At 36.8% G+C, this 72,089-nt stretch overlaps 4 protein-coding genes across 4 annotated transcripts in view; 1 reads left to right on the forward strand and 3 right to left on the reverse strand.

Moving 5' to 3' along the window:
• The window catches only part of LOC149065936 (poly(A)-specific ribonuclease PNLDC1-like), a 24,445-nt gene extending 21,438 nt beyond the window's left edge, over positions 1 to 3,007 (reverse strand). The window contains exon 1 of the mRNA XM_089253376.1: positions 2,795 to 3,007. The gene's annotated coding sequence lies outside the window, so the exon portion shown is untranslated. The remainder of the gene's footprint in view (positions 1 to 2,794) is intronic.
• A 16,523-nt stretch (positions 3,008 to 19,530) lies between these two features.
• Positions 19,531 to 28,999, forward strand: LOC149065937 (chymotrypsin-1-like). Its single transcript, XM_089253342.1, has 7 exons — positions 19,531 to 19,711; positions 22,568 to 22,652; positions 22,885 to 22,961; positions 23,142 to 23,263; positions 24,925 to 25,211; positions 26,152 to 26,291; positions 28,685 to 28,999. Exons 1-7 carry the CDS (start codon positions 19,628 to 19,630, stop codon positions 28,898 to 28,900), a joined length of 1,011 nt encoding a protein of 336 aa, XP_089109468.1. The 5' UTR covers positions 19,531 to 19,627; the 3' UTR covers positions 28,901 to 28,999.
• Positions 29,000 to 35,683: 6,684 nt separating this feature from the next.
• LOC149065938 (chymotrypsin BII-like) lies at positions 35,684 to 41,563 on the reverse strand. Its single transcript, XM_089253387.1, has 7 exons — positions 41,159 to 41,563; positions 40,270 to 40,423; positions 40,075 to 40,151; positions 39,823 to 39,932; positions 38,372 to 38,664; positions 36,739 to 36,887; positions 35,684 to 36,016 (listed from the first exon to the last, which is right to left on the reverse strand). The coding sequence occupies exons 1-7, from the start codon at positions 41,240 to 41,242 to the stop codon at positions 35,807 to 35,809; spliced, it is 1,077 nt and encodes a 358-aa protein (XP_089109513.1). The 5' UTR covers positions 41,243 to 41,563; the 3' UTR covers positions 35,684 to 35,806.
• A 26,121-nt stretch (positions 41,564 to 67,684) lies between these two features.
• The window catches only part of LOC149065939 (chymotrypsin BII-like), a 5,898-nt gene continuing 1,493 nt past the window's right edge, over positions 67,685 to 72,089 (reverse strand). Inside the window, exons 3-7 of the mRNA XM_089253384.1 lie at positions 72,046 to 72,089; positions 71,794 to 71,903; positions 70,344 to 70,636; positions 68,732 to 68,880; positions 67,685 to 68,002 (exon numbers count right to left, since the gene is read on the reverse strand). The exon at positions 72,046 to 72,089 is cut by the window's right edge and continues 33 nt beyond it. Coding sequence (XP_089109510.1) covers positions 67,793 to 68,002; positions 68,732 to 68,880; positions 70,344 to 70,636; positions 71,794 to 71,903; positions 72,046 to 72,089 — 806 coding nt within the window. The 3' untranslated portion in view covers positions 67,685 to 67,792. The remainder of the gene's footprint in view (positions 68,003 to 68,731; positions 68,881 to 70,343; positions 70,637 to 71,793; positions 71,904 to 72,045) is intronic.

Genomic DNA, 72,089 nt, shown 5'->3' on the forward strand with positions numbered 1-72,089 from the left:
TGTAATGGAAAGCAACTTTAGCTGGCCATGGACACAAATGTGAGATCAATATCTTGGTACGATACAAAACTAATACACGTGGAAGAATTCTTGACTCATTCCTATCTTCTAGATGTCTTTGGATTATTAATGATAATTTAAACACATCTTTCTGTTCTTCAAACGGACAAAGCCACATAGATTTGACAGTAACATCAATTTGTTCTTGCTTAATGATAATGCATAGCATATTTTTGCCTTTTTTTAGCATTAATGCATATAAATGCATAAAATCAAAGAATTTTCAGTATAAGTGCATATTTTTGAAGGTTAAAGCCCTAAGTAAGCCCCATAATATTTTCATATCAGTTTTTTCTGGCAGGTGAAATTTTGTGAATTTGATACATATGTATAAAGTATTTTATGAATACTAACCGTTTTATTGTAAGGCTATTTCTAGAGATATGTCGAAATGTTAAATTTTTTTAGAAATTGAGTCAAAATTCTTTTGCTACTAGTACTTTCATTATCAAGCAGGTACAACAAACTGAAAATTAAAAATATGTAGAAGTTGATTTGCATATGCAAAGGGTAATATACAGGGTGATTATAAAAAAACTATCCTGACATATGGGCCCCTAACTATCATACCATTCACAGAAACTGAATAAAATTTTGGTACAAGGTATTTTGATGTATGTGCTCAAGAATGAATGTATGCGCTCAAGGTGCCATTCCAACGCTATTTAGTGTTTTTCAGTATGGAAATCGCATTCCAATACAAAAAACTTGGTGTTGCCATTTGATATTTTCTTACTGTAACCATAACTGTTAGAGTGAGACTGTTGTTTTCCATATCATTCTTGAGCGCATACCTCAAAATACCTTATGCTAAAATTTCATTCAGTTTCTGTGAATGGTATGATAGTTAGGGGCCCATATGTCGGGATAGTTTTTTTTATAATCACCCCGTATATATATAAGGGAATATTTTTTGTAAATGAATACATATGCATTTAAGAAATAGAAAGGATATATTTTAAAAACACATCTGCTTTTTTTCTTGCACGGTAATTTTTTTAATGCACATTTTCTCATTTTTTGTACATATTTCGGAATTTTTGATTTTTTTTCAAGATTTTTAGTGCATATTCTGGAGTGTTTAGTGCATATTCTGGCATTTTCAGTGCATATTTTTGCATTTCAAGTGTATATTTTTGCATTTTTAAGTGCATATTTGCATATTTTTAGAGTATATTTCGCCACTTTTTTAGTGCATACAATCCGGGCTCTAATAATCACCATTAATTTGTGTTCAGATACAGTAAAACCTCGATAAGTCGTCACCTCAAGTTATCGAAAAATTATGACGGCTTAAGCAGAGTGATGACTTAAGCGAAGTGTAGTCAGATTTAATGTGCAATGTTATGAAAATCATATAAATATTTAAAGTAATATGGCATTTATTAAAGTATGAATTAAAATGACAATATTAACAAAATTTATAGATTGCGAACGAAAAATAGCAATTTTTTTATCTTTTTTATCTCTTATTACTTAAATTATTGTGGTGCTAATGTACTGTACACTTTGATTTATACTAGCAATTTTTAATTTAACTAATAGTTGCTCTGTTAGTCTAAAGCTATATAAGTAGCTTTTCTTCATGACAGAACTCTTTATTACACATTAATTTTACATATACATCAAATTTAGCCGCCTGGCAGTCGAGTGGTTAGGGAACTAGCTTCTCACCGTGCAGGTCTGGGTTCGAATATGGATGTTTACTAACACTAACAAATTCCCTGGACGGATCATGCCGATCCCTTGGGAATACATGAGGATCATGTTATTATTATTATTTAATTTTAGTGTTTGAATTCTTCATCGGTAGTTCATGATGCAACTACAAAGTAATCTCTAACGCTTTTGACTTGGTGGAGGGACCCTGGGCAGGGAAAAGTAAACAGAAGACCTCAACTTGGGAAAAAATGCCTAATTTTTTTCAACAAAGATATTTTGTTTAAATTTCAAGCCCTAAATTAGAAGAGTCCATGCTTTCTATGATTATTCATTAATAATCATAGAAAGGGGGGGGGGCGAAGTGCTTACGTTGCTTCTTGTGACAGAGCTTGGGTGTGTCCAGTTTCTCCAATGTAGCCCAGGCAGAAATGATATCTAGCCTGAACAGTCCCCAACGTTCCAAAAACCTTATTCGGCAAATGAACTTCCCCAGCGTAATTTTCGTTACTTAAACTGTTCCATTTGGATATACAGGATTTTATGGTGACTTTTAAACATATGGCAATGCTGTTAACAAGCTTTTTTTTTTTTTAACGGGAGCCATAAAAATAGTCTATTCCTCTTTCTCAAACTTTTTCACAGTGACGACTTGACTGAAATTAGCGACGAGTAAACGAGGGCTTAATAACATTGTGGTCCATGAGAGCTGGAAGGGTCTGAAGAAAAGTGACGACTTATCAGGGTGATGACTTAACGAGGTTTTACTGTATTTCAGTGTTCTTGAGGTCTACGGATATACTTCGAGAAATAAATCCAATGATACTACTCTGGTTTCCTGCTCTTATAACCAGACCAGCGGCCTATGTTCAAAACGAAATTGTTTTACGCTATTTCGAGAGGTTCGCAGCGCAAATACTAAAGGGTATTAAGTTAGCAAGTATTAAGTTATTAACATTGTGGTCTATGAGAGCTGGAAGAGTCTGAAGAAAAATGACGACTTAACCGGAGTGACGACTAAAAGGGGTTTTACTGTATATCGGTAGCGCAGTATAAAAAAATACTTGAGACTCACAACTAAATCATGTCCGCTGTAACCATTTATAGGTGTGGATGGTAGGAGGAGTGGCGACACTTTTTATAAAAATATCTTTTATTTAAAATGTATACGGCATGACTACATAGTGTAAATTAATATGAAACTTTCTTCCCTCAACAACAAGCGCGGCCATTCATCAGCGCGTTCGAAAACCATGTCTCCTTGACTCCTGTGGTCGGCTTTGATCGATTCCCCACAGCTATCTGTTGTTGTGAAGACTAGCGGCTAAAAATCCGACATTCCCTAGTGAACTCGACCAATCACAGAGGAGCGGGAATGAGTTACTCTCGAACGGCGTAAACACTGTTAAGAAGTGTAAACAACAGATTGAAACCTTCCGAGCCGGAGAAAAGTTAAAATAGTGTCAGAAGGAAGTGGTTTGGCCGTCGTTCAAGTGTATTAGTTCCCTTGAACGGGAACAAGTATTAGTTCCTTAGGTTGGGATTACACTATAAAAGTTTTATAAAAGTTCGTTTATAAAACTTGAAAAATACAACCAATAGGCGGATCAGTTAAGTTCGCTCGAATGTACCAGATGTGTTTATTGGTCACATTTTCAAGTTTCATAAAATAATTTTTATCAAAGTTTTATAGTGTAATACCAGCCTTAGACCGGTATTACACTATAAAAGTTTTCTAAAAGCCATTTTATAAAACTTGAAAAATTCAACCAATAAGATTATCGGTTGCATTTGCTCGAATGTAACATATGAGCTTTATTGGTTGGATTTTTCGAGTTTGATAAAATAACTTTTATCAAAATTTTATAGTGTAATACCGGTCTTATACACATTAAAATACGGTACTTGTCTCCGAAAACGTTTTATTATTTCCCTAATTCCTCCCTTTTCTTTGTTGCACGAAAATAAAATTGCTATTCTTTCGACTATTTCAATATTTTTCATCTTGATATTAGTTGAAAATTTTTCATTTAAGTTCATGTTTTCATGTGCGTCAATACTCATAAGGGGTCTTCAAGTATTACGTCAGCATCGGGGTGGGGGTTTCGGATTTGCTGACTTTTGATGACAAGGGTGAAGGGGTTTTTTTAAGGTTGCTTACGTCAGGTTGCTTACGTCATCAACCACACCTTTTTGAAGATATAAATTTTCTAAGCTGCTGAGACGAGATTTTGCTGACAAGGAGGGAGGGGGGGGGGTGGGGTCAGTGTTTTGCTGACTTTTGCTGACGGGGGGGGGGGAGGGGTCAAATATGGCTAAAAATCTGCTACGCAATACTTGAATGGCCCTTAAGTTGAAGCTAATATAATCAAAACCATTACTTTGTTGAAAATATTTCTTACACATGAAAATACCCAAGTATTTTTGAATACTTGGAATAATATCTACTGTATTTTTGAAATGTATGGGAAATATATGACATCCATATTTGTTATGGGCATCTTTTTCTCAGCCACCTCGTTGGGCATTTTGCCTGTTGTGGCCTTGTATTTGTATAAGTGTTTCTACGATAATTATATATATAATATCACAGTAAAACAAGAACGAGTCAACTTTTAAATTTTCCGAGTGTTTATTCAAATCCATGGTTACATTTATCTGGATTCAACAGTTTCTTCGGGGAAAAGTCTCAGGAGTCCCGTCTAGGCTCCTACCGATGTTTACTTAACCAGGGTCCTGAGGCAGCAACAAGTCTTTTGGAACTGCAAGGAAGAAAATGGAATCGGCAGTATCACGCAAAAAAATATTTGAAAACGCAGCAGACACGGAATAGCGGATATTTAATTACAATTATTAGGGTTTTCTTGAATCTTTATTGTTATTATATTAGGACTTATTCATTAATTTCAAATTAGAATATTAATGTTATTACTAAATCTTGAAAATTGTTCTACGTATAACTGATTCAAATTGTCTTCTTCTGATTTAATATTAATTACTTAGGTTTTTAGTTATGTTTCACACTTTTTGCATTTGGCGTGAACGTAGATGTTGTCCACGTATTTCAAAGGCAAAGGTTTCAGCACGCTCACCTACTCGCTTGTCAGTGAAATTACGACTCCAGAAATCTACGTGTGAGAGGCTATACATGGCCAAGAGATTCACACATACAACCTCGTCACACCCTTTTGGTAAAGTTTCCTGCAACGCTCGCTTACTCATTTACCAACAGGGCAGACACCGCGCCTTACTCAATGGGTTCTAAACTCGAGTATTAAAATCCTAAATTCTATCATAACAAATTAGGAGTAATTAGTGCGACTATTATTATTATTATTATTCATTATTATCGTAGATTTTCGAATTCTTCCATCACCTAATGTTTAATTTTTAATAAGAAATATTACAATTATTGCTGTATCATTTGTACTAAGGGATTTTGGGCGTGTGTTGGGAAACATTTACGACAATGGAAATTAATTAACTCAGCAAATTATTTATTCTGATACAGAAAGGCATTCTTGGTTAAGATCTGCAGGCAGTTTTTGAATTGATAATTTAATCCGATTACACGGCCTATCGATGGTGACTTTTCACGTGAATGCTGAAGAGTATGTGAAGAGTTTCGTTTATCACTACCGATTTCTATCATTTATTAAACCTATTATCTAACTATATAATTACCTATCAATTTAGATAACACTATGAACGTTATCTTTATACTAGATTTTCTGGGTACTAATCATCTATGCAATTTAATATAAATATTAAAATACTCCATTCAGTTTATCCACTTATAAACTTCTATTTAAATTATTCTTATATAATGTGCTTCTATTTTGTTTCTCAAGTAATAAAAATATATTTACTTTGTTCACAAAATTATTAAACTTATATTCGGCGTATTCTTTGAATCATATTTTTGCACTTTGGCGTCCACGTAGATTCTATTGAGGCATTTCATTTTATATTCTCCAGTTAGTTCATCAAAGTATTTAGCTTCTATTTAGTTTATTCAAAATATTGAATTTCTATTTAATTTCAACAGGGTAGACGCCGTGCCTTGCAGGGTAAACCTAAACTCTTAAATCCTAAAACCTAAATCCATTTTTATCTGTGTTGTGGTATTTTTTCCTAGTAGCGGCTTATAACGGAGCCTATCTCATGTATATTTATTTGTTCAGAAACATTTTTTTTTTAAAATTCATATTTAACTAACCCATTTTATTTTCTTTTATTTGATTTCATTATAATAACCGAACAAACTATTTAAGTAAAACTCAACGCTATCTTTCTACCTAATATTTTAACATTTAAACTCCTATTTAGTTTTATCAATCATTTAACTTCTATTTGGCACACTCTTTGTATCCGATTCCAACACTTCGGCGTCCACGCAGATGCTGTCGACGCATTTCACAGACAAATTTTTCAGCACGCTCACCTACTTGTTTGCCAGTGTAATGAGACCACGGGATATCTACGTGTGGGAGAAATGTACTGTATATGACTGAATATGCATATACAGATTCTTCACACCCTCTTGATAAAGTTTTCTGTAACGCTCACTTACTCATTTTATCAACCATGCCTTATTTGATCAGGAACCATATTCGTTTTCAATGTATGTTTCAATATTCCATCTTATTTTGTTATTCGATATGTTTCACCATTAGAAGACAATTAAAGTAAGTTGGAAATGTCCTCACAACTGGTAGATTCACTAATTAAGGCGGCCCTGTTTGTATTATTTTTCTGCCTTATAGCGTCCGCACAGATGCTGTAAACATATTTCGAAGGCAAGTTTTTCAGCAACGCTCACCTACTAATTTGCCTCTGTAATGACGCTTCCAAACATCTGTGCGTCTGAAGATTACATTGTCTGTCAGACAATGTACACACTCAAGATGCCCTCTTGGTAGAGTTTTCTGCAACGCTCGCTTATACTCATCTACCAACAGGGTAGACGCCACGATTTATAATTGGTAAAACTTTAAATCCCTTCGGGGTATCTTTACATCATATGAAATGTGACTTCAACTTATGAAATCTTTTGAAAAATATTTTCTTAAATTTAAGTCATTTCATTTCGTGTTGAATCGATTATATTCTTTCGTGGCATTATTTACAAGGAAATTTTCTTAAAAGTTTTATCTCTCAAAACATTTATAATTACCTGAAGATTAATTTGCTCTAATTTACAGTTTATGAGTATTTTGCTCTATAAATTATATTTCTTAGAAGAAATTACGGATCTTTTAAATTCACATTAAGCATTAAGTTTCATATAAAATTATTTTGTTTCATAAAATTTCTCAGTTATGTGTAAACTGTTGAAAAATAGTTTATAATTTTCTCAATCTTATCTCCAATCTGTATCCAATGAGGATTATAGAACCAAGGGAATTTATGAAAAAATCTTGAAGAAAATATATTTTTTTTGATATTTAAGTCACATTAATAATTAAGTAATTTTCTAATTTATGTTATGTTGTGTGTGATACATATTTAATCATAAATATATAATAGAAAAAGATAATCGAACTTACATTCGTCGAAAAGATTAATATTATAATTATACTTATTAATTATAATTATTTATACAGGATTAAATTAAGTTATGTTTACCGATAGTCTATAAGTATTTTTTTATCTTTGGTAATTCATGTTACGATTAAAAATTAATAATCGGAGTTTTATCAATATAATTGGTGATTTAATGATTTAATTTTCTTATTTTCACTCATCGCTCTTATGTAATTTACAACTACAAATCTTATCGTGAATTCCATACTGTTTATACTTTAGTAACATTATCTTTTGTTGGAAACATTATATTGTACTAGTTGTTCTTTACGTTTGAATGTGTACAGATCTATTGCCACTATGTATATTATATATGACTATTCGCGGTGGGATTGGAATTGTCTTCCACGTAACAATGATGTAGTTCATCATTTAGATAGCTGAATGTGTTTTATAATTTGTAACCTGATATTTAATATTATTTGTTTCCTTGAAATATTAAATAAATTACACGTGAAGATGAAAGTATGTGTGTATATCTTCTATTGTATTTTTTACCTTTATTAATTTGACAGAAATGTTCATTATGGAATAGTTTGAAGTTATCCGTTACAATAATCAAATTATTTTGTCTTTTTTTTCTAAGTTTAAGTATGCATGATAATTATGGTTTACGCCTATTTATTTCGAATCAGTTGATATCGTTCTACATTGTTTGTGAATTGCGGACTTTTCCGTTGATTCAGTTTAGTTCCAGATTGGGGGGATATGTCCGGATTATTTAATTATTTCACTTTTATCTTGAATTTTCAACAAAATTACCCACGACTATTAGTGTATTATAGATTCTCCTCCACCATTGGGACTCTTCAGCACTCGTGTGACTTATTTAAGCAATTTGTTTTGTTTTTTACTTTTGTCTGTAGAGTTCGTATCTTGGCCAATTCGCACGAATTCGTGAGTATTAAAATTCACATTTCTCTAATTGAACTTAATATAATTTGGCACTTTTGGTGAATCTATTGAACTGTCCCTCTTTTTTACTAATCGATATTAATAATCTTATTTAAGAAAAATCAAGTTGACTCAACCCCGGAATCAATAATTGGTAGATTTATTGGGGAAATATTAGTCTATAGTAGAGTTTCCCAGATTTCTCGTTACAACGTCCCTTTTTCCAGAAATTGTTTTCTTTTATCGGCCTCAAGTCAAACTCACCCGCATCCACCCACCTGTCATTCCATCGCCTCCCAGAGGGCGGCATTGCCCACTCTGATTTATGGAATCACTGATTTATACCTATAATTTTTTTTAAGTATCGCTACACCATATTATAAATAGTGGTAATGTAAATATACAAGGATTGAGCTCACCAAGTTTGTAAAATATCCCAGCAAGATGGACTCTTTTTTTCTATGTCGTCCATCAGCAAGATGGAGTCTCTTTTTCGATGTCGTCCCTCAGCAAGATGGAGTCTATTTTTCGATGTCGTCCCTCAGCAAGATGGAGTCTATTTTTCGATGTCGTCCCTCAGCAAGATGAAGTCTGTTTTTCGATGTCGTCCCTCAGCAAGATGGAGTCTCATTTTCGATATCATCCCTCAGCAAGGATGGCGCACAAGATGACGATGATCCTCAAGACAGCATCGGAAATCTATTGTAATATATGATATATAACGAATTATTATCTATTAAATACATTTTGATGATTCAATGGGATATAGAATCCAGTTACCGACCCCCAATGTATTCAGACCCCAAAAAAATTATAAAAATTATTTGTTTTTATGTACAGTATGTATCCCATATTCCTCCGTATTAGCCGACATGCCGCTAAACAGCGAGGGAGACGAGCATTCCAGGATTACCCGTATTTTTCGGTAATCCGGGAAAATCGAGTCACAGATTCTGGAAAAATTCTTGGAATATTTTATTCTTAAAATCCATTGAAATGGTTGAATGATTACCGTGATTCTTACCAAACCTCGGTTTTTCCTGGCACCGTCATGCCAGGAACTGACCAGACCCTAACATTCTGAAAGCTGGTGTCCCTCGATTTTTTTCGGCACTTCGGCTAATGCGGGGGAACACGGAAAACGCAGTTTGCTACTCAACTATCAATTACAAAAGTTTTGGTAAGAATAAAGATATTTAATTAAGTAAAGATATTTAAATTTCCACAAAGATATTTGATTCGCGAATTCGTCATTTCATTGCTCTGCTCTGTAATACATGCAAGTATTCAAATTAAGTTTAAAAAAACATCTCTAACCTTTTTAATTTACTAATTGTTTCAACCAATGAAATATTTAACTAATCATTTATTTACATATACAGTAGAACCTTGTTATAGCGGACTAATGGGGCTGATGATTGTTCATTATAATGAAAGACCGGTTCATAATAAATAATTCTTATAGGGATGTAAGGCACCATGGTATACATCAATGGAAGTACAGTTCTAACTATACTGAATAAATCGATTACGCAAAGGAATTGGGAAAATAATATCAACTTACCCAGGAACACTCGAGAAATTCCATTTCCGATCACAACACACGGCGAAGGAACCGAGTAGAGTCTTCATACAAAGGAGCTCCGGAGAAACACGTCCTATCCGTCGGGCCGACAATCCAAAACTGAAGGAAAATTGACTGTTGCTGCGCTTTCGAATATTTTTTTTCCAAGAATGCATTCAATTTAAACAGTCACGGTAACAGTCAAATGCAAAATATTGTTTCAAAAAAATGAATATTTATTTTTTTTATATTCCTTTCAATCCATGAGTTGAATACATTTTACGAAATTAATACATTTCTTTGGTAATATCAATGCTGTAGCTATACGTAGCCTAACTGGAGATATAAGTGGCACATAATTGAATTTATTAGATCAATAACCTTCAACCTGTTGCTTGTATGTACCTAGGTCTCTACTCACTGACATACCCAAGAGCGACCCATACATGTGCTCGTTTTCAGTCATCGCAAAATATTCATGAATTCTCGAATTAAATCTTATGCATATAGTACTATTTATTTTAAGTGCTGGTGAACCACGTCTCGGACACATTGAAAGAACGGAGTTTGTAAAGTAATGTCTGGTGATTTATTTTGTCGTAAGCCTTAGTGAAATCCGTGTAAATGACATCTGTTTGCTTGTTGGCGTCGATTGACTTAGCAAGATCGTGAGTGAGATGAACAAGATTTGTTTCAGTAGAGCGATTCGGCAAAAACCCATGTTGAGATGGAGATAATTCTAGACGGATGTGGTTGTACAATTTGCAATATACGATGGGATCGATAGCGGAGTTTAGAGACAGCTGATAAAATAGAAATAGGTCTATAGTTGGTGACTTCGGGTACTAGACCGCTTTTTAAAATCGGAATGACATTTGCGAGCTTCCAATAAGATGAGAAAACATTTTTACGCAAGGAGAGACAAAAGAGAACTACGAGAGGTTCTGAAAAAATATTTCCACATGCTTTGATTATGTAGGCTGGAATACCATCTGGGCCTATGGATTTGACAGATTTCATATGCCGTATAGTACCGATAACATCACTTTCAGTTATTTCAACCAATGTCAAAAATATCAAGTCTATTAGCTATCTGATGTTCACTTCTGTAGTCTTCCCAAGATGTACTTTGAACCTGAGAAGAGAATACAGAATGGAAGTACTCGGCGAATTTGTTTGCAATTTCCTCTCTCATCCTCCGAAGAACACCATTGCTTCACAATTGAAGTTTCTCGGTGTAAGTTTTCGTCGTTGAGATTTCATAAAGTTCCAAAATGTAGAAGGGTCCGTATGAATATCATCTTCAATGCGACGATAATACGAGTCCCTTGCACTTCGGATCAGGGATTTAATTCTTGAGTCTACGTTGTTCACGAAAATTGTTAAGATGCAATTGCCAATTACTAGATAGAAGTGTATTTCTAATTGAATTTTTCTTGCGTATTGCCTTGATTACGTTAGTGTCGAACCAACGAGGAAAAGATTTTTTGGAGTCACTTTTTCGAGGGACAGCAGAGTCAAATGCAGTGAAGATTAAACTATAGAAGCAAGTAAGAGCATCGTCTACTTCATAGTGAGCTCGAAGGCAAGACCAACCTGATTCAGAAGATTATATAATAAGAAGAAGTACGCCTTACGAAAGTTGTATTCACTGCTGACGTACTTTCTAGCGACATTCCGAGAACTGTTTTTTATACAAAAAATGTTAATCTCGAAACTGGGGTGATGTAGGTCTTCTTTAATTAATGGATCATCACATGTGGTCACTACTACATTGACACGAAGAAGCTTCGCAAGGCAAAGATCCAAGTAATGACCATTAGAATTCGGCGAAGATATCAGTTGCTGAAAATCATGATAATTAAAAAATGATAAAAATTCAAGCTCAATGTCTCGCATACAGTTGTGTTGAGGTACGCCGCTGACCCAATTTAAAGACGGAAGATTAAAATCACCAACTATTATGCAGTCAGATTCAGAGAATTCGCGATTGTGGGCAATGAAAGAGAAACATGTCCGATACAATTCCACGGACGAGCCGTGAGGAACGTATATTATGCCGATGATGACACGGGAACTGATATTTTTAATTTCGACAAACACACACTCTTCAGGTGCCACATCATCAATTATTCTTTTCGCACATAGAGAATTTTTGACTGCAATGAGAGATCCTCCTCCTGTTCGCTTGTTTGTGAGCACAAGGTTTCTATCTTGCCTAAACACAATGTATCTATTGTCAAAAAGTTCCGAGTCAGAAATGTCGTCTTGAAGCCATGTTTCATTTAAGCAGATTATATCATAGTTATTAGCCACGGAATTAAGCCATATATCACGAGATTTTGTTCGCAAACTATGTACGTTTTGATAGTAAAATGTATGCACTGCCGTAGCTCCACCATATTTCAGTCATTGTGGACAGTTCTCACCTGGGGTCTGTTCGGATCCGCTCGTTGCTTCCGCGTTGACAGCAGCTTCGTCAGCTTCAGTCTGATTTTCCTTAAGATGTCTCACTTTGTCTTTGACCCCTGCCGTATGCTGCTGGGCCCCATTCATCTCTAGCGGGTAGCCAATAGCTACGCCAGTGGTAACGAGTGAAGGAAAGTCACTCACCTTTGGGATCGTTGTCGAGGATTCTTTTCTATTGAAAATTGCGAATCAATTTGCGTCTTGATTCGAAGAATCGACAGACCACAATTCCCTGCTTGCGAATTCGCGTAAATAGTTGCTCTGTGAGAGTTATTAACCACCGGCACTAATATAGAAAAAATGTATTTTAATAATGAATGAAAATATAATTTTAATGTACGTTTTACGTATTTAAATGAAAATGTTAGTTTATTCATATTATTGTTTAGCCTTTTCTTCGAGACTACTGAATAATAAAAAATCTGACAAGTGACCTGATATGGAGAATCCCAGGAAGAAGAAGCAGCATTCAGGATGGGACAGAGAAAAGAATTCGGAAAAATGCTTAGAAAGGAAAAAGATTCAAAAACGTGTCGCAAGCTTCAGGACTTTCAGTGTTCAAATTGCAGATGTTCAACAGAATACGCAGTCAGAGAATAAATACATTTAATAACGCATGTTCGTCCTTCAAAGACAGTCTGAAAGGACAGAGGATACTGACGTTACTAATATCGAAAAGTCGTTGGTAGCTCCTTTTTCTTGCAATATCTTTCCGGAACCATGTTTAGCCAGTATTGCAAATGCTGACGAGGCATCAAATGGTCATTTTTCTAACGACAAAGGTCAAGGTGGCAAATACTGTGACAAATTGAAAAATCAATGTGACAAATACTGACGTGGCGTCAGTTGATAATTTTTCTAGTGACAACGGGGTAGAACAAGGTTCGTTCAAAGCTTCTCAAATTTGTTTAGGATCAATTGAAGACAATCCTGAAGAATTGATTGTTTCGCCAGTGGATCCAATGGCTGGATCCAATCAAACAAGCAAAATAAATGGGTCTTCAGAAAGTCCTTCAGGCTGTTCTTGTCCTTCAGATGTGTTGATTACCCTAATGATCTGTACCTATTTCGAGAAATTCCTGTGACGACAGATATTGTTCGCGTTTTAATCCAGATTGGTCAGCCTGGCTTGAAAAGTGGCTTTGAGCATTTCCTTAGAAATCAAGCAGGACGCCACTCTTCTTCCAATTGGGGTTTCAGAAAAGAAACTACTCCCAAACTCGTTAGACAATGGCTCATTTACTCACCACGAACAAATGCAATGTTTTGCTTCGATTGCTGGTTGTTCGGGAACAGAAATGATTGCTGAGGAAATCCAAAAAAGGGGATGCAATGCTTTTTTAAAGGAACAATTAAAATTGAAAATCATGAGAGAAGCGAAAAACACAAAAATACGACAAGAGCAATGTTTTTAACGTAATTTCGAATTGAGAAAAATAAAGTAATTTCGAAGGAAATTTCATCAGCAAAAGAGAAAGAAAGAGAAAAACAACAGATCCATCCTGAAAAGAATAGTCGATAATATTTTATATTTGGCTAAAAAAGGCTTGTCATTTCGGAGTCATCAAGAAAAGGTGAGGTTCCGGTAATTCGGATGAAAATTAGGGGAATTTTTTAGAACTCGTTAAATATGATTACACACTGGAACAACATTTGCTGACTTGTCATAAGAACGCAACCCATGTTAATGCTAAGATACAAAATTCATTGATTCAGCCGTTGTCAGCAGCACTACGTTCAAAAATCGTTCATGAAATCACAATGCAGCAGAATTCTTTGCTGTTATTGTAGACACCACCATTGGCATAAGTAGAATCGATCATTTTCCACTGTCTCTAAGGTACGTAACTCCCACAGGTGAAGCAGCAGAAAGATTTGTCACGTTCTGTGAATTACAAGGAGCATCATCTGAGATAATTTTCAATCTCTTGCAATCAGTCTTGAATGACTTAGGGTTATCTCTAAGAATGTGTTTTGGTCAGTCTTATGATGGAGGGAGCACAATGTATGGGACAGTTTCAGGTTTACAGATAAGAGTAAAAGCCCGCACGCCATTTTCATATATTGCTGTGTGCACAACCTGAATTTGGTTCTTGCGAATGCAATGAATTCGAAAATTGATGCACAATTGTTTCTTGGAACTTCAGAAGAAAGTTTTATATTTTTCAATGGAAGTCCAACTCAGATTTCAATTCTGAGAGATAAGCAGCAAAAAAAGTCTCGAAAACTACTGATTGACGCTAAAAAGACTGAGTGAAACCAGTTGGACGTCGGAAAAATACTCAGTGGTGGCAACTTTACAGAATCTGATTGGGATTTTGTCAGCACTGGAATGAACTCTGAATGAAGATAATCACCGCTAAAGATTATTGTTGTGGCCGGTATTACTGGTCAAAACAGTGGCGCCATTTGTATTGTGAAAATTGGGATGAGTGATGTCACTAAGGGTGCACACACAGGCGTGCTCCTCTCTCAGTTTTCGGACCAGGTAACCCTATGCATTAATACTTTTTGCTATTATTAATACGAGAAGCCACGTTAAGTTGAAACTTCTGCTGCCACATATTGAATATAAACAAAACCATCTGGTATGATTCTTAAAATAATTCTTTCTGGTTTTAAACCGATGTGCAGCATGAAAATTAACAACATGTGGAATGGAACTGTAAATTTTCATTTATATGTTGCATACGGTATAATCTCTATGCGCGATAATATCAATTGCTACATTGCTAAGTTTCTCGTGGGATCAAATCTTGCAGAAAACACCTAAATGTATAGTAACCGATATCTTCGAGCATGGAATTTATACCAATGAAAATGCAGAATAAAAATAACAAACTTATTTTGTTCTACCGTGCATAATACTTTCACACGCTGTACTGTAGATCGATCGGTTCAAGACCAACAACAATGTTATTCAAAGAATTATAACAGATAGTTTTGCTTCTAGTCCAATAGATGGCAGCAGGTATTTTTGTTTTCGAGCAATATTCATGTATAAAATGCACATAAATATTCTTTCTTCCATAGGAAAATCACCGGTACGGGAAAGCGTACTGCCTCCCCATCAACCCCTTCACCTTCGATTAGCCGAGAAAAATAAAACGAGACAAACAGCTTTAGCATTTATTGTTGAAAAATCCTGATTCTCCCTGGAAACCGGGACGTGTGACCAGCTTGGATTGTAACGAATCTTATTGTTAATTTTACCGAAAAGTAAAATTTAACAAAGAACTAGCGACCTTTGAAAACATATTTCGGCTGTATAACTAACACCTTTACTTGCAATTAAACAAATGTTTTTGGAATGTAATTGTTAAATTTAACTTGCATTTGATAATTTTTTTGGCAATAACTGCTGATATTCCCGTATGGATCCCGATTTTCCGTATTTTAATGAAGGAAATATATTGTGTCTTGGTATTTATTGTGTTGTGTGTGTATGTTTATACTTTTCTACTGGAACATCTTTCGTGAGCCGGATGTGATTCTTCTCGTGCCCGCTAAACGTAACATGCCGTGAACAGAATTTTAAGACTGGTATGGAGATGGAAATTTCCCGCCCCATCAAGATTTTGCGTATGCGAATTGCTACAGGATGTGGAGACTTCGTTTGAGAACAAGGAATGCAATTTGGACGAAGAATCCGGCCATGCTAATCAAACTTTATCGATAATTTTGTGGTTGCATCTTATGCTAGTTCCATCGAATGATTGTGTTTTTTTTGCTATCGCACTAGCAAAAAAAGTGAGTCAATCGTAAAACAGCTTCTATCGGCTCCACAATAACGACCGATTGGGTTCATGGTAAAGGTCCATTCCAAGTCTGTGTTGGAGAATTGCCAATTGAATATCGAGATGCATAGAATCCATGGTCAAACCAAAAGTGCCCACGGTATAATGCAGTGTTTCCCAACCTGTGGTCCCGACTTTGTAAGGGGGTCCACAGGATCTCATTTCCATTTACCACCATTGAAATACATTTGGTACATTTTTTGCGGTGGAATTGTAATTGATATTCAATTTTTATGATATCAAATACAACACATTTCGCATTTTACAGAAGGGTGGTGTCGAAATTGACCTTCTGCGCTGGATATGAAGACGTCTACAAGGAATCTCTACTACAAAGGGACGGCAGAGCATTTACCTTCACTACAAGGGGTCCACGACATGAAAATGTTTGGGAAACATGAATATTATATATTCGTTCGATTATCAACACGTGTTTTCTCTTACTGCTCAATCAAATACACTGGTAGTTTTTCGTTTAAACGATAGTTTACGTTCAAACATCATTTCATAATACATAATTTTGTTTTAGGAATGTTGATTGCCCTTTTTTAATGACGAGCTACAAGCGTTGAGAAATTGGCGACGTGCGAGATTGTACTGTCACCAAAATCTAAAAAAAATGTCTACTTTGGCAAAAGCTGATTCCAGTGATGGATTGCGAACAGAAGGCCGAATTTCTCCCGAAACTAGAACACCGATATAGTGTTTTGTAGGTTCTCTCGAAAGCTGATGGAATGGCCAAGTTATTTGTAAATTTGACCGATTCTAGCTAGAATAGTGTTCGCGATAACGGTGATTACACATTTTAGTGACAATTCGATTTTGCACTTCGTCAGTCTTTTAGCGCCTGTACCTCATCATTAAATCCAGGTATTCTGATTAAAAAAAATGGCGTCACCTTATGAGATCCTTTCTGCTCTATCCATGTATGTTTTGCGTGTATATTGATGCTAAAAAACTTCACGAATTCGGGAGATTATTCAGACTTGACGCATTTCTCTCTTCCATAGTCCATTATCGACCATAACAAGAAAACGGTTAGAGATAGGACAGGGTTGCTAAGGTGTTTTATGTTCCACTTGGGCTCGTCTACCACCCTATTTCGTTTGGCAGATTAGTTGCAGTTCACCCAATATACATCTGATGTAGTTTAAGTCCAAATATGATGACGAGTTCCATTGGATAAGCTAGAAGTGTGTAGCTATTGAGTGTGTAGCTTTCTGAATTGCTCCAGATAAATCTTCAGATTCACTCTTACTATAAACACGTTACTCTTAATATCATTGGGAAAATTCAATCTAATTATTATTATGATTGAGAAATTGTGAAAGATGATCATATTGTTCATTGTTTTTTTTCTTCTCCTCCGCACATAGGGTTATCAAAATTATTAACCACCTCACGTACAAGCTTTTGGCAGCAAATTTGGATTACCTTTATTTGACGAATCGGGGTAAAATCTGATAACCTCGCGCTAAGCTAACCGCACGTTAGAAAAAGGAAGGGAAAAGAAGAAAATATAAGAGAGATAATATAGTAGATAAGAGTTTTTTGTGTCTTTTACCCTTACCCCTACGTGTTGTCTTTCGCTCTTACATGCATATAGTAGGAAAAAAAAACATTGCATGTGTGTGTGTGGGGGGGGGGGGGAATCATTAACAGGAGTATAGGAAGAAAAGATGGAAATAAAATGCAACATTCAATTCATAGGGTTACTACAAAGCTTCGATATAAAGAGAGGAGATACACAGAGAACTTGCTTTAATTTATTCCGCTGGTATTTGGACGCAATATTACGTCCGTGATTTTGAAGGGGTTAAATTGTTTTAAGCATTATAGCTCTTTTTATGATGGAGAGCTTATGAAATCCTGATCCTTAGTCGGGGCATTTACTGTACGATCTTTTTAGCTTCGCGACAATAAGTGGATTATGTGAAGTTCGAATTTCGTCATAAAATGTCATCTTAATGATGTCCTTGAAATTACTACAATGATCACTCTTATCTGCACTTTTAATTGTGAGAATCTTTAAAATAAAAATTTTATTCATTAGGCATATATTTAACGTAGTTTATAACGTGATTCTATTGTTTCGTAATTTCGGACAGTAGTGTTTCTCAAATGATTATGCAGGTAGCTGATGGTCTCCGACCGTTGATGAACACTTCAACAGTCATCCCGAAGGAAGTTTCCATTGACTATAATGTGGATGGCTCGTCACTCCACAGGAGATTCTGTTTGCATCGATTATGCAAGGTGCACAGGAGGCACTAATGGTGTTTTCGTAGATCCAATCCGCATAATCCGTCACATTCACATACACTGTTGGTACATGTGTTCCACATACCTCAGTATTTGCGTATGAAACAACACTTACGAAAAAGCGATCCTTGTGACCATTAAGGGTAAAAGATTGTTGAAGGCATGAACAATTACAATCAGAACTAATAGTACAATTATGATCATGGAAAATAAAATTAGGGGTTAATTTAAATGTTAGTTTGGGAGGAGAATTTTATAAATTCAGTTTTTGATGGGTTTTTACCTGTAGGTCGTTAGAAATAAACCACTTTCGAATTCTAATTAAATCTGTATTGATTAGGTTAGTTAGACATTGGAAGTCGTCAACTGAGTAAAGTAATACTGTGTCATCGACGAAAGTTATTATGTTGCCATTTGATATTTAAGTTGCATGAATCATTTATGAATATGAAATATAATAATGGTCCCAAGACAGAGCCCTGAGGAACACCATTCACTACTTCTAATGGGGTGCTAAGGCTATTGTGGATTTTCACTGATTGTGATCTATGGGTTGAATAAGAAGCAATTATATTGGAGGCATTATCTATGATTCCGTAATTTGACAACTTATTTAGTGATATATAATGATTCACACTATCAAAAGCTTTTCTTATGTCAATAAATATTGCATTTTTTTTTATTTATCAATATTTTCGGCGGCAAATGATTTAGTAAATGATAGTAGAGCAGTTTCTGTATTTTTATTAGGAAGGAATCCAAAGTGATTGTTTGAGATGAAATTGACATGTGGCGAGAAAGAAAAGAATTCTATTTCTGATAATTCTGTTCATTTAGTTTCCCCTCAACGTTTTGTTTATTGCATGCGTTTGCATTAATAAATCAGTTTGTCAATTTTCAAGTTATTCTATTTTTCCGAAATTCCCTATAGCCTACATGATTTGAGATTGCTTTCTTCATATTCATCTTGTAATGCCATTATGTGTAAAGTTTATGTCACAATACCAATTGTTTCCGTTCGTACAGTTGATCTACCCCACCTGCCTTGCAAACGTTGATTCCTGCATATCATTTCAGTCGAATGAATAGGTCATTACGATTCCTATCTTACAATGGCGCATTATCTCAAATAAATGAATGAATGCATTTTTTCCGGGAAAATTACTCAGAATGAAGAAATTCACACCTGTTGGTGAAAAAAAAGAATGAATTCTCATTCCAATTGACGGGAGATACTCATTTATCACCAATTCTCCAGACACCGAAGGCGTTTGCTCTTGCTTTGTTGAAATCTTTTAGAAATTATCAGTTTTGTACCTGAATATTTTACGGGAAAATGATATCTGCATCGGTGATTTTAAAGCTTGAAATTGTACTTCAAGTCTTAGTGCGTTTTGTTAGCGGATCTGAAACCATAAATGTAAGTTCTTTTCGATTTTTTCTTTGACACTACATAGAGTATCCAATATGAAAAGATGTCCAGACAACAAATGTATCTTAGAAACATATAGGGTGTCCTGTAAGTGCTAATGCGGCCTTTATCTCATCAGCCATCCATAGTAGAGGTATAGTTTCAATTTAAAAATACTGAAAAGGCGTTCAAAAATTACCCTGTACCATTTTTGAGAGTGAAAATACAGTGTATAACAAAATATAAAATCTAAATTTTTATACGATTCACCCCGTCCTTCAATTTCCAACGAGAAAGGTTCACACCTACGACGGACGGTTGATGAGATAGAGGCCGCATTAGCACTTAAAGGACACTGTATAAAATTACATTTCCGCGCGGAAAATAATGTTTCCCATTCTTGGTGTCATGGAGGTCGGCTTTTACCTGGACATCCATGAAATGTTTTTTACTCTCCAAATAATTGGGAAATTCGTGAATGAGCAACTACAGAATCTGTGTGAGAATCTCGCCCGAGAAAAGTGAAACTTATAGGTCTGATATGACTAGATTCACGAATTTTCGAAAATTTTTGATTATTATAAATATTCCAATACAATATAAATTATGTCAAATAAAGTTTAAAAATGCATTAACAACAGTTTTCCCGCATGATAAAATATTCCGACATCAATGTAATTCAATAAAAATTTATTCAAAATGCAATAAGTTGTGTGTTTATGACAGCGCAGCCGTTTTGCAAAAAGGAAAAAGAGAAGCAAAAAGAAAAATTAAAAAAAAATTAAAGCTTTTACAAGGAATGGAAACTTTTTCACACGAGGGGGGAAAAAATTACTTCTACGAACCTTGTGGTCTTCAGGTTAACAGTCCGATACAGTACCACCTACACCAATTCAGCTGTCGGATAAGGGCCTAAAGTCTGTTTGATACCCACAAAAGCATATCATTTCAGTAAAACGTAAAATTTTGATTTTTTTCGGAATGTGTTACTACTTTCATCACTCGCTAACATTAACCACGGAATTTGCATTTTTGCCTTACGCGAATTGAAGTAAACATTGCTTGGATGGCATACAGCTTGTTAATCGAAGTTATAATGTTAATAACGAAGGGCCTGAAAGCACAGGCCTGAAAGCAACTTAAATTACTTCTGGAAACTGAAAATGAACAATTTTGACTTAATTTCCTGATGATACATCATCTGTATATTTAGGAGATGGTGATATCATTAATATGATAAAATAGCGTGACAATAGAAGCGAAAACCTGAATATGAAATTTGGAAAGTCAGTAGATCATACGATGGATACGAAATAATCTGAGTATGACACAATTGGTTTGTGTTACCTAAAATAAGACCTATAAACATATTTGATTTCAGAAATTTCCAAATATCTATCTAATACTAATTGAACGGCTAACAAAAAACGGCTAACAAATTATAACAAAGAACTTATCCTCTTCAGGATGAAATGCTTAGCGCGATTCCAGGTGCTGAAGTGGTGAAAAATGATGCGAATATAGGCGAAACAACTCTCATTCACGTGCATAGTTTCGTTATCTGAGACTTGTGTTGTGTATGGAGTGATAAATGCGTTTCAATGAACGCCGATTTTCCGTAAAACAGACTAACTCTTTGCTGGCTAGAGAAGTTTCGCTTCAAGAAAAAGACTGAAGATCGATCTGATATGTCTCGTATATACTACTACTGTACATCACAGACAGCAACAGACCTACAAACAGTATAAATGTAGTTCAGTCATAACACATCGCTTACTTCACTTCTGAAATATAGATGGCGGCACTGAAAAATCACACACAACTTCTACATACGCATTCACACTGTTAGGTACACACACAGTTACACTTCCGGCATAGCTCACTAGGTAGTAAATTGCCTATGGTGATAGACCTGAGTTGTGCTCTGTTTGAAAGAATGAAAGTAATGTATATAATCAGTTTTATGTAGTTCCAATTATTATTTTTTTTCTGCTTGAAACTGAAAAGTCTATTGATAAATCTGCGAGAGCGACACCTTCTGACGAATTATAATAATAAATTAATCATTGGCGACAATTCGAAACTTGGAGATAATTACTACCTGAGACCAGTGTTTTTTACAGTATTAATTACATAGCATACTTAATACTTAATGTACATACTTATTTATACTTATTTATTAATAAGATTATTAATAAATAATTAATATACACCGCCAGGATGGTACAATGGTAGTCGGCTAAAGTTTTCTGCGTCTCCTAACTTCGAGGCGGGAATGCGAGACGATTCCTCAGTTAAAAAGTCTCGCCACATAGTGCAACAGTCCTACAACGCTACAAGTATTCAAGCATTACACGTCACTCAAAATCTGAAATATAGATGACAGCACCAAAAATTCATGTATAACACTATACTCACACTTCCGGCACAATTCGATCGGTAGTAAATTGCTGATGACGATAGACCAGATTGGAGAACGTTTTCGAAAAATAAAAATTACTAATTAAGTAGAAATTCTGCAGAGAGAGGGAATGTGTACGAGCTGCATTAGAGGTCAAGTAGCAGTAAGTAGTATTTACTTAGATAAATATAGCATTAACGAGACTAGTTATTGACCCAAGACATTATTAAGACAAGATTAATGTCATAATAATCTTGGAAAGTAATGCCAGAAAACACTGATTTCATCCTGATAAGAGCTCCGAGTTTCCAGAAGAAGAGTCTCGCACACGCTAATTTATTTTTCAACTCAAACCTTCCCCATTCTTAGATCGTTATAAGAGTTTGCTGAAGGTCTATTTCAGTTGAGTGTTTGAATGTTAAACATATTATGTTCATGTTCAATCAAAATCTCTTTTTTTCTAGAGGACACACGATACAAACAAATTTATGCTGCGTTCACCCTATGAACAATTTCCCATGAGGAGGGTTGAATACGCTGGAGATGAACGTATGAATGCATTTTTTTTCTGTTGCCATAAAATCAAAATAAAAAATTGAATATTTGCGCGTGGGTTAATCCGAATAAGGATTCCACACAATCGGCAACTTTCTGCAGCTGGAAAACGAGTTTTATATTCTAGTCAGACGAGGTTGGACTGAAATGTCAGTCCCTCGCTTGCGATGTGATAATAAAAATAGTTTTCGATTCGGTGCATAAACTGATTTCGTTATTGTTACAGGTGCGGAATGCGATTGCTCGCCTTCACAACTTATCGTCGGTGGACTGGACGCTAGTGAAGGAATGTTTCCATACGCCGTAAGTTTTCGCTTCATGCACACTCAATTCGAGGTCCTAATTTAACAAGAATAACGATATTCACAATTCTAACAGGAAATCGTTGATGTACGAGTACTTGTAAACTGTAATATACATGTCCACATCGACGAGAACTTTATTTCACTGCGGCTCACTCTCTGCAAATATCATTTTCACTAGGTCTTCATTCAATTAATGACACCATCTAAGACAACACCGAATGCCTACGATAAGGATGGCCGATGCGGCGGGACTTTGATCACAAACAGACACGTGTTGACAGCTGCTCACTGTTGTTACGGGTAAGTACTTCAAGTTAACACACATCACTGGTGCGATTGACACCTTGACACATGATCGGACGAATGAAAAAACAAAACAAAAAAACACTTTATTTGTACAATCATTCGGGGACCACAAGTGTTTTGTCCGACAGTTTTTCCCCAAGCCGTGGTTATATTCATACGTCCCATTTTTCCAGGGAACAAAATAACACTTTATCCTACTGAATATAATGCGGATTTCCTCTATTTTTCGTAAAAATGATCATTTTGTGAATTTTTCAGAATATTTTTTAAATATTTTAAATTGTGTTAATTCGATTATCACAATGAAAACGATTACATTAAATGCCCGGAGACCGGTAAACATTTTACCAAGGCCAGCATTAGGCCGGTATTACACAATAAAAGTTTGGTAAAATTCCTTCCATAAAACTTGAAAAATCTAACCAATAAGGTTATTGGTTACATTCTAGAAAATGCAACCGTTGACCTTATTGGCTGCATTTTTCAAGTTTTATAAAAAGACTTTAACCAAACTTTTATAGTGTAATACCGGCCTTACACTATGAAAGTCTGATAAAAGTTCATTTATTTATTATATACAAAACCTAAGCAAGGCCAGTAGGCTATAACCTTCGCTTATAAAACTTGAAAAGGAGGAAAAAGCAGTAGTATAAGCACCCTTCTTGGCACTGCTTGGCGCCAAGAAGAAAAAAATGAATACCACAGTACAATATATATTGCAAATATATATTTTCGCGAATATAATGTAATATATACGAAAAAAAAAAACGTTTCCGAATACTTTATCAGTGACTACACTTGCAGGCCGAACTAGGCCCGCAAACGACGCCGCTTCGCTCCTCCGGCCGTTAAAACGGGGGGCCCTGCCCCCGGACTGAAAATATCAACTCTGTTTCCGCCACAACCGAAAACATGGCAATATTATTTCACTGAGCAGGATTAAAGCCGTAGCAAACAGAGAGAAGCCATTATAATCCAGTTGAAGCAGGCAAGCACAGCAAAAAATAAACAAAGGTTTCCGAGGTGCCACAGTTGGCGACTTTCTGAAGGGGTCTAAACTGCGTGCCACCCACGTATTATCTAGTTGTCACTTATACGTTCGTTAAGTGAATTGCGTTTTAACCCATTGCGACTTGCAGTAGCCCTATATTTCCCGCTACTGGTGATTTTTTTTAGCAGTTTGAGCGATAGACGGCAACTTTACCTGCCTTTGACAATTTTTTTCGCCTATAATTGACAACTTTATTTGCCTTTGACAATTTTTTAGTTGAAATAGAAATGTGTTCTGGATGTAATTGGTAATTGTATTTTCCCATGACCGTTTTGGTTGTCATTGCCAACTTTAATAGTCCTTTACAATTGTTTTGGTTGTTACTAGCAACTTGGCTTTAGCAATTTTTCAGTGATAATTGCGATATCCCGTATGGATCACGATTTTCCGTATTTTTACGACCAAAATATGGTCAGCTCATGTTTTTTTTTTGTATTGTACTTTTTTACCGGACCAACTTTCGTAGGCCGCATTTGGCCCACGGGCAGGAGGTTGTGCACCCCTGCTCTACATTATAATTCTTACATAAAATAATGCATACTATACCTATATCAGTGTATAGAATTTTTAATATTGGATACTTTCTCTTAAATAAATTAACCAGATTCCCAAGCGGAGATTACGCTGTTTTGAGCATCAGCAACGTGAACGTATTGGACGATGGCCGGAAGATATCGAGGATATCCACAAAATACGTAGTTCATCCGGAATATGATAAATTGACGCATAACAACGACATCGCCCTGATCGAGTTTGATCCACCAGTCGAATTAGGATACGACTATTTCCTCGGAATCGACGTCAAAGCGGCCATGATGCCGTCCGAGAACTTTGCAATGAAGCCCGGAACCATGCTCAGTGCCATTGGATGGGGTCTACGACATGTTGTGGGTATGGATTTTTGTTTCCCCCCCCCCCTCCCATGATTTCCATTTATAGTTCTCGAGAATGAAGAAGTTTCCATGAAATATCTAGATGTAGACTGACCAGATTTGCAGATTTAAGGTAAACACACTCATGGGAATCGATAAAAATTTGATTGAAATTTATGGAGATTATTTTGCTTTATTTCTGAATACGTTTATAACATCACCAATGTTTTATTATGGCCTAACTCTGGTCGTAGAAGTTTGATCGATTTCTTTTTCAATTGGGTTAGATACTCTTTTTCACTCCTTTAGCCCAGTGGTTCTCAAACTATAGTCTCCCGGGGCTCCCTTTAATAGTTAAGTAGATGTTTTCACACCCACTTATAAAAGAACCCCTTTAAAGCATAATAGGCACATAAATAAATATCTCCAGAGCTCACCGAACGCTCTATACAAAATTCGGCGAAGCCTTCGGGAGAAAATTTCTTTGATCAGTTTTGACTCAGGTTTCAAAAGGATATGTGATCTGGTAATTTGCCGCGGGCCGCTTGAATGATCTAGAACTATGCCACATTGGTGATGTGGTATCCCACCGAGGGCCACTGAGATACTCTGAAACTGTGCCGTGGATCACTTAGGTGATCCGTATCTGTGTAGCGAGCTGTTCGAGTGATTTGGAACAGTACCACGTTGGTGTAGAACTCTACCATGGGCTACTCAAGTGATTTGTAAAATGCGCCGCGAGTCCCTACTAAGTAATCTTAACAGTGACGGGGTCCCTGAAGTGATCTGAAAATGTACCGCTGGCCATTTAAGTGATCTGTAAATAACCCACTTAGTTCAAGACTACAAAATTAGGTTTCAGGTCCCCGGCCACACCAGATGAATCTAAGGGTCACGGGTTGAGTATACATGCTGCAGCCTTTCATTTAAAATGTATTCACTCAAATTTTTTTCTTCAGATTTTTCCAAACCATCAATTCTGCAATACGTTTATCTTCCGGTGGTTGACTATGACACTTGCGATAAGCGAGTGGCCAGACCAGTCGACAGAAGGATAAAATTTTGCGCCGGAGGAAACCGGAACCAGGACGCTTGCCACGTGAGTACAATAACTCCAATTGCAAAAACATAAACTTCAAAAACCAATCAACAAAAAATAATTAAAAGGTGTGGGTGTTTTTTTGTGTTTTTTTCACAAAACAAGTTCCGAAAAAGCCACACAATGGCAATTGCCCAATAAAATGGAGGAAGGAAAAGAAGAAATTTCTATATCAATCAATATACGTATTGCTTTTCAATTGTGTCCCTTTTTTCAAAAGAAATCTGCAATTTTCAGCCGATCTCCGCCAATTTCTGCATCAAACAGAGATAGAAATCTATGACTACCTCTGGTTACTTTAAAACTCCGTTAAGACGCGATTGTTACACATGCTTTTGTTTTTATTTAAGTAATGCTCTAATTACGAATACAGTCGAATCCCGTTTCAACGAACACTTTTCTAATCTCCCAGATATCTTTACATAGCGATAATGCAAATACCTAAAATTCCTTTATAACGAAATTTCGTTGTAACGAATCCGATCTCTTGGAGTTCGTTATAACGGGATCCGACTGTATATCGAGAAAACCTTCGACAGCGCCGTTCATTCTATCGGTGATGGAATTTCTATGCGTTAACTAAATCCAGCACCTCTGGACTTTATAAATTATTGAAATTCTTTGTATTGCAAATTGATGATAAGGGTAGTTGCGATGATTATAGATAAAACAAGTAGAAAAACAATTACCAAACGTTAATTACAGAACGTTTTTTTAGGGTGGTGCTCACCCCGACATGGTTCAAATTATTTTCTCTATTTTTAGATAGATCGACCGACACAGATTAGTTAAAAACCTGAATTCAACCAATCCGTCCCATCCAAAAATAGTGACTTTCCCTTTATATCCGACATTGCGGAAAGTAGAATAAGAAGAATATTATAATAAAGTAAAAGCATAAATGTAATGCCGATAATAGATAGTTATCATGTAAATTATTTGGTTGGTCAATTTAGTTCTAATTAAAGACAAAACAGAACAATGTATTTGAAAGAATTAGTTAATTCAAAACAAATTATTTATCGTGGTGCTTTAAAGTACCGTCGGGAGATAAAAGGGTTATACCATGTCGTTGAATACCGCCCTTAGCCGCCAAATCTACACTCGTCAATATATAGAAAAAGGTTTGTTCAGTGCTGTCGGATGAATCTAATAATGTAGTTTTCCACATGCACGTTTATAATGATATTGTTCCGGATATAATGTCTCACACATGCGCTTGAAATAAGCAGAGGGTGAAATAATTCGCAGGACGTCAGAGATTTATTCACGGAACAATTTTTACGGTCATTCACAAGCAGCGATACACGCTAACCAAAGAACGACCTACAGAATAAGATTTCTCGCATTCAGAATGAAGTATAACAAAACTGACTCCTCTCTTGTGAGAGCATCACTTTTGACAAGTACGGGGAAAGCTTCGAGAAAACGAAGATTCGAAAGAATGCTATTTCATAATTTCAAATTTGTGGCGCTACTAGACGGGCAGAAAACTACCCTTTAAGAAGAATCTGGATGCTTCGCGTTGCACCTTCACATCCTCCTTTAGCAATAGGACTCATAGCCGTCGCCAAAAGTGACAAATTTGCAAATTTTGAGGAGTTTCTAACAAGATCGCTATCGATTATTTACAGGTAAAAAAATTAGGGGTGAAAAAAGTTAATGAAGTTTTCATGGGCTCTAATGTGGTTCTCATCTGGTCATGAACTCCAGTCAGTATCCTATCCCCTAGGGGGACAGAGAGGGTGCCACGGTTGGTCTGGAGGAGGATATGAACTCCATGAGTTCATGGCCTCTAATTTTATGTCCCTGACAGACAGAATTTTATTCAGATCGAAATTACGATGAAAATGCTGTTGAAAAAAGCATTGAAAACTGCGCATGTCATGATTAACGAACTGAAGTTGTGAAATAACGGAACCTGTGAAGAAATACAGATGTGTCATACGGAAATAACAACGGGATTTTACGCATGACACTTTCGGCACAATATGGTAAATCGGTGCGAAACTACGTATCACCCAATCAAAAAAAATCAAATCGTTTCCAAACACAGCATAAGAACATCAAATTTCGAATGAAAAACAACGGAAAATTGGTCATATTACCATCAGACACCTTATAAATTCCGATAAAGTTATATACGTGATGGAATTCCAGTTTTGGATTCTCCTCAACCTGTACGTGAATATTTTTTACTTACTATATTATTTTAAATGTACTTCTAATATAATATAGAAGTACATTTTACTGATCCCATATAGATGCAATCACTGTAAGTAAGTGACTAAGCAATGCTTGATTCACGCATGGCTCCAAGAATAACTTTGAATTCGCACATAAAGTTATTTTCTCTCATTTAAGAAATGTAAAATTTATTTTTATATTTCCAGGGTGATTCAGGAGGTGGCATATTTTTGCCTTCAGCCAATCACGGGACTAACATTCTTGTTGGCATCGTTTCATACTTGGACGTAGGATTTTGCGGATCGGGTACACCATCGACGTATGTCAATGTGACTGAGTATGCGGATTGGATCCATGCGAACTCAATGAGTGCCTCTTGCAAACCTTGCATAATAGATGAAAAACAGATCAGCTATTATTAATGGATCAGCTGCTATCTACAGTCGGAGACGCTCTGCAGGCCGCATAATTACATAAGAAACACGATTGTCGAAATTTTCCGAGCAATAAAATCACGTTATAAATAACGCCGAGTATTTGCCATAATATATATTTCTCATAATTTACTTCATAAGAAATGTTATTCTGAACATAATCACATTTAATTAACATAACATAGCAGGACGTCATCAAGATGATACTTCATGACACGAGATTTACATTTCAAATCTCGTGTCATGAAGACCCTTTACTATCACTACAGGCCATTGAAAATAATTACCCTTATATAATCTTATGTAACTTGAAGTATTATTTTCTTCTGAGTCATTTGTTAACAATGACGTCTTTTAAAACATAAGTCGGCCAGGAGCCCTTAAGAGCATGGGGGGGGGGGGAAGGCATGTGATAACGGGATTTCGTACTATGATTTACGGAAGATGTATGTGAATTACAGACGTACAGGGTGTCCTGTAAGTGCTGATGCGGCTTTTATCTCATCAACCGTTCGTCGCAGAGGTATGATTACAATTTCAAAAAATGCTCAAAAGGTATTCAGAAATTACCCTGTACCAGTTTTAAGAGTGAAAATATGGTGTGTCACGAAATAAAAAAATCTAAATTTTCATACGGCCCCCTTTGTCCTTCAACTTCCAATCAGAAAGTCTTGCCCTGCTTCCTCCTTAGGCCAACAGAAAAAATTCCATGCTTCTATGAGTGCAATATTCGCTAAGATATTCAAATTCACAAAACTAAGAAAATTTGTGAAACAGAAAAAATTAATGAACATCGCTCCTCTTCATTTTTATGCTGTTTTTTTTCTTAAACTTTCCCCGATTTTTGAATTCGAATATCTCAGCCAATCGCAAACGTGAATTATTTTTTTTGCCTCAGGAGAGACAGGGCACCAACTTTAAAATTTAGATTCATTATGTTGTTACACGTCGTATCTTTACACTGAAAACTAGAGCAGGATAATTTTTGAATGCCTTTTGAGCATTTTTCAAACTAAAACTATATCACGGACGATTGATGTGATAAAGGCCACATTAGCAATTACAGGACACCCTGTATACAGATGCTTCTGGCTGCAAAAAGTGCCATAAAATATCACTTTTTCCGAGAACCCATGGGAATGTCAAGACGACTCGGCTTGTTGAAAAGGTTTTTGTCAATTCACCCCCCCCCCCCCCACCACTTAGTTGAGAGAAACCCCATACGGGACTCTAGAAATCTCACTCACAGAGCACACTCTTTGTCTTGATACATTGTCATGGTCTATCTGGTAGTAACTACTTATCTAAATATCCATATAATATACATGGTAATTGATGTGGGAAATTTTGCTTTGCTCGTAATTATCTTCTCATTATCACAATTTAATAAAGATGGCTGTTTTAATTTTTATTCCTTCATTCTGAAATATCACAGAGTCCACAGATTTAAGTCAAATAAACTTCATTCGTCTTTTTTTCATATACACTGAAATGCCAAAAGTCATGGGATACCTCTTATTATCGTGTGGGACCTCCTTTTACCCGGCGAAGAATAAAACCGACACCAAATTCTGAATATTCTTCTGTGAATTGGTAATGAAGGGTGTACAGTAGTTTTATGGTCACCATCCCATGTAATCGTACTGTAATTTAGGAATAAGAAGAAACATGCTTAGGCCGGGGTGTACACTATCAAAGTTTCATGAAAGTTCTCTTATAAAACTTGGCAAAATGCAAGCAATAATCTTATTGGTTACATTCTCAACCAATTGTCTTGTCGGTTAGAATTAAATTTAAAAGTTTTTCGGGTTTTTTTTGGCCGACGTGAAGTACAGTTTTTGTCTTTCGACGTTCCCCGTTCGCACGAGTGGCGGACATTTTCAATAATTGACTCGTTTCGCCACTCGTGCGAACGAAACGTCGAAAGACAAAGACTGCACTTCACGTCTCCGGCCAAAAAACCCGAAAGCTTTTAAATTTAATTCTAATGTACACGATGGCCACGAAAGCCTTTTTTGCGTCTTATTGGTTGTTTTAAAAAGTATACAAAACACACAAAGTAGTTTTTTAAGCATTTCATGAACATGACATTTAGTTTTAGATTCTGTCTACATTCAAACTGCAAAAGTTAGTGTTATTTACTTCTTGAATTAAATCACGACAACAATAGCACTGCAAATCCAAAGCAAGGGTGTCAAATTCTTGATTTGTACGTAAATCATACTGTATAAGATTAAAGATGATGTAGCCTATTTGTGGATTTTGTGAATTTCATCTTAAATTATTTGCATAGAACTATTTTTGAATCAATGAATTAATCGTGAAAAATATGGCACTTGATAGATCCTATATTCATGGGACAAACTTGAAGAGATGGTAAGACTCCTAAACAAACATTTTTGGTCATAGAATGTGCGGTCGAATCGCAATAACAAATGCGGTAGAGGGCGTTTTTAGAGAGTGCGCAACAGCACTTCAGCAAAAGCAGATACCATATTTTTCTGACGGATATGCTGCAATAAGTGTAATCAACCATTCGATGCAGGGTATTGTAATGTGGTAGGCCTTGTCATGCTGCGACCTGGGTAATACAAATTCTAATACAAGTCATTATATCGCTTGATCATTGTTTGGAGCATCATATATAATCCTGATGGCCTCAATAAAATAGAAACTCCAATCCAATCCGAAGGTGCACATGCATCCTCGAATGGTTGATGGCACATATTGCAGCAAATGCGTCCGAAAAATATGTTTTTGGTGAAGTGTTTTTAGCACTCTCTAAAAACACCCTATACCGACATTGGTATTGACATTCGACCGCATATTCTTTAATCAAAAATATTTGTTTAGGTGCCTTATATCGCCTCTTAAAGTTTGTCCCATGAATTTAGAATCACCTTGTACATGGCGTGTAGATGCGAGAAGAAATATTGCCTTTTTTTCTTACAGTCCGTATGACGAACAACCCCTTCCACTCTTCAAAATTTCGTCACTGAATAGAATTTGAAAATTTGCAGATAACATCGTAAGAAGTTATGGTACACGGATTATCGATCAGTTCAGAAATTGTATATTAACAATATTATATTATATATAATATATATAATATTATATTATATATTTTCTATATTAACAATATTATATTTTTTCTCCATTTCAGTGAGTGAATAATGGCTGATGAACAATTGTGTGTGTTGGATTTCTGTCTGAAAATGCAGAATTATCTTCGAATAAATGGAGAAATACATGCAGGTGTCTTACAGAGAAAATAAACACAGAACGGGGAAATAGTTTTCACAGCTGTTGAAAATGACAAAGAGAATGATATTTTATTGGATTGTTAATTGACACCCGCCACATTTGTTCTTCCTTCTTTGGAATTTGATGGAAAGGTTCATTTAATTTTCGCACGTTTATTGAAAGTACGGTGTTTTTGACACCCTAACGAACGTACAAATTATTAGTTTCACGAACAGTTGTTTCTTGTCCCTCACCCCTTCTTGGTCTTGCCATCCTTGATTGCCACATTTATGCACACCAGTGAAATCAGTTCAATCAAAGGAATAATGTAATAGAAATTCTCACTTTGCCTCACAATGAATGAAGGGCTGTACATCTTTCGGAGGAAATTACACAGAATACAGAATTTGCTTTCCCCACTCTTGTTGAAAACGACGATAAAAGACATGGTATTTTTTCCGTTACTATTTCATTGATTCTTCATATACTTGCCGTGTTTGTGATTCCTTCCTTGGAATCCTCCAGAAGAATTCAACTTGGTTTCAACTCCAGTATGCTGCAATCTAGAAGCTTTGTTTAAAATCTTTGTATGCTGTATTTATATATATCAAGCCACGAATGTAAGTTTTGTTTTGTCATTATTTTGTGTATGAAAATGTTAAAGAAGTGTATGGAATGGACACCTGATCAGGATCGACTTTTGGAGGAGGCACAAATTGCTTAATTCAGAACTTCTTTTTTGGTGCAGTTTTTGAAGATATCGTGTCATTTTTAGGAAGATAGGTACCAATGTTGGCAGAATTTTGATTGGGGGAGCATTCGCTTCCCCGCTCCACTCCTGGGTACGCGACTGGAGGAACCCGTCGACTATAACGGACGAACGAAGAACCAGCACGATAAACCTGAGGAGATGAGAAGATCCTCCTCAAGTCCAAGAAGGCGACAGATTTTTTTATAAGCTGAGGAATCCGAGGACGGAAAGGTAGAAGGTCCGTCCCACGAGAGTTTGCTAGGGAACGCTGGGTAAGATAATTAAAGATAAAGATAATGAAAGTCTTTGTCAGGGTCCGCGGTCGTCTCGGGGAAGCAATAAATTTTATGGCTTTCAATACAAAGGCAGCGGAAGAAGTGCCCCGATTCAAAAGGGTATCATAGTCTCGAGCTTCGGCGTAAGGACTCCATGACGTCATCATCGAACGAATGAGAGACGCAGAATGTTAAACGTCATCAATTGTGGGAGGGGCCTACGAAACGAGGAACGAATCATTGAAGAGATAAATGACGTCATTGATTAGGTGGGCCGTAAAACCTGATTTTCAATTTTCGCTTCGAAGTTTTGTGTGACGTCATCAGCTTCATCGTCTGACATCTTCTAATGCAAAAGCAACGTGAAACTACTGTTTATTGACGATTTGTTTACCAGAAAATTAATCAGCATCAGGATGGCAAGTTCTGAAAAATCAGAAAATTTACAATTTTACTAATTTTCACGAATTTTAATGACTAATTAATTAACTAATTATGATTTTAATTAGCATCAGGATCATTGTGATTGACAAATGACATGCTTTCAAATTTATGAAAATGAGAAAATTCACAGTTTTACAAATTTTCAAAATCACGAAAATGGCTCGAAGCAAATTCACATATCACATAAGGGACCCGTAGTGCAGTTTGACATCACTTAAGTGGCCCTCGGCACTTTTAGTGGAGCCCCACACTGGATATATCTTGGGCTACCGATGTGTTGCAAATTTTACAATGTTAAACAACAAAAATCAATGAGATACATCCTGGGGCACCGAATTAGAACCTGCCAACATTTCCATGGAGCCCTGACCTAGAAGCTTGTCGGACACCCCCCCGTGAGGGGCCACGAAAATTTTTCATTTTTATCAATTTTACAACGAATAAAACCCAGGGCCCCACATCCAGTAGCGGGGACACAATACGCAGATTTTTAGAGGGGGCCCCAGACTGGCTTTATCTCGGGCTTCCGTTGTTGCAAATTCTCCAACAGAAAAGAATGAGATTCATCCAAGGCCCCGAAAATGAAACCTGTAAACATGGGGCCCCCGAGTTGGAAGCTTGTCGGTGATCCCCCGGTGCGAGTGCCATGAAAAATTTTCATTTGTATTCGTTCTACAAACGAATAAAATCCAGGGCCCCCAACCAATTACCAGGGACTCCGATTCGCATACTTTTAGTGGGGCCCCAGACTGGCTTTATCTCGCTGTTGCAAATTCTACAACAGAAATGAATGAGATTCATCCAGGGCCCCCAAAATGAATGGGGCCCATGATACACATGCTACTAAATTCACAATTCTACTAATTTTCACGAATTTGAATGGCTAATTAGTTAATTATGATTTTAATTAGCACCAGGATCACTGATCTTGATTAATAAATGATAATTAATAATAATTATTAATAATTAATAATAATTATTAATAATTAATAATAATTAATCAATGATTAATAAATGTTAAGATTTAAAAATTTACAGAAATCGGCAAAATTCGCAATTTTGCTAATTTTAATGAATTTGAATGACTAATTAGTTAACTAATTAGGATCGTAATTAGCATCAGAATCGATGTGATTAATAAAGTGACAAACTTTCAAATTTATGAAAATGAGAAAATTCACAATTTTACAAATTTTCATGAAAGTTGCTAAATTTCAGTATTTCTATCATAGTGCTTGGTGAAAGTCCGAAAAGTATTCGTTTACACAAGCGTTGTTCGGGCTTTTACCGAATTTTTGCCAAAAAATTGCAAATTGTGCGCCAAAAGCTTTGACGGACTCCCGCCAAATACTCCTGTGACCAAAAAGTTGTCAACTGTCACAAAGGAGGAAATAATTGGATGGAACCCCTAGGAGACGTTGGGATATACATATTTTGTACTTAGGAGAAAGCCGCACACAATTCTCTACCAAGAAAATGTTCTCGACCATACGTCCCGCTTTTGAAGAGAGAATTATTTCCTTTGTGTTATTTGAGTTCCGGAAAATTTACTGTTTGCCTCTTGTGACTCGAATGACCCGTGGCATATTTGCAAATCACTTGAGTGACCTACCTCTATTGCGTTGATAGCTACTGCAATCGTTCTATGTGTGAGGTCCATTTTCTTAATTATTTTTCCTGGTAATATCATCACCACGGTCGGTGGTGAATGGTCCCTAATTACAATTACTAAGTCCCTCAAACAGGAAAGACGTGGAATTCGCTCACAACAAGAAATTTTTCCCGTGATTGTGAGCTCTCTTCAAAACGGACTTTCACTGTATGTGTATACTCACCTTACATAGACTGTTTTTTTTTTCAATTAACACTACATATTCACATTAAAAACTTATGGTCTCGGCACAACTTACCCCACACAGCCAAAAAGTATTTTTATAGCATGTAGTGTTTGTTGATAAGGGGATTATTTCAAATTCGAACCATAAAAAAGTTGCCTTGATCACATTCTCGAAGTGATGAAATGAAAATTGCGATGAAGTCAATTGCGAGACATATTACGACATTTAACGTTTTTTACTGCATAACGTAATTTTATTGCTTTGGAAATTTAGACAAACGTGTTTCATACATTATTATGCAGTCCACGGAATGTCTTCCGGCTGTTTTAGATGAACCGCTCCTTTAATAATAGCGGATTTCTGCTGCATCCACTATGCAAGGTGCGCAAGACGCACTCATGGTGTTAGCGTAAATCCAATACGCATATGCGGTCACATTGACATAAATGGATGGTGTATGTGTTCCACACGCTGCATCGCCTCCACGCGAATCGATACCGACCAGAATTTGATTATTGACAGAAGGTAAAAAAAGGCCACTCCCCGAATCACCCTGAAAATAAATAGAAATTTTTCGTTTCTTTAAACACAGTAAATTGTCAGCGAATTCAAATTTCCGAGCAAAACATTCAGGAACAATTACAAATCGTAATTAATAGACCATGAAGTATTGATGCATTTTGTCGTGTATTTTTTTTTCTATTATGAAAAGTATTTAGGGTTTTTTTTTTGTCATTGCCAGTAACTGATGAATTGCTGATGCATATTCATTACTTATTACTTTCTACTAGAAATGTAGAAATACATAATGAGAATTATAAACGTTCATTGGAAAATGTGGAGCATATTGGCATTGCGGAAGACATTTTTGTATTCGAGATACAATTTTTATCGTTCATTTTTCGGACACAAATCGAGCTAGAACAAAGTTTTAGATTAGCATATCATTGATGCTGATCTATCTATACATGTTACAGTATACGTGCAAAATTTCGCCGAGATCGGTGGAAAATTGTAGATTTGGTTTGAAAATAGCCTCGCGCAAGGCGACTGGGAAATCAATAACATGTAAATTGATAGGCAATTTTATTTTTCTCCACTAACATATCCTCTTTCTTTTCCAGCCAATTTATTAGGCAATGCCGATGTTCCGCAATTTGCAGAATTTGTTTGTTTGTGTAAAAAGATTATTCTTAGTTTTTTTCTGAACGGTTTTTGTGTGACACCTGTTATTTTGATGGTCAGGAGATTTGTGGGTCTAGTTGTTATACTCACTTGGCAATTGCCGTATCCCTCGATCCCTGAGGCGCAAAACTGTGTCCTCCTATCAACCGGTGGATTAAGGGTAGGGGTTACGATCCGTCGCTCGCAATCGTCGTATTCAATCACTGGAATTTGAACGTATTCCAAGTTGTGCAAAACATCTGGAAAGAGAGATTTTTTTTTAAGATAAGAGGAATTTCCACTAATTCTGAACAAAAAGGGAAAAGAAATTATAAATAAATGGTCGAAAAATTACTTGAAATAGAGATTGAGAGAAAAGGAAACCGAACGAAACGCTACATCGGCGTTTCTCAACCTCTCTGAACCCAAAGACGAGTAAAAGGTATGGAACAATTTGACGGACCTGCTGCGTCCCGTATTACGGGACATTCCTGTATATTTTGTTGTTCCGAATTTTTTTTTAGAAATTTTTTCCGTTTTTTCAACGATGCTTTTTGAAATTTTTAATGTTTTCTAATATCGTGAGTAAATAGCGTTTTGACATTTCTTATGATAAATTGAAGGGCTTAGAAATCAAGTAGTGAGTCCAGATTTGGTTGATGTGTACTTGGTCGCATAAAATAACTAAGAATTTTGATACTCACTTAGAAACGAAGTGGTGCAAGTTGAAGAAATACAAGATTCATCGAAAGACTGGTTATTTGTAGAGACGAAGATTACAAGGAAGAAAATTGCCCCCACGGGGGCTCGAACCCCGGTCTCTCGCTTGCCGGACGAGTGCTCTACCATCTAAGCTATGGAATCAGATAGATTACTTCAACCTCGGAGCGTATATATATATATGTTGAAAGGCACCGTACATGGACGGCGTCAACAATCAACTAATAACTCGTGAATGACAAAGGCCAACCAGATGGACATATCATTCACGAGCTATTAGTTTATTGTTGACGTCGTCCATGTACGGTGCCTTTCAACATATATATATATACGCTCCGAGGTTGAAGTAATCTATCTGCTTCCATAGCTTAGACGGTAGAGCACTCGTCCGTCTGGCAAGCGAGAGACCGGGGTTCGATCCCCCGTGGGGGCAGTGATGAATTATCTTCCTTGTAATCTCCACAAATAACCAGGCTTTCGATGAATCTTGTATTGACAAGTGGAGAGGACGTTTCTATATGCTGAAGAAATAGCTTACAGATGGCAACGATATAATTTTCCTGACACGATATGTAATTGCTAGTAATTTCAAATGCAAATTTCTTTGCCTTGAAAAATATTTTCAAATGGACTTCAACATGGATGACGTAGCTGAAATCCCTGACTGCGCACGTTTATATTCCGCAACAACGGCTTTAACATTTGCCACATCATTTTCTTGCAATTCCATTTTTAAAACCGTCAGTCGATCTCGTGGGACATTCTGTATTGATGGCTGTCTTATCTAAATGGGGGATATCTTCTCGATTTACCCCCAACATGTTTATCGTATTTCTTTTTAAACGTGTCAGTTGTGTAAAAACAAATACGATAAACATGGTACGATAGATCGAGAAGCTATCCTTACTTAGAACATATTTATGGTTGTCTCATCTATGTGTGGGCAGTGTATTATGTGGGCAGCGGGTAATTCACAAACTGATATTATTGAAAAATTAATAGAAATCATGAATAAATGTCATACTAATTCCATCCTTATGTACACCGTAACCAATAGCAGTGACCCAAGTTCCGGGCGTCATCGCAAAATTTCCGGATGGGATCATGGCTGTTTTGGCGTAGCTGTTGTAAATAGGGTTCCATCCAAAGTCGACTGGTGGCCAAAACTCGATCAGGGCGATGTCGTTGTATTTCCACCATCTACTATTATATTCCGGATGCATGAAGCAGTTGTTGGATATCCTCGATATCCTCCCTTTTTCGTCCAATACATTTACTTTGTTGATGGTCAAAATGGCGTAGATCCCGGTGTCGAATCTGGTGTTTTGTTTGAAAGAAATTTTCCAATTAGATAACACATTTCTGCTCGGATGAATACATCTGTTATGTATCAGATTTAAAATTTAGTACACGTAATAATACACATAATACACAGCGATCTCTGGGATCGTTTTGCAAAAAGGAAAAAGAGAAGCAAAAAGAAAAAATTAAAAAAAAATTAAAGCTTTTAGAAGGAATGGAAACTTTTTCACACGAGGGGGGAAAAATTACTTCTACGAGCCTTGTGGTCTTCAGGTTAACAGTCCGATACAGTACCACCTACACCAATTCAGCTGTCGGATAAGGGCCTAAAGTCTGTTTGATACCCCCAAAAGCATATCATTTCAGTAAAACGTAAAATTTTGATTTTTTTCGGAATGTGTTACTACTTTCATCACTCGCTAACATTAACCACGGAATTTGCATTTTTGCCTTACGCGAATTGAAGTAAACATTGCTTGGATGGCATACAGCTTGTTAATCGAAGTTATAATGTTAATAACGAAGGGCCTGAAAGCACAACACATCGTACCATATAACGATGATGAGAGTTATCGTGAACCAAGAACCGACGTGTGGCTTGTATAGGCCTTTACGCTGAAAAAAAAAAAAATCGTGCAGTCGTAGAATAGCGTTGCACTTGCAAAAGATTCCACTGGGTCATGAGTTTAGACGGCACTGCTGACCCATTACATCCATGTAAAGCGCTGAATTCATTTCTTTTTCCTGCAGGAATGAATTCCATGTGCATAATGTTACCCCGACAACGCAGCTTCAACAACTTCGATGTTCAACCAGACTGGCTAGGCGGGAATGTCCATTTCTGCGGACAATTCTTAACAATTCTTACCATCCCGAAATTTCTCAAACCCCAATAAAGCACATCCGATCAAGACACACTCATCAATGCATCATGCACATTTTGCATCCTTTGATAAGTTTTCTAGCTCTTTTTTTTTAAACAAATCATTATCACACGTCTTTTTCATGTATGCAATAAACAGTAACTGACATAGTTTTTGTATCATCAAAAGGAAGGATGTGTATGATAAATTTGTCACACACAGAGTGTCCATGGGAACAGTCCTCAAACGCTTTAGCCAAACTGTGCGCGTCAAATCACACCCGTATAACGGGCTTACTTACAATACTTACTGGAGACAACAATGAGCTGCTGTCAACACGTGTCTGTCCGTGACTAATGTCCCACCGCATCGGCCAGGACTATAGGAGCCATCCGGTGGTGGTGTAAACTGAATGTGAACCTTGTGAAAAGACATTTAAAATAGTAAAACGCACACATTGCGCAGTATATAATGAATTTTTATTATAAAAAAAACACTGAGAAGTAACTTGCGATCGATATTAAACTGAATTTTTAATTGGGTGCATGAAGCGGAAACTCACGGTAAATGGGAACATCCCTTCACTAGCGACAGTACCACCGACGATATTTATGTGAGGCGAACAATCGCATTGCCTACCTGCAACAGAAACAGAATCAATTCATGCATCGAATCAATACGAAAAATTTAATGTTGAACTCAAAATTTATTTACATGCAAAAATATCTAATTTCCATAAAATAAAAGCTACTCATACGTGGATCCTGTGGGTATTTGACCATCCTCGGAAGTGACTGTTCTAGAACGGATGAGCCCCGTGTTGTCTCGTTTGTGTTTTGCGTAGAGCCCCGTGTTGTCTCGTTTGTGTTTTGCGTAGAGCCCCGTGTTGTCTCGTTTGCGTTTTGCGTATTCTATAAAAACAAGAGATTATCACAACATATTCAACATGAACAAACGGCTAACATTTAACTTGAATAGAAATCGTACGAAGGATATTTCTGTGCATAACAAAATGGGAAATGATTCCTTTTTAAAAGATCGGGGCATCGTATTCGGGACTTGAAATTGAGAGTCCTTCTGGAAGCAACATAAGTGCTATCTCACAGTATTAGCCTGTGAGTGATTCGTGAATCAAAGTGTCACAGTTAATAACAGCATTAGACTTGGCTCTAAATCATATATCAAAACTTTTTACGAGTAAAGAATCTCGAGAATAGGCCACGTATTTTACATGAAATATTTTTGATGGGTGTGGAATCTGCTTCTCAGAATTTGTAGTACACGCCTCAGCAGAAAATCACTGAAGCTTAGCATGACCTTATGACCCTCACTTACTTTACATGTTATCATTTTACGTATAAACGGGAATTCAAATAACTTCAATTATAGAAATTTCGAAATTTGGCTTTTTTAATGCAACCGTATTAATGTCGAGTCAAATGAGTTAATATGGTTAGAAAAATATATATTTATAAATTTTTCAAATATTATGGAAAAATTGAATCGATCCAAGTCAAAATGGAAAAATGATTTCACATATTTTAAATTTTCACATTTCTAAGATTCATGAAGAATTTGAGTTTTTTTTCTTCAACATTGGATACATGATGTAATGTAAAATATACTAATGAGTAAAAATGACTTACATTCATGGCTTGAGATACGCATACAAGGCACGTGAAGACTCCAAACACAGCTACTACCAAGCAACTTACAGGCATTGAAAACATTTTCGTTGTTCTTGGTACGAAATTAAGTATATCTGAAAGGTTTTAACGATGGAAGAGCAAACACGGCCAGTGCCTGAAACATTAATAATACGATTCTATCCTCCCGGCGTTTTATACCCGAATTTATGCGTCATTTCAAGAGGTGTGAAAGTAATTTCTTCATTGTGGTTGATTTTTCCTGAGAGATACGTTTCTTCATCTATTCGAGACAATGAGCAAAATTCTTAGGAAAATATCGCGAAATTACCTATTGATTAAATTGAATCGATGCGAAAACACGTGGAGATCAAGGTTAGGACAGCTGGCAAAGATTAATTACAGAAACAATTTGCAAAACGAATTAAAAGTTGTTTATTGCTGTATGAGAGGAAACATAATAGCGTTGCAAGATGCAGCTAAAGAAAGCAATGGAACCAAATCAGGGGAATTCAGGATTGTATACAATGATACAATGCATTCAAAGTTCATAATTCGGTTTCATAATGTAAGCAGATGACGTGTAATGAAATACACCGAAGGAAAATGTAAATGTATGCATTCCTGTCACAATCGAAATGTAGCAGTGTAGGCAGGAGAAAAGAAAAACTGACGCAAGTGTTTATTGAAACATTTCTGAAATTATTACGAGATAAGTTATGTACAACGGCGGGGGGGGGGGGCACAAACTCAGGCTTGCCAAGGGGTGTTCAATCGGAACCACGAAAGATGTTCCGGTAGACAAGTGTCAATACGTAAAACACGACAAATACCTAGCATGACCATATTTTCTTCATAAAAATATGGGAAATTGGGATCCGTACGGGACACATATTTCGCAAATGCACCGCTATTCCGCGATTACACGATTTTTTTCGTAATTTTTTTCCACACAGCCAATCACGTTGCTTCAGCGCCTACGATAATTTGCGTAACTCTACGATATCTTCATTTTCGTATCTGATCGCGGAACAGTGGTGCAAACGAGGTAGACATTTCCACCGATGTTCCGCGAGGCATTTCAAATGTGCAGTCGCGCTATTTTCAATGTTATTTTAAAAACGATTCTATTTTTTAAACCAACAAATTTATGCATTGAAAGCGAATTTAAATATTCAAACAGTTAAAAATAGAAAATCCTTGTAAATTTTAGTAAAAAATTTCTCCAATTTATCAATGCATTTTTCGATAGAAAATCGACCAAAAATAAACGGAAAAATTATAGTATAAAAAATATTAAAATTTGAAGGCTCGTCATTTATTGATCATAACCATCCTGATGCTGATTGAAATCATAATTAATTAACTAATTACTCATTCAAACTCGTGAAAATTAGTGATGCGATTTATCCAACTTTCATAAATTCGAAAGATTGTCACTTTATTAATCACATCGTTACTGATGCTAATTACGATTGTGGACACCATATGTAGTTGCCGGAGGTGATAATGACATTTAAATTGAAGTAGCTATTTATCCATAGTTAAATTTTATTTGACTCCACTAAGACTGTTCAATTCTAGATACGGTTAAATATACGGTTTATTAATTAGAAGAAACACACGGCACGTTAACACATATATACGAAATAATAATACACGGACACACAGTCAAAAGACATCTCTACTCTGCAAGAAACCAAAGCCTTCTCTTCCAAAAAGCGGAAGGGAGGCTAAGAAAAGGCGCGCGCACATAACGAGGTGTTGGCAGATTTATGCTATTCGAAACCAACACCTACACACTCTTGCCGACAGCATCGCCACAGTACTCCCCCACGAGTCCGAAGGACGTTAAGCTTGATAAGGTGTTACAAAACGGACTTTCCGTCCGGACCTCGTGACGAAGCCCTGTGGCGAGGCTGGGGCATTACATATAGATGATTTGCGAACATTAGATTCTTTGCATTCGAGAGAATTAAACAAAAATGCAGGTTTTAAACGATCAATAGAAATACACTTAGATTCATTATTGATACGCAAAGTAAAAAATTTATCAGTCCTATTCAAAACTTCATAAGGTCCTTGGTAAGGCTGCTGTAGCGAACGTCTTACAGTGTCAACCCTCACAAAAACGTGTGTGGATCTGGCCAAGTCCTTGTGCACAAAAATGTTTTTTGAGGAATGATTGGACAAAGGCGAAGGACGAAGCTTTGACATAGTCATACGCAAGTTCGTGACATAATCAGATTTTGAGGTGTGCTTACCGGAATCTTTGAAGAAGTCTCCTGGTAACCTCAGAGATGTTCCGTAGACCATGTCCGCCGGCGTAGCACCAAAATCAGGTTTGAAACTTGAGCGTATCCCGAGTAGAATGGTAGGAAGAACGTCAACCCATCTTTCAGTGGCGTGACACATGATGGCAGCTTTCAAGTCCCTGTGGAATCTCTCGATGGCTCCATTGCTTTGTGGGTGGTAAGCGGTAGTACGCACCCTGTCCACGCCCAGCAACTTCGCAAGAGATCGGAAGAGTTCAGATTCAAACTGAGAACCCCTGTCCGTAGTAATGCGTTCTGGAACGCCAAAACGGGAGATCCAATTCGACAGGAAAGCGAATGCCACAGTTTCAGCAGTCTGATCGGGTACAGGAATAGCTTCCGGCCATCTGGTGAATCGGTCACTGCAAGTCACAACGTAGCGATTTCCTTTACTTGGTGGAAGTGGACCCACGATGTCAATATGGACATGCGAGAACCTTGCGGAAGGTAATCCGAATGCACCAATAGGAGAATGTGTGTGACGACCAACTTTGGATCGCTGGCAATGGATGCAAGTTTTGCACCACTCTTTGCAGTCCCTTTCTAAAAATTTCCAGATGAATCGTCTGCGAACCATTTCAGTAGTAGCTTTGGCACCAGGGTGGGAGAGGTTGTGCACTGCATCAAAAATAGCGCGGCGAAACGTTGACGGTACGTAAGGTCTAATTGAACCAGTGGAAACATCACACTGTAGAGTGACTTCAGGAGAACCGAAAGTCATTGGTTTTAACTCGAGACCTGAGTCCATTTCACGAAGTAATCGCAATTCTTCCTCATCCTGAGCGCGAGCCATCTCGGCGAAATCGATACTAGGAGGTATTTCAATTTCCGATATTCTTGAAAATGCATCGGCTACTGCATTTCGATCGCCTGAAATGTGCTTGATACGGGTTGAAAATTGACTAATGAATTCTAGATGACGAATCTGCCTAGGTGAACATTTTTCACTTTTTTGGGAAAATGCATAGACCAATGGTTTGTGGTCTGTGAGAATTTCGAAGTCAGATCCCTCCAGCATATGTCGAAAATATTTAATTGCTGAATATATCGCTAGCAATTCTCGATCGTACGCACTGTATCTGCGTTCAGCTGAAGTTAGCTTACGCGAGAAGAATCCTAATGGCTGAGTTTGATCATTAACTGCTTGATTCAAAACTCCGCCAATCGCGAAATCAGACGCGTCGACAGCTAGAAGGAGATGCGCACTTGAAATAGGATGAGCCAATAGAGCAGCATTGGAAATCATTTCCTTGCATGACTCGAATGCAGATTTTGCTTCCTCAGACCAGACGATTTTTGTTTTATCCCGTTTTTGTTTGCCTTTAACTAGATCATGTAAACATGCTTGCGTAGAGGCAGCGTTTTTCATGAAACGATGATAAAAATTTATTAGTGCCAGAAAACGTCGCAGCTCATCGATTGTGTTGGGCAATGGATAGTCCAAAAGTGCGGTAACACGATCCGGCAACGGGGAAATGCCCTTTTCTGACACAAGATGACCTAAAAACTGAATTTCTTTGAGTCCAAATTGGCATTTGTCAGGATTGAGAACTAAACCGTATTCGCTTAGTCTCTTGAACAACACATCGAGATCTTGTTCATGCGACTTCTCATCAGCTGACGCAACAAGAATGTCGTCTAAGTAAACATAGCAGAAGTCGAGATCCGAGAGGATGCTGTCAACGAATCGTTGAAATGTTTGTGCGGCGTTCCTGAGCCCAAAGGTCATGAAAACATACTCAAAGAGACCGTGCGGTGTAATCACAGCCGTCTTGGGAATATCACTTTCTTTCACAGGAATCTGGTGGTATGCCTTTACAAGATCGAGTTTAGAAAATATTCTTTTTCCAGCCAGACCGAAAGAAAAGTCTTGAATATTGGGAATAGGATAACGATCAGGAGTAGTTACGGCATTCAACCGACGAAAATCACCACATATGCGCCAACCACCTGTCTTTTTTGGGACTAGGTGGATAGGACTAGCCCAAGGGCTTTTGCTAGGACGAATGATGCCTTGCTTCAAAAGCAAGTTAAATTCTTTCTTGACGGCAAAAAGTTTTTCAGGAGAAAGACGTTTAGCCTTTGCGAAGACGGGAGGCCCTGATGTTTCGATGAAGTGGATAATGGCATGTGGTTTGGGTTGAGAATTTAAGACCGAACCAGTGAGATTTGGGAACTTGGTCAAAATTTTATGGTATGTAGTGGCACCAGAAACTGTAGTTAGACCGAGAGAAGGACCAGTGGTAACGACACCAAGAGAGTATAGAGTTGTCAAATTATCAACCAACCGGCGATTCTTGACATCAACAAGTAAACCGAATCTCTCCAAGAAATCGGCACCCAAAATAGGACTTGTGACGTCGGCCACTAAGAAATTGAATGAGAATATTCTCCTCAGTCCGAGATCAAGTTCAAAATGCTTAGTTCCATATGTGTGAATTTTAGTGCCATTAGCCGCATATAACGAAAGGTCGTCAGGCTTGGAAACTTTGGCAAGTGATTTAGGAAAACAGCTCACAGCTGCACCACTGTCAACAAGAAAACGAATTTTCGATTTTCTATCACAAATGAATAAGCGACTTTGAAAGTGGCAATCTCCGGCCGCCGCTGTAACAGGATTGCCCACTAGTTTTCCGAGTGTTGGCAAGGTGAAATGCAACGATGTGCTTTTTCACCATATCGAGCATGATACCAGCACAATTTGCGTCGATCGGAGCGATCTGAAGATTTTTTCCGCTCACGAGTTTTCGAATTGTTTCGCGACCGACCTCTGTATTGGTTTCGAGAACGAGAGAGCTCTTCGACTCGTGTAGCGAGCGATGCAATTTCTTTTTTAAGCTCATGCAACTCTGAAGAAGGCAGAGGAGGTTGAGACACCTGAGAAACGACAGCGTTGAAACTCGAAGCTTCTAATATGCGATCAGCTATCTGAGCTAAAGAGTCAAGAGGATCCCGACAAATCGACAAAATTTGTTGAACACTGACGGGTAATCTTTGCTGCCATAATGTGCTCAAAACATCATCACTGATTGTGTTATTCGACAAGTCACGTCCGGGTCACCAGTTTGTGGACACCATATGTAGTTGCCGGAGGTGATAATGACATTTAAATTGAAGTAGCTATTTATCCATAGTTAAATTTTATTTGACTCCACTAAGACTGTTCAATTCTAGATACGGTTAAATATACGGTTTATTAATTAGAAGAAACACACGGCACGTTAACACATATATACGAAATAATAATACACGGACACACAGTCAAAAGACATCTCTACTCTGCAAGAAACCAAAGCCTTCTCTTCCAAAAAGCGGAAGGGAGGCTAAGAAAAGGCGCGCGCACATAACGAGGTGTTGGCAGATTTATGCTATTCGAAACCAACACCTACACACTCTTGCCGACAGCATCGCCACACGATCCTAATTGGTTAACTAATTAGTCATTCAAATTCGTTAAAATTAGTAAAATTGTGATTTTTCTCATTTTCATAAATTTGAGAGATTGCCATTTATCAATCACAATGATCCTGATGCTAATTGAAATCATAATCGATTAACTAATTAGTCATTCAAATTCGTGAAAATGATTAGAATTGCGAATTTAGTGGCATGTGTATCACGGGCCATATGTGAGATGAATATTCCTATTTGATAGTCGTAATTATCGCATTATGGTTTATGAGTTGGGAAGAGATAGTTTTAATACTTGATTTCAAAATGAACAATAAAAGTTGATTGAGATTTCGTAGAAAAAAAAAGGGACATCTTCCAAAAAGTCACAGGATGGCCAAAATGACGTGAAAATACGGGATGTTCCGAGAAATACAAGACGTATGGTCATACGTAATATAACAGCATAGTAGCATTAATTGAAAAATAATTTTAAAAGTGCAATAAATTTGTTGAAGGCCACTTTTGTGACAACCGTGGAAATGCTATCGAAAATATAAATCAGCGTTTCTTTCATCTTTTCAGGGCAAGTAAAATGTTTGAAACAATTCAACGGACCACCAATTCACGGCATATTATCAGTAGGGTAACCACGTGTCCCGTATCTTACGGGACATTCTCGTGCTTTCACGTAAATTTGACTGTCCCGACTTCATTTATGCAATTTTAATTTACACGGAAGCAAAAACCGTCGCATAAATGTGAAAGTCGTACAAACGAGGTTCTACTGCATATCGTACCTCCCGAATAGCGGACACTACCCGTTGTTAATTGGACGGACGGAACAGGAAGAAGAAAGCAGAGCACATAAGAGAAAAACTCAACTACTACTCGATGTGAAAATAGATGCGTAAAATTATTATAGTCTTCCGTCAACAAAATACAGGGTGTGCTGTAAGTCCTAATTCGGCCTTCATCTCATCAAACGTTCGTCGTTTGTATGCCGCGCAACTTTGTTTCAACAATATCTTAAAATCGAATAACCGCTGGGGGGCAGTTACGGCAAAACAGCTAAACACTATCAGTCTTTGAAATAAATAAGACAACATGGTCAAAATTGTATGCTCTATCTTTAAATATTTTAAGCACGTTATCTTTGTCAATGACATTAAAACAAAACAAAAACCACTTACCCGCTCGCCGGGAATTTCTGGGTCTAATAAACTCACTCAGGTCTTCTGGAACCTGCACGTTCACCCTTGGCGAAAGTTCAAAGAAGGCATCATCGAACGGTGTTTGATTATATGACTCATCGGATGGCCCGGCACAAGCACCTAGATCGTCCTCCCCACAACTGTCGCAAAACACCTTACAGGCTACTCCCAAATCGGTTAATTTATCCTTGGCTGTGATGGATCATCCACCCATTCACCACATCGCCTGCGAATATATATATTCGGCTAAATCCCCTACGGATTTCCCTATCGTCGAAATACATAAGAATTCGCAAAGAATCTCTTCCCCTGGTCTCATGGTGGAGGTTCCGTGCACGACCGTTCTGTATTCCCGGCGAGAGAGTAATGAAAAATTGCCCGTGCATTTCTTATCACTCATAACCGCGACCTTCGTGACGTCAAAGCCGTCCTAATCGCTTATCGTGTTTCACCACTACGAGAGCTATAGCTGTCACACTGCAACATGTTGCAGTTGCAGTGTCTCAACGTTGTAGTTTCTTTAATCTTATGTATATACCTTTCTTTAAAATAATAATAATAATAATAAAACAGAAGACTAAACACCTAACCGTCGACAGTCACACGGAAAAGGGAAGAGGAATCCATATGACGACGTATTTACGAATTGCTGTGGATGGGAAAAAAGAGAAACTGAACCAACCTTCAATAGACGTGTGTATGTGTGTGTCTTCATCTACCTCACCCCCATCTATTAAATGATAAGTATTAGGAGAAGGGAAGACTATCTCTCACGGGTCAAGGCTAAATTCTGCTGAAACCATGCACCAAGTGAATGTCGCAAGGCCGACATAAACGCAAAGATCCATAAAAATTGTTAAATTATGCATTTAAAAATATCGAAATGTGGAGGGAATAAAAAGAGATATATTCTAAAAAATGTTTTCAATATGTTCCATGAAAATATTCAAAAATATAAGGAAATAAATATATATATCTATATATACAGGCTGATTCAGAAAAGATGGGAAAATCTTTAAGAGGTGATAGTACACACCGATACAAACAATTGTCATCAAACGAACATGAAACGAAAAAGCGGTAGCTCGTTTCGAAACGGCCGCTCCGCAAACGTTAAAGTGGCATTCCTGTTGAAATTCATCGGGAGAAAAGAAATTCAATACAGGTGTAACGTACGGGATAATGGCGCACTTCAGTAATACTGAAACAAAGAAACACGCAGTTTATTTACAGAGATGAAAACGGAAGTACCACAGAGGCGGCATGAATGTACGGTGAGCGTTTTCCTCATAGGTGGTTGCTCAATCCGCAAACATTTGCGCGCTTATTATTACTATGTTGCGCCCTGTAGCACGTTTGCATTTCTTTTAGACCAAGCAGTGTTTGATGAAAATCGTTTGTTTTTGTGCGAACTACGACCTCTTAAAGTTTTTTCCCCTACTTATCGTAATGTCCCTGCAGATATGCATCCAGCAATGCCGAAGTTCTTCAAAATATAGAAAAATATGATCAAAAAATGGAAAAAAAAGTCATGCATTAAGAAATGCAAAAACACGACCTAAAAATGAAAAACGAGCACAAAAACATGCACTAAAATTAAAAAAAATTATTTGCTCATAAATGGAAAACAATAATGTGCGTATCGAAAGCACTGAAGTATGCGCTAAGAGAAAACAATAATATGTGCAAGAGAAATGAAGAAAACATGAATTTAAAAGTGCATAAACATGCACTTGGAAATACATAAAAATATGACCTAAGAAAACAATATTAATCAATAGTTGAAATATTTTCTAGAAGGAAATTTAAGAAACTTGATTAAATTCGAAGAATAAAAAGATGAAAGTGTCATGTTATGAAAAACGTTGGTACAACGCGATGAAAATAGAAAAAATGCTGATAATATGCTCTCATTCTAAAATTTCAGCGATTTTATCAATTACTTGGTCTCACTCATACAGTCAAAGCAGGTGAAATGTCGGGGGTAAATTTCCGACTAATTTGATCACTTATAAGGTCGCACATACGGTCAGGGCAGGCGAAATATCAGGGGGAAATTTTCCGGGGGGGGGGGCAAATTTTCCGTTAACCAGCCAGATGTGGCGTTCCGAGCATTTTGCTGTGACCCACCGACGATGTTTAGAAAATATCAACAATACATACAATAAACTTATACAATTACATAGAAAAAACTTAGATTCCAGAAAAAGAAATAAATAAATAAACGTTAAAAGTGTAAAAAGTGGTCCACTGAAATCTGTGCTGTCGTATTCAGAACTGTGAGATACCTTCCAGATTTAATAATAGTGCTGCTTATTTTGATGCATTATACAGTATACAAAAAGTCCGTCGTAACGAATTGGTGGCCGAATTCAGCATACAAAAGTTGAACATAATTACAGAATTTATAGAAATGCTGAAAAAAAAAACCGTTTATGACGGAAATAATTTGTGGAAAAAAAACGATTTCCCAAATTGACGAAAATTTATAATTAATAAAAAATAGTTACGGAGTCAGTGGTAACTGCAGAGCTACTGATAGGAATAATTTCAGAATTATTGAGAATTGTTAATTGTGTAATTTCTTTTTTGCAGAAAATAATTTCATAATCGATGAAAATTTAAAATTATGGAAAAAGTAATTTCTCAATGTTATCGGGACTAATTTGAGATTTAATAAAAGAAATAAGTGATTGACAAATTAATTAATTAACGAATGGAAGGAAAAAAGAAAACAAGTTCAAATTTAACGGAAGAAATAAATTCACAGTATATAAAAGTCGTAATATTGCGTCATATATTGTAAAAACTGCAATTATTTATTAGAGCAATTTTTGTTCATCGATAACACCATGTATTGATTCTAAACGCATAGATAAATATATATGATATATGATAAAGAAAAGATGTTTTTTTTTGGATTCCAACTGCCAAAATGCGGATTGTGGCGATAGCAGCGATTCATAAGACGAAAGCTTGGCCGTCTTTTCTCTGATGCCAGAGATGTTTGGAAAAACAAGGCATGTTATGGCGCGACGACTTTTCTTCATGATTATGCTGCTTTCACATATTGGAGTCGACGTTGTTGATGAATCCGAGCAAGTTATATCTCGTTTGCGTTTTGCGTATTCTATAAAAACAAGAGATTATCACAACATATTCAACATGAACAAACGGCTAACATTTAACTTGAATAGAAATCGTACGAAGGATATTTCTGTGCATAACAAAATGGGAAATGATTCCTTTTTAAAAGATCGGGGCATCGTATTCGGGACTTGAAATTGAGAGTCCTTCTGGAAGCAACATAAGTGCTATCTCACAGTATTAGCCTGTGAGTGATTCGTGAATCAAAGTGTCACAGTTAATAACAGCATTAGACTTGGCTCTAAATCATATATCAAAACTTTTTACGAGTAAAGAATCTCGAGAATAGGCCACGTATTTTACATGAAATATTTTTGATGGGTGTGGAATCTGCTTCTCAGAATTTGTAGTACACGCCTCAGCAGAAAATCACTGAAGCTTAGCATGACCTTATGACCCTCACTTACTTTATATGTTATCATTTTACGTATAAACGGGAATTCAAATAACTTCAATTATAGAAATTTCGAAATTTGGCTTTTTTAATGCAACCGTATTAATGTCGAGTCAAATGAGTTAATATGGTTAGAAAAATATATATTTATAAATTTTTCAAATATTATGGAAAAATTGAATCGATCCAAGTCAAAATGGAAAAATGATTTCACATATTTTAAATTTTCACATTTCTAAGATTCATGAAGAATTTGAGTATTTTTTCTTCAACATTGGATATATGAGGTAATGTAAAATATACTAATGAGTAAAAATGACTTACATTCATGGCTTGAGATACGCATACAAGGCACGTGAAGACTCCAAACACAGCTACTACCAAGCAACTTACAGGCATTGAAAACATTTTCGGTGTTCTTGGTACGAAATTAAGTATATCTGAAAGGTTTTAACGATGGAAGAGCAAACACGGCCAGTGCCTGAAACATTAATAATACGATTCTATCCTCCCGGCGTTTTATACCCGAATTTACGCGTCATTTCAACAGGTGTGAAAGTAATTTCTTCATTGTGGTTGATTTTCTCTGAGAGATACGTTTCTTCATCTATTCGAGACAATGAGCGATATTCTTAGGAAAATATCGCGAAATTACCTATTGATTAAATTGAATCGATGCGAAAACACGTGGAGATCAAGGTTAGGACAGCTGGCAAAGATTAATTACAGAAACAATTTGCAAAACGAATTAAAAGTTGTTTATTACTGTATGAGAGGAAACATAATAGCGTTGCAAGATGCAGCTGAAGAAAGCAATGGAACCAAATCAGGGGAATTCAGGATTGTATACAATGATATAATGCATTCAAAGTTCATAATTCGGTTTCATAATGTAAGCAGATGACGTGTAATGAAATACACCGAAGGAAAATGTAAATGTATGCATTCCTGTCACAATCGAAATGTAACTGTGTAGGCAGGAGAAAAGAAAAACTGACGCAAGTATTTATTGAAACATTTCTGAAATTATTACGAGATAAGTTATGTTCAACTGGGGGGGCACAAACTCAGGCTTGCCAAGGGGTGTTCAATCGGAACCACGAAAGATGTTCCAGTAGAAAAGTGTCAATGCGTAAAACACGACAAATACCTAGCATGACCATATTTTCTTTATAAAAATATGGGAAATTGGGATCCGTACGGGACGCATATTTCGCAAAGGCACAGCGATTACACGATTTTTTTCGTAATTTTTTTTCCATACAGCCAATCACGTTGCTTCAGCGTCTACGATAATTTGCGTAACTCTACGATATCTTCATTTTCGTATCTGATCGCGGAACAGTGGTGCAAACGAGGTAGAGACATTCCCACCGATGTTCCGCGAGGCATTTCAAATGTGCAATCGCGCTATTTTCAATGTTATTTTAAAAACGATTCCATTTTTTAAACCAACTAATTTATGCATTGAAAGCGAATTTAAATATTCAAGCAGTTAAAGATAGAAAATCCTTGTAAATTTTAGCAAAAACATTTCTCCAATTTATCAATGCAATTTTCGATAGCAAATCGACTAAAAATAAACCGATAAAAATTATAGTATGAAAAATATATCGTGCATGTGCTAATAATCGCAAACAACTATGAAATATTCAAACATCTATTTAAATATCAGAACTTCAGAAGATTAAAGATGTGCTAAAAGGAATTACATTTTTTAGAACATTTAATACAAGCATAATGCATGGTATTGTGTCTGCATTTTCACTGTCCGTGTCAAGATGTCGAGGACGTGAAAACCATTTGTCCAGTGCTTATACAAATAGGAACGTGAGTAATTTAAATGTCAATATCACAGTTAAGCACTTTGCTGCTACCTCGTGAGTATTTGTTCAATCAATCATACGTGGCCAGTTGAAATATTTTAAAAAGCAATTTCTCTCAGATTCTCCATGATAATGTCGAATATAATAATACGATATCAAAGAGAAAAAAAAACGCTATTCACGTCAAACAAGAAAATGTTCGAATCTCTTTCTTTGTGTTTTTCTTCGTTCTCGTGTGTTTTACTTGGTGTTTTTTATTTTTGGTCATATTCTGTGGTGTTTTCTTTTTTTTTTTCTAGCTCATCTTTGGATTTGCGAGATAGGCATCCCACAAGGCATCAAACAAGACCCCCCAGAATAAATATATGGTCATGAGATAGACGACAATCGTGGTTTCGTATAGCTGTAGTGTTACTTTTAAAGACGAACACGTCTGTTCGTGTCCGAACGCTCTCCTCACAACGGCGTACTGGATGTTGTATGCCGCGAAACTTTGTTTCAACAATATCTTAAAATCGAATAACCGCTGGGGGGCAGTTACGGCAAAACAGCCAAACACTATCAGTCTTTGAAATAAATAAGACAACATGGTCAAAAATGTATGCTCTATCTTTAAATATTTTAAGCACGTTATCTTTGTCGATGACATTAAAACAAAACAAAAACCACTTACCCGCTCGCCGGGAATTTCTGGGTCTACTAAACTCACTCAGGTCTTCTGGAACCTGCACGTTCACCCTCGGCGAAAGTTCAAAGAAGGCATCATCGAACGGTGTTTGATTATATGACTCATCGGATGGCCCGGCACAAGCACCTAAATCGTCCTCCCCACAACTGTCGCAAAACACCTTCCAGGCTGCTTCCAAATCGGTTAATTTATCCTTGGCTGTGATGGATCATCCACCCATTCACCACATCGCCTGCGAATATATATATTCGGCTAAATCCCCTACGGATTTCCCTATCGTCGAAATACATAAGAATTCGCAAAGAATCTCTCCCCCTGGTCTCATGGTGGAGGTTCCGTGCACGACCGTTCTGTATTCCCGGCGAGAGAGTAATGAAAAATTGCCCGTGCATTTCTTATCACTCATAACCGCGACCTTCGTGACGTCAAAGCCGTCCTAATCGCTTATCGTGTTTCACCACTACGAGAGCTATAGCTGTCACACTGCAACATGTTGCAGTTGCAGTGTCTCAACGTTGTAGTTTCTTTAATCTTATGTATATACCTTTCTTTAAAATAATAATAATAATAATAATAAAACAGAAGACTAAACACCTAACCGTCGACAGTCACACAGAAAAGGGAAGAGGAATCCATATGACGATATATTTACGAATTGCTGTGGATGGGAAAAAAGAGAAACTGAACCAACCTTCAATAGACGTGTGTATGTGTGTGTCTTCATCTACCTCACCCCCATCTATTAAATGATAAGTATTAGGAGAAGGGAAGACTATCTCTCACGGGTCAAGGCTAAATTCTACTGAAACCATGCACCAAGTGAATTTCGCAAGGCCGACATAAACGCAAAGATCCATAAAAATTGTTAAATTATGCATTTAAAAATATCGAAATGTGGAGGGAATAAAAAGAGATATGTTCTAAAAATGTTTTCAATATGTTCCATGAAAATATTCAAAAATATAAGGAAATAAATATATATATCTATATATACAGGCTGATTCAGAAAAGATGGGAAAATCTTTAAGAGGTGATAGTACACACCGATACAAACAATTGTGATCAACCTAACATGAAACGCAAAAGCGGTAGCTCGTTTCGAAACGGCCGCTCCGCAAACGTTAAAGTGGCATTCCTGTTGAAATTTATCGGGAGAAAAGAAATTCAAGCTTGCAACCGTTCTAACAGGTGTAACGTACGGGATAATGGCGCCCTTCAGTAATACTGAAACAAAGAAACACGCATTTTATTTACGGAGATGAAAACGGAAGTACCACAGAGGCGGCATGAATGTACGGTGAGCGTTTTCCTCATAGGTGGTTGCTCAATCCGCAAACATTTGCGCGCTTATTATTACTATGTTGCGCCCTGTAGCACGTTTGCATTTCTTTTAGACCACGCAGTGTTTGATGAAAATCGTTTGTTTTTGTGCGAACTACGACCTCTTAAAGTTTTTTCCCCTACTTTCCGTAATGTCCCTGCAGATATGCATTCAGAAATGCCGAAGTTCTTCAAAATATAGAAAAATATGATCAAAAAATGGAAAAAAAAGTCATGCATTAAAAAATGCAAAAACATGACCTAAAAATGAAAAACGAGCACAAAAATATGCACTAAAATTAAAAAAAATTATTTGCTCATAAATGGAAAACAATAATATGCGTATCGAAAGCACTGAAGTATGTGCTAAGAGAAAAAAATAATATGTGCAAGAGAAATGAAGAAATACTTGCATTTAAAAGTGCATAAACATGCACTTGGAAATACATAAAAATATGACCTAAAAAAACAATATTAATCAATAGTTGAAATATTTTCTTGAAGAAAATTTAAGAAACTTGATTAAATTCGAAGAATAAAAAGATAAAATATTATGGAAAACGTTGGTACAACGCGATTAATAGAAAAAATGCTGATAATATGCTCTCATTCTAAAATTTCAGCGATTTTATCAATTACTTGGTCTCACTCATACAGTCAAAGCAGGTGAAACGTCGGGGGTAAATTTCCGACTAACTTGATCACTTATAAGGTCGCACATACGGTCAGGGCAGGCGAAATATCAGGGGAAAATTTTCCGGGTGGGGGGGGGGGAGTTAAATGTACCGGAGACGAAACATCCCGGGAGGGGGGGCAATGTTTCCGTTAACCAGCCAGATGTGGCGTTCCGAGCATTTTGCTGTGACCCGCCGACGATGTTTAGAAAATATCAACAATACATACAATAAACTTATACAATTACATAGAAAAAACTTAGATTCCAAAAAATAAATAAATAAACGTTAAAAGTGTAAAAAGTGGTCTGCCCACTGAAATCTGTGCTGTCGTATTCAGAACTGTGAGATACCTTCCAGATTTAATAATAGTGCTGCTTATTTTGATGCATTATACAGTATATAAAAGGGCCGTCGTAACGAATTGGTGGCCGAATTCAGCATACAGAAGTTGAACATAATTACAGAATTTATAGAAATGCTGAAAAAAAAAAAACCGTTTATGACAGAAATAATTTGTGAAAAAAAAACGATTTCCCAAATTGACGAAAATTTATAATTAATGAAAAATAGTTACGGAATCAGTGGTAACTGCAGAGCTACTGATAGGAATAATTTCAGAATTATTGAGCATTGTTAATTGTGTAATTTTTTTTTGTAGAAAATAATTTCATAATCGATAAAAATTTAAAATTATGGAAAAAGTAATTTCTCAATGTTATCGGGACTAATTTGAGATTTAATAAAAGAAATAAGTGATTGACAAATTAATTAATTAACGAATGGAAGGAAAAAAGAAAACAAGTTCAAATTTAACGGAAGAAATAAATTCACAGTATATAAAAGTCGTAATATTGCGTCATATATTGCAAAAACTGCAATAATTCATTAGAGCAATTTTTGTTCATCGATAACACCATGTATTGATTCTAAACGCATAGAAAAATATATATGATATATGATAAAGAAAAGATGTTTTTTTTTGGATTCCAACTGCCAAAATGCGGATTGTGGCGATAGCAGCGATTCATAAGACGAAAGCTTGGCCGTCTTTTCTCTGATGCCAGAGATGTTTGGAAAAACAAGGCATGTTATGGCGCGACGACTTTTCTTCATGATTATGCTGCTTTCACATATTGGAGTCGACGTTGTTGATGAATCCGAGCAAGTTATATCTAATATAAATGAAATGAATGCGCCGTGATCCTAGGCGTGGGAAAGAATTCAGGAGAGAAGATGTTATAACGAACATGTTATCTTCAAATTAATACTTTGAGGGGACTGCTATCATGACACAGACGATGTTTGAAATGTAGTTTTTTCTCCTTCCCGTGGGAGTGGTACGGGATTATGACTAGAGTGAAAATGAAAAAAGAAGACGACATTCACGTCGGAGTTGGGGAAAGGAAAGCCCTATCATATGCAAAAAACTTACACAAAGTAATTTTGAAGAAATGAGAGAGAGTTTCCAGTTCCCACGGTGCCAGTTTTGATGCCGATCAGTGAAATTTATAAAAATAGCGGAAAGGGTAAAATCGTGTCTCAGAGCAAGGTTGAAAATAAAAACTGAGATGAAAAAAAACAAAAAATTCCTAGGAGCAGGTTTTGTGCCGTTCGCAACGTGAAGCGCGATACGCCGTCCACTCACCAATAAGAAAAGCAGTGTGACTGTTTTCTTACAGAGCGCAATACGGCTCACGACAGCGCTTTGCGTTGGGCGTGACAGGCGGACTGCTCCTGGAGGAGTGAAATGCGTTACGAGGGGCGCGTTTCACCGATCTTCTCTTTATTTTTGTTGTGTTTTTTCCCCTCCCCCTTCAAATCGGAAATGCAGACGACAGAGTAGCTGGTAGATCTATATAGCCACCCTGATCTGATACGCCACGCTAGGAAAACACAAACGAGTATCGTGATTATGTAACACGTTTCTGCCGACGCGAAATTATATATTCCGGTTCACGCTGCGTAAAATATATTTCTAGGAAAACCCGGCTTTAAAGATGAAATGTCGATTCGGATTTTTATGACCCACATATGAAATGTCGATTCGGATTTTTATGGCACTAAACGTGAAACGTCGATTCGGATTTTTATGACCCAAAGACTAAACGTGAATTCGGATTTTTATGACCGAAAGACTAAACGTCAATTCGAATTTTTATGACATTGAATGGGAAATGTCGATTCGGATTTTTATGACATTGAATGGGAAATGTCGATTCGGATTTTAATGACATTGAATGGGAAATGTCGATTCGGATTTTTATGACATTGAATATGAAATGTCGATTCGGATTTTTATGACATTGAATGGGAAATGTCGATTCGGATTTTAATGACATTGAATGGGAAATGTCGATTCGGATTTTTATGACATTGAATATGAAATGTCGATTCGGATTTTTATGACATTGAATGGGAAATGTCGATTCGGATTTTTATGACCCAAAGACTAAATGTCGATTCGGATTTTTATGACCCAAAGACTAAATGTCGATTCGGATTTTTATGACATTAAACGTGAGACGTCGATTTGGATTTTTATGACATTAATTTATAAATTCTGTAAATATGTTCAACTTTTGGATGCTGAATTTGGTCACACATTTCGTTACGACGGCCCTTTTAATACATCAAAATGCGCAGCATTATTATTAAATCTGGAAGTTATCTCACAGTTCTCTAAATACGGCAGCACAGATTTCGGTGGACAGACCACTTTTTTAACTTTTGTTTTTTGTGAATCTAATAGTATTTTTATGTAAAGTAGCTATTTTCTAAAACTTGTTGGCGGGCCGCAGCAAAAAGCCGGGTTTTCCTAGGAGCAGGTTTCCTGTGCCGCGCGCAACGTGATTCACCCAGCGCGACACGCCGTCCACTCACCAGTAAGAAAAGTAGCATGACTGTTTTCCTACAGAGCGCAATACGGCTCACGACAGCGCTTTACGTCGGCCGTCATTGGCCGACTGCTTCCGGAGAAGTCAAATGCGTCGCGCGCCGCGCGTTTTGCCGATGTATAAAGTTTTATTAATCATCATCAACGCCTTTTTTTTAAAACTAAATTCTGCTTTCAAAAGGCAAAACTTTTATACTTAAATTTCTCGAAAAAAAAAGCAGAAAAGGAATCTGTTTCAAGCTTGAAAGTAGGAAAATAAAAACACCAAAATTGTTTCTGATATTAAGCAGAGATAACGAGGACGTAGAATTTAAATGTAAAAAGAATAAAATTAATGAGCCAAGTTATTAATCGCCTGCAATTTGAAAGAACTTGTCCGAGGCTTGATTTAAATACTGTTGGTGCTGCCATCTAATCTCGAAATTTCAGGCAACTGATGCGATGATGAAAAGAGCGAGAGAGAGAGTTATTTGTTACTTTTTAGCATCAAATTTTTTTATTAGACGAAAATTTCGGTAACAAAATTCGTAGATTTCAGTGGTTGCGGCTCATATGTTGCTCCGGATAATGTCTCTCACAATCACTCGAGATGGTAAAGCATGAATCGTTTAAAGAACAACACAGATTTATTTCACAGAAATGCTGTGGAAATTGGCGAAGAATTTCGAGAAGTTATATCTACAGTGTGATAAACATTGTGTAAAATATAATAGTTATGCAATATAATTTTTATAAACACGAGGGGCCCTAAATTGCTTCTCACGAGATGTTGATTGTACTCCCTGGGGTAGAATGTGAAGTTTATTTTTTTGTAGAGGAAATAAATGCTCCCACCACGGAACCCCGAATGGCAAACTACGTTATATTTGCCACGCCGGGGTTAATAACTCTCAAAGAACAACTATTTACACGAATTCATAAGCAGCGAATTGGCGAAACACGCTAAACAGGGAGTGGCTTTTCTCACATACAAGAGATGTCTCATTGTGAAAACTCAACGAAACTGCTTATAGTTATGTTTTTGGCATCGCGGATCAAGGGCGTAGCGGGGTGGGAGGTGGGGGGGGGGGGGTGGGTCTGGTCTTTCCCGAAATGTGAGAAAATAACCGAAAAAAGGGAAAAAGATGGCCAAATCTATTGTTCTATCACTTTGGTTCCTCCAGAACAAAATTTCTGGCTACACCATAATCTGCCTACGATATTATATAGCAACAAGAAAGGTTCTGGGAAATCCTCTCATATTCTTGCGAGAGACACTCCTTTCCATTGTCGTCATGACTTCGCAAATTTATCAGCAAATTTGGCGAGATTCACCGAGAAATGCGTAAATGGCTATTTACAGGCTAAAAATGACATAATAAACGATAGATAATAACTATTTACATACTTTTTGGAACGTTATTTGACTAAAATACTGCATATGTAATGTACGTATAATTGTTTGATAAAATTTTGTCCGATACGGTCTGACTCCTTGACAGGAGCAATGGCTGAAATTGGCTAAATTTGATTTAGCCTGGGCCAGTTTCGTTCGATAGAAAACGACAGGTTTTGCTCGGGATTTTCGTCGTTTTATTTATTTTTGTAGGCCGTTTTTTCGAAAGTATTAATTGCTTAAAACGAACAATGTGTGCACCCGAAGAAATCCTTTCTTGACTGCCATTTGCATCCACAGCTGCAAAAACGATTTATTCATTGTACGAAAAATTTTTCAAAGACAAACACATTTCTTTATTGATTTGAAATGCCATAAACCGTTCTTGAACAAAAATCTCAAATATGTATTCATAATTGTGAGGAAATGATGATGAAATCTGTTTATGTGAAGACTCGACAGAAAAAGAACAGGTGATGTTCATAGAAAATAAGAAGAGGTAATAGGTATTATTCACCAACATTATAAAATCTGATTAAGCAATTTGCATCATTTGGCAAATAACACACGTAATTCTTTTAAAACTTCTTACGTGGGCGAAATTCAGTTGTGAAACAAGCAGCTGTAGAAGCTGGATTTTATTGCTGGTAAAATACGCTGAATGTCAGCGCATTTTCATCAGAATATTCACCATCATATCATTTTATTTCTCCTGCTCGCTACACCACAAGAATCTCTAGTCAAAGCCGTTTGGCTCTATATATCTTTGTTTACGTTGTCCTACTCAGAGATGCGCACGCACCTCTATGTGCGCATGTCTCTGTCGTGTCTGCGCGTATTTCTTCTCTTCCAGCATTTCAATTTCTAACGGCATAACTATTATGCGTTGTAAATAAATAAATAAATCAATTGTATATAAACGAAACCGTCTCGTGGAACAACCAAGTATGTACAAATTTCAAACCATAAAAAGAGTGTATGAACGGAGGGCGAATGTAACATTTTTTAGCTCTGATCAAAAATGCCGATGTCTGATGAAATCGTGAGAAATGAAGAAACTCTACGTCGTGCGATTTTGTTTTCAGTGAATACCGATTCAGATTTTGTACGTTCTCCGAGAAAAGTGAAACTCTACGGTAAAATCTTCAAGATCCATAGAAACGCAGCACGACTGTAAAAGATTATGCCCCACGAAGATGGGTTGGAAGAGACCTCGACAACGGGATAATTCGGGCGGTTCATTCAGTATGACTCCAACCTTCCCCCCATTGCTGAAGAATTATCATCAAACTCACTCCGATAACAATGAATATTTTTATAAAGTCGATTGCGAGAATTATTACGACAAACACCAATGCTATTCAGAAGAATAGGCTGTTTAATCGTTTAATTGGTAAGTATTGGAAAAGAGCAGAGGAGAAAATTTTTGAGAAGATTATATTCTTGTATTAAGCAAATGAGATACCCTTAATGGTATCACATGACAAAAAATATATATTGCCAATATTTGAAGAAAATGTGGGATGTTGCACTTCAGAGAAAACACTATATTTATATGATTTACGTAGATTCGAATAGTATGAAAAAGCCAAGTATGTTCTCTTACTTACTTTTCTATCATCGTTGAAGAATGCACAGAGGGTTCCCTTGGAAGAGGGCCCAGAATTCAAATTCTTGCACAGGGCACAAGAATGGCTAGATACGGCCCTGTATGCACATCAATATGTCCCTTACACCCATGCTATATCCCTCCAAAATGCTAGGTCAAATATCGTTCTTGCTTGGCTTGTCAAGCAATAAAGAGATACGTGTACATTTGAGCTATTGGTACACAAAATTAATTAAGGAAATGTAATGAAAGGCCCACAAGAGTAACATCGAATGTTTAAGACTTATTTAGAAATATCATTACGGAAACGAGCTCAAAATATACGCTTTTCTTTGAAATAATATAAGAAACCTCATGTGTTGCTTTTACTCGTAAAAACAAAACCGCCAGATAAAGGTTTAATTAACATAGAAAACATCAATGCAATACGAAAGTTAATTAACGTGGTTTATTAAGAAGATTCTATTGCTTATTGAATTAGTACAATCGCGTTTCTTATATAATAATGCAACCTGCAGAGATGGTTTCCGACTTTCGATAGTCAGTCCATTAAGCGTCCTCAATAGGGCTATTCATGATGCAAGGTTCGCAGGACGCACTCATGGTGTTTCTGTTGATCCAATCCACATATTCTGCCACATTGGTATACGGTGACTGTGCATGTGCTCCACAACTATCAGAATCAACGTATGAAGCGATACCTACGAGAAGGTATACCATACCATTGGGGTGTAAATGTATTCCACTTCCTAAATCCCCCTGAAAATAAATGGATTATTATTTTTTCATGTTCTTAATTCATGAGTTACGCGCAAATTCAAAAATTGTATATAAGGAACTGATTTAGATAGACTTAACTGCATAAATAATTACTCAAAATAATTGATTGAATATTCTTTATATTTGCTCGGAATGAAAAGAAAATATTAGGAATGAGAAAAGTGTGTCGTTTAAATACTGTTTTCATTGGGTGAATGACCATTTTAGAAACTTTATATAAGAGATCGACGCGATACGAATTACGGTAAAAGCCCGAATACTGGTATAGCCTAGGATTTACCGTTAAGACCTCGGTTTTACCAAGGCGAGTCGGTAAAAGCCCGAAATAAGCTTGTAAAAGTTTTCATTTCAAACTTTTACCAATCCAAGCTCGTTTTATATGAATCAATCAACTATCGCGGACTTACTAGCTCCTGCCATTTATTTTTTTAATTCATAATTATGATTACCCGATAATTACTAATTAATAAACAACAGATGAATTAATTATTTACCATTAACTTATTAGTCCCTGAAGCGAATTAATAAATTATTATTCCATTGTTTAATTAATTACGTTACTAATTAATTTACTCCAACATTAAAAGCCTGTTTTTAATGAACCAATGGTGCTTAGTTATCAATGCAATAATCATAATTGTTTAATAAACCTTCAATGAAAACGGGCTTTTACTGTTCGGAGTAAATTAATTTATTTTTGAAAAGTATGAACTTTTATTGAAGAGTTTAATTGAGTTTTAATCAATTTTTATCAATTAATTAATGAAAATTACCAGCATATCTAGCGTCGGGAACTAACATAATGGTTAATTAATATATTAGCTAGTTATCGATTAATTGTAATTGTTACATAATTATCATCATCACAATCAATTAATAACCGTAAGCTACAAAGAAGTTCATCATGATGATCAATTGATTAATCGAAGAAATTATTTTGATTTGACTTGGTAAAAATCTGAAATGAAAACGTTTACAAGCGTATTTCGGGCTTTTACCAACTCGCGTTGGTAAAAAACCTACGTTTTTCCAGTCTTTGAACTTTTACCGTAACACTTATACAGGGTGCATAGCAGCACGCATCCCAAATTACTGGAGAACTGTTCATCCCGGAGGCATACTTCCAATTAGAAAAAGTATCCAAACAACATGAAGATTCCTGGAATGTATTCCAGTATCTCCCCGAATATCTTAGAATCGCGTGGAGGTGTTTTTCTTAGCCACCAGGGGATACGGGGCGACAACTTTCTGATTGGGTTTTTGAGAACAAGATATGCCCGTGAAAAAAAAAGTTTTTCTTTCCCTAACTGGAAGTATGTATGCCTCGAGGTTCAACGGTTTGCGGAAGGGGAGGGGGGATGTATAGAAAATGCCGGTCTATAATGGTCACATTATATATTACCGAATGAGTTGTGCCAGAAGAATGTGAATATGTGAACTTGGAAAGAATTGTCTACTCGTCTTCTCCGGGAATCGAACTCAGTCCTTTTTCAAATTTACCAAGTTCGCTATCCGTAATCTGTATACATAGCAGGAGACACGACATTTCCTACCTTATTTACGCACCATGGTGTGACGCGCTGAGAGAGTCCCAGTATCCACCCCCCCCCCCAAACATCAGCAAAAGGGCCTGAAGTGGTTGCAGTCGCGAGAAGAGTAATTTCGATTTTTTTTTCTGAGAAAAATCAAAGCCATCTCATTTCAATGACTGCCTCCACCTGGGGACCATTTGCTGAATTCAAGGGAGGCTACTGCACCTCTTCTTCAGCGCGTCACACCAGAGCACGGAATTAGGGGATGAAATGTCGTGTCTCCTAGGTTGTATACTGATAGCGCACTTGCCTCTGGGCTGGGTTCGATTCTCGACAGAAACCAGTAGACATTTCTTTCCGAGTTTACCTCGGCATAATATCCAAAAAAAATAATAATTTCTTTGAAAGCTGTTTGACATCTATAGTTATATATTCGTCGATAATTATTCAACACTGCTCCGATACTGCAAGCGATGCCGCCTGAAACTGGACATGGATTGGTTAAAAACTTGAAATTCCGGTATGTTGATCGATTCGCGTTGATTGGCATGCTGCATCTCTCGCGGTATCGCACCAATGTGAAGTACCCTGCTTCAACAGTCAAATGATTTAAGTCTTGTGTTGACATACTTACAAAGCAAACACCCTCGCTCGGAACAGCTCCGGCGCAAAATTCTTTCTCTCTGTGGATCGGGTTAAAATTGCCACAAATATCATGTTCAACTAATGGAAGATAAATGCGCTGCAAGTGTCTTGCTATTGACGGATCTGGAAAAAGAATTTGTTGAGCAAACAAATGTCAGAAATAAGTCAAAAATGTCTTGAAAGGAGAAACGATGAATTGATAGAAAATCGATACGAATGATTGTCCAATCGTCTCTCGATATTCACGGGGGTCAAGTTATTAGTCGATAGTCACGGTTTATTTGTCATGGGCATCTTTCTCTCAGCCACCTCGTCGGGCATTTTGCCTGTTGTGGCGTTGTATTTGCATTTGTATAAGTTACGGGAATGACTCCGCGAATTACCCAAACTATGAAATTTAATTTTTGTGGCATCTCGTTTGTATCTGCTGCGTGTGGCAGAAGTAGAAGTGGGGCGTCCAATGATTCTCGGGGATGGTGTCTGAAAGAAAATTTCTCTGTTGGCCTTTTCTTTTTCTATTGATTAGGCTGACCATATTTTCTGGGGAGAAATACGGGAAATTGGGAGGGGCCACGAAAATGTTTCATTTTTATCAATTTTACAACGAATAAAACCCAGGGCCCTACATCCAGTAGCGGGGACACAATACGCAGATTTTTAGAGGGGGGGGGGCCCAGACTGGCTTTATCTCGGGCTTCACTGTTGCAAATTCTCCAACAGAAAAGAATGAGATTCATCCAAGGCCCCCAAAATGAAACCTGTAAACATGGAGCCCCCGACTTGGAAGCTTGTCGGTCATCCCCCGGTGCGAGTGCCATGAAAAATTTTCATTTGTATTCGTTCTACAAACGAATAAAATCCAGGGCCCCCAACCAATTACCAGGGACTCCAATTCGCATGCTTTTAGTGGGGCCCCAGACTGGCTTTATCTCGCTGTTGCAAATTCTACAACAGAAAAGAATGAGATTCATCCAGGGCCCCCAAAGTGAATGGGGCCCACATATGGCCCATTATACACATGCTACTAAATTCACAGTTCTACTAATTTTCCCGAATTTGAATGGCTAATTAGTTAATTAAGATTTTAATTAGCACCAGGATCACTGATCTTGATTAATAAATGATAATTAATAATAATTAATCAATGATTAATAAATGTTAAGATTTAAAAATTTACAGAAATCGGCAAAATTCGCAATTTTGCTAATTTTAATGAATTTGAATGACTAATTAGTTAACTAATTAGGATCGTAATTAGCATCAGAATCGATGTGATTAATAAAGTGACAAACTTTCAAATTTATGAAAATGAGAAAATTCACAATTTTACAAATTTTCATGAAAGTTGCTAAATTTCAGTATTTCTATCATAGTGCTTGGTGAAAGTCCGAAAAGTATTCGTTTACACAAGCGTTGTTCGGGCTTTTACCGTAACAGTATATTATACCTATATAAATTATTAAATTACCGTAAGATATATATATATATATAATAAATAAATAAATATGTAAAACTATCGAAAAACAAACTACATTAGACATGGTTATTCCGATATTGACGTGATGCAGCGCCATCTGTGATTCATTACATTTAAAAAAAGTGTGAATATAATATATATATATATATATATATATATATATATATATATATATATATATATATATATATAAAATATAAATATATATAAATAAACTTTAACGTTGAGACACTGCAACTTGTTGCAGTGTGACAGCTGCGGCCCTCTTTGTGGTGTTGACTTGACTTTATTATTCAGGGTTTTCAGCATCTAAGGTTTTTCCTTGTAGTGAAGATGACTGTTTATGGTGAAACGCGATATGCAATTAGGACGGCTCTGGCGGTGAAGGTTATAAGTGATAAGAAATACGCATGCCATTTTACAATATAATTTTGCCGGAAATACGGGCACAAAATCTCCAATTCTCGCAAATAGCGCAAATTTTTGCCAAAAAATTGCAAATTGTGCGCCAAAAGCTTTGACGGACTCCCGCCAAATACTCCTGTGACCAAAAAGTTGTCAACTGTCACAAAGGAGGAAATAATTGGATGGAACCCCTAGGAGACGTTGGGATATACATATTTTGTACTTAGGAGAAAGCCGCACACAATTCTCTACCAAGAAAATGTTCTCGACCATACGTCCCGCTTTTGAAGAGAGAATTATTTCCTTTGTGTTATTTGACTTCCGGAAAATTTACTGTTTGCCTCTTGTGACTCGAATGACCCGTGGCATATTTGCAAATCACTTGAGTGACCTACCTCTATTGCGTTGATAGCTACTGCAATCGTTCTATGTGTGAGGTCCATTTTCTTAATTATTTTTCCTGGTAATACTTGAATGGTCCCTAATTACAATTACTAAGTCCCTCAAACAGGAAAGACGTGGAATTCGCTCACAACAAGAAATTTTTCCCGTGATTGTGAGCTCTCTTCAAAACGGACTTTCACTGTATGTGTATACTCACCTTACTTAGACTGTTTTTTTTTCAATTAACACTACATATTCACATTAAAAACTTATGGTCTCGGCACAACTTACCCCACACAGCCAAAAAATATTTTTTATAGCATGTAGTGTTTGTTGATAAGGGGATTATTTCAAATTCGAACCATAAAAAAGTTGCCTTGATCACATTCTCGAAGTGATGAAATGAAAATTGTGATGAAGTCAATTGCGAGACATATTACGACATTTTACGTTTTTTACTGCATTACGTAATTTTATTGCTTTGGAAATTTAGACAAACGTGTTTCATACATTATTATGCAGTCCACGGAATGTCTTCCGGCTGTTGTAGATGAACCTCTCCTTTAATAATAGCGGATTTCTGTTGCATCCACTATGCAAGGTGCGCAAGACGCACTCATGGTGTTAGCGTAAATCCAATACGCATATGCGGTCACATTGACATAAATGGATGGTGTATGTGTTCCACACGCTGCATCTCCCCCACGCGAATCGATACCGACCAGAATTAGATTATTGACAGAAGGTACAAATAGGCCACTCCCCGAATCACCCTGAAAATAAATAGAAATTTTTCGTTTCTTTAAACACAGTAAATTGTCTGCGAATTCAAATTTCCGAGCAAAACATTCAGGAACAATTACAAATCGTAATTAATAGACCATGAAGTATTGATGCATTTTGTCGTGTATTTTTTTTTCTATTATGAAAAGTATTTAGGGTTTTTTTTTTGTCATTGACAGTAACTGATGAATTGCTGATGCATATTCATTACTTATTACTTTCTACTAGAAATGTAGAAATACATAATGAGAATTATAAACGTTCATTGGAAAATGTGGAGCATATTGGCATTGCGGAAGACATTTTTGTATTCGAGATACAATTTTTATCGTTCATTTTTGATTTCGGACACAAATCGAGCTAGAACAAAGTTTTAGATTAGCATATCATTGATGCTGATCTATCTATACATGTTACAGTATACGTGCAAAATTTCGCCGAGATCGGTGGAAAATTGTAGATTTGGTTTGAAAATAGCCTCGCGCTAGGCGACTGGGAAATCAATAACATGTAAATTGATAGGCAATTTTATTTTTCTCCACTAACATATCCTCTTTCTTTTCCAGCCAATTTATTAGGCAATGCCGATGTTCCGCAATTTGCAGAATTTGTTTGTTTGTGTAAAAAGATCATTGTTAGTTGTTTTCTGAGCGGTTTTTGTGTGACACCTGCTATTTTCATTGTCAGGAGAGATTTGTGAGTCCAGTAATTATACTCACTTGGCAATTGCCGTATCCCTCGATCCCTGAGGCGCAAAACTGTGTCCTCCTATCAACCGGTGGATTAAGGGTAGGGGTTACGATCCGTCGCTCGCAATCGTCGTATTCAATCACTGGAATTTGAACATATTCCAAGTTGTGCAAAACATCTGGAAAGAGAGATTTTTCACTAATTCTGAACAAAAAGGGAAAAGAAATTATAAATAAATGGTCGAAAAATTACTAAAAATAGAGATTGAGAGAAAAAGAAACCGAACAAAACGCTACGTCGGCGTTTCTCAACCTCTCTGAACCCAAAGACCAGTAAAAGGTATGGAACAATTTGACGGACCTGATGCGTCCCGTATTACGGGACATTCCTGTATATTTTGTTGTTCCGAATTTTTTTTTAGAAATTTTTCCCGTTTTTTCAACGATGCTTTTTGAAATTTTTAATGTTTTCTAACATCGTGAGTAAATAGCGTTTTGACATTTCTTATGATAAATTGAAGGGCTTAGAAACCAAGTAGTGAGTCCAGATTTTGTTGATGTGTACTTGGTCGCATAAAATAACTAAGAATTTTGATACTCACTTAGAAACGAAGTGGTGCAAGTTGAAGAAATACAAGATTCATCGAAAGACTGGTTATTTGTAGAGATGAAGATTACAAGGAAGAAAATTGCCCCCACGGGGGCTCGAACCCCGGTCTCTCGCTTGCCGGACGAGTGCTCTACCATCTAAGCTATGGAATCAGATAGATTACTTCAACCTCGGAGCGTATATATATCTATGTTGAAAGGCACCGTACATGGACGGCGTCAACAATCAACTAATAACTCGTGAATGACAAAGGCCAACCAGATGGACATATCATTCACGAGCTATTAGTTTATTGTTGACGTCGTCCATGTACGGTGCCTTTCAACATATATATATATACGCTCCGAGGTTGAAGTAATCTATCTGCTTCCATAGCTTAGACGGTAGAGCACTCGTCCGTCCGGCAAGCGAGAGACCGGGGTTCGATCCCCCGTGGGGGCAGTGATGAATTATCTTCCTTGTAATCTCCACAAATAACCAGGCTTTCGATGAATCTTGTATTGACAAGTGGAGAGGACGTTTCTATATGCTGAAGAAATAGCTTACAGATGGCAACGATATAATTTTCCTGACACGATATGTAATTGCTAGTAATTTCAAATGCAAATTTCTTTGCCTTGAAAAATATTTTCAAATGGACTTCAACATGGATGACGTAGCTGAAATCCCTGACTGCGCACGTTTATATTCCGCAACAACGGCTTTAACATTTGCCACATCATTTTCTTGCAATTCCATTTTTAAAACCGTCAGTCGATCTCGTGGGACATTCTGTATTGATGGCTGTCTTATCTAAATGGGGGATATCTTCTCGATTTACCCCCAACATGTTTATCGTATTTCTTTTTAAACGTGTCAGTTGTGTAAAAACAAATACGATAAACATGGTACGATAGATCGAGAAGCTATCCTTACTTAGAACATATTTATGGTTGTCTCATCTATGTGTGGGCAGTGTATTATGTGGGCAGCGGGTAATTCACAAACTGATATTATTGAAAAATTAATAGAAATCATGAATAAATGTCATACTAATTCCATCCTTATGTACACCGTAACCAATAGCAGTGACCCAAGTTCCGGGCGTCATCGCAAAATTTCCGGATGGGATCATGGCTGTTTTGGCGTAGCTGTTGTAAATAGGGTTCCATCCAAAGTCGACTGGTGGCCAAAACTCGATCAGGGCGATGTCGTTGTATTTCCACCATCTACTATTATATTCCGGATGCATGAAGCAGTTGTTGGATATCCTCGATATCCTCCCTTTTTCGTCCAATACATTTACTTTGTTGATGGTCAAAATGGCGTAGATCCCGGTGTCGAATCTGGTGTTTTGTTTGAAAGAAATTTTCCAATTAGATAACACATTTCTGCTCGGATGAATACATCTGTTATGTATCAGATTTAAAATTTAGTACACGTAATAATACACATAATACACAGCGATCTCTGGGATCGTTTTGCAAAAAGGAAAAAGAGAAGCAAAAAGAAAAAATTAAAAAAAAATTAAAGCTTTTAGAAGGAATGGAAACTTTTTCACACGAGGGGGGAAAAATTACTTCTACGAGCCTTGTGGTCTTCAGGTTAACAGTCCGATACAGTACCACCTACACCAATTCAGCTGTCGGATAAGGGTCTAAAGTCTGTTTGATACCCCCAAAAGCATATCATTTCAGTAAAACGTAAAATTTTGATTTTTTTCGGAATGTGTTACTACTTTCATCACTCGCTAACATTAACCACGGAATTTGCATTTTTGCCTTACGCGAATTGAAGTAAACATTGCTTGGATGGCATACAGCTTGTTAATCGAAGTTATAATGTTAATAACGAAGGGCCTGAAAGCACAACACATCGTACCATATAACGATGATGAGAGTTTACGTGAACCAAGAACCGACGTGTGGCTTGTATAGGCCTTTACGCTGAAAAAAAAAAAATCGTGCAGTCGTAGAATAGCGTTGCACTTGCAAAAGATTCCACTGGGTCATGAGTTTAGACGGCACTGCTGACCCATTACATCCATGTAAAGCGCTGAATTCATTTCTTTTTCCTGCAGGAATGAATTCCATGTGCATAATGTTACCCCGACAACGCAGCTTCAACAACTTCGATGTTCAACCAGACTGGCTAGGCGGGAATGTCCATTTCTGCGGACAATTCTTAACAATTCTTACCATCCCGAAATTTCTCAAACCCCAATAAAGCACATCCGATCAAGACACACTCATCAATGCATCATGCACATTTTGCATCCTTTGATAAGTTTTCTAGCTCTTTTTTTTTAAACAAATCATTATCACACGTCTTTTTCATGTATGCAATAAACAGTAACTGACATAGTTTTTGTATCATCAAAAGGAAGGATGTGTATGATAAATTTGTCACACACAGAGTGTCCATGGGAACAGTCCTCAAACGCTTTAGCCAAACTGTGCGCGTCAAATCACACCCGTATAACGGGCTTACTTACAATACTTACTGGAGACAACAATGAGCTGCTGTCAACACGTGTCTGTCCGTGACTAATGTCCCACCGCATCGGCCAGGACTATAGGAGCCATCCGGTGGTGGTGTAAACTGAATGTGAACCTTGTGAAAAGACATTTAAAATAGTAAAACGCACACATTGCGCAGTATATAATGAATTTTTATTATAAAAAAAACACTGAGAAGTAACTTGCGATCGATATTAAACTGAATTTTTAATTGGGTGCATGAAGCGGAAACTCACGGTAAATGGGAACATCCCTTCACTAGCCACAGTACCACCGACGA

Source organism: Pholcus phalangioides, unplaced genomic scaffold (assembly GCF_987345545.1).
Source record: "Pholcus phalangioides strain wild (caught in Gottingen) unplaced genomic scaffold, Ppha-v1.0 ptg000037l_1, whole genome shotgun sequence".
Classification (NCBI taxonomy): Eukaryota; Metazoa; Arthropoda; class Arachnida; order Araneae; family Pholcidae; genus Pholcus; species Pholcus phalangioides.

Coding starts and splice junctions, on each gene's coding strand:
- LOC149065938 (XM_089253387.1), bottom strand. CDS start 41,242: ATGTTTTCAATGCCTGTAAGTTGCTTGGTAGTAGCTGTGTTTGGAGTC. Junction 40,424..41,158: donor GCGTATCTCAAGCCATGAAT/GTAAGTCATTTT, acceptor TTGTTTTTATAG/AATACGCAAAACGCAAACGA. Junction 39,933..40,074: donor AAGGGATGTTCCCATTTACC/GTGAGTTTCCGC, acceptor TCTTTTCACAAG/GTTCACATTCAGTTTACACC.
- LOC149065937 (XM_089253342.1), top strand. CDS start 19,628: ATGATATCTGCATCGGTGATTTTAAAGCTTGAAATTGTACTTCAAGTC. Junction 19,712..22,567: donor GCGGATCTGAAACCATAAAT/GTAAGTTCTTTT, acceptor CTTTTTTTCTAG/AGGACACACGATACAAACAA. Junction 23,264..24,924: donor GCTGCTCACTGTTGTTACGG/GTAAGTACTTCA, acceptor TAAATTAACCAG/ATTCCCAAGCGGAGATTACG.